We start from the raw sequence: 72,089 nt of genomic DNA, 5'->3' as shown, positions 1-72,089 counted from the left end.
CAACAATTTCTGCTACAGAGTAACAATCACGTCTTGTTAAAACCCCCATGAAGACTCCTGGTAGCTTGATCCTGGTGAGGATCACATATATTCATTTTCTTGAGGTTTGTCTTATCCTTTTGATCCATCCAATTACTTCTGAAGTTTTTGGCTACATCTTTATTGCCAAGGGCAGGCAAGAAACTCAGCACGTTCCTGAGGGGTTAGGAAGAGATAGGAGTAGGAAGAACAACAATTTTCCATAATAATCCTTACAGCAGGTTCAAAGTCATACCTGCCTAAGATATATTTTAGAGTTTGCCATTCTTATTGATCTTCTTAAAAATAGCTTATGTATTATTGAACTCTTTTCCTGCTTTTTTTCTATTTATTAATTTCTACTTTTTTATTTTAATATTACTTTCTCTTTAAATTCTTTAGTTTTAATCTATTTTATGTCTACTTCTTAAATTTAACTGTAAATGCAATTATTTTCAGTATTTTCTGTTTTGAAAATATATAATCTGCAAATGGAAGTTATTTAAATTCTCCTTTTCAGTTCTTGTGCCTGTAACTGCTTTCTATCATTTAACTGAATTGGTTAATAATGCCAATACAATGTTAAGTGGTCATAGAAATAGTGGGCATTCTTATCTTGTTTCTGATCCTATTGAATATGTCAAAGGGACACGGGAGCTAAATTTAAGGGAATTCACTGGCTAAATTTGGTATAATTTGAACATCAACATAATAGTGATGATAATGAAGTATATTGAATAATAAAAAAGAATTTGGTGGTACATAATGACATGAAAAAATAGAAGGTGGGGAAAAGTCTTCTTTGCAACCAAAGTTCATATAATAAATGTAGGAAAAATAATAAAATTAGAAAAACATCATTTTTCAATTCCTAAGGGAATTATTAACTCAAACAAATATTACCAATACGTGTCAAAGCAATTGAATGAAGGCTATCAGTGTACGGGATATTGTATCCTCAAATTGTCAGCCTTCAGTGTGGTCTGTGCATTGGAATTTTAAATATTTCCTCAAAATATTCTAATGGTGTCCAGGACTGAGAGACACTGATAGACCCTTTTGAGTTAATGTACATATTGTAAAAACAAGAGCAAAGTACAAGGGAAAGGAATCTTGTAGTAGATGTCTCAGCTCTGCTGCTGTTGCCTTAAGAAAAAATGCTCCTTCTGGATCTTTCTTTCAGTGCACCTTTCTTTGAGTTTATTTTTCTTAGCTCTCTTTGTGAGAAAGATAGCAATATTTAGAGAATCAATACAAGCTCTGGACATGGGATGAAAGGTTAATTTGCTTTGAGTTAGAGTGTGGTTGGCCTTAGACATGCTTCAGTTAAGGTATAAGGAATTTTCAAGACCCAGCCTAGATCACCAGCAGACAAAAATGAGAACACAAACAACATCCAGGTAGTGCTTTTGTTGGCCTTGTCCTTCTAAAAGTCTCTCTCTAGAACTTGTAGACTTATGCCTTCAGGGAGTGACTAGATGTAGATATCCATACAGCTAATGTTTAACATAAATATCCATGTAGAGTTGCTGTTATAGTTGTTATTGTAATAGTCTTCCATTCAAATTGCATATATTCCTTAGGCAATCTCTGTGTTGCCTTCTTTAGAAATATAGAAACAAAAAGGAAACTGACCTCTTTGTAGAATCAATAAGGAAATCAGTATAAAGCTCTTTACACTGTTCTGTAAAGGCAATTATGCTTTTAAATTTCACCTATGTTGTAGTTGATAAATTATATATTAGGAGTGTTAAAATTACTGATATATGTAATGACTTATAGTAGAAAAGGCATTTTCATAAAAATTTACTAAGAATCTTATTTTCAGAGATGTCTTGAGTTACCCAATGGAAAATACAGTACTCCATTTTACTAAATTTTTGCTGAATAATAAATCATGCGCTTGATTGATAGATGGACCAAATAACTTGTTCTTCATCTGGTCTACAGATGTTATAATTATACAATTTTCTTTGTATCTGCTTTGAAACATGGGCTATGCATGTAAAAGAATATAAGCAAATTCTATACAGTCACAAATTTTAAAAACAAAAATGAACTCAAAGTTATGTCCCTCCTCCATCAAGGGACAGCTAGCCTATCAAATGGATAAAATGAACTACTGAAAGAACGCTGAAGCATTGGCTTCATAGGCAGTACCCCACAAGGATGGAGTGCCAACCTGCAGACACAGTACAGGCACTGAATCAGATATCTCTTTATGAGCTTTGTCCCTAATAGGAAGAATACTTGGGACTGGGAACCAAGGATGAAAATAAGAATGACCTCCTTCATTATTTTGACCTACATTATTATAATTACCTAGATTACTTTCCAATGACCCACTAGAGACCTTTGTGCTTCCTGTCCCTGCAATTTTGCACTCTGCCTAGTTGGAGGTCAGGATGCCCAAATGTGGTGTCCTCTTGTCAGGAAATACAGTAATTGTCCTATGGACCTACAAGCTACATCTGCCACCAGGCCATGTTGGACTCTGTGTCCAGAGACCACCATGACATAAGTATAATCACCAAGATCTCAGCGCCTTCAAGAATAATGTTTTGGGTCATACCATCAGGACCTGCCAAGTTGACAGCTGAGGAGAGTTTCAAATGGATTTTCCAGGAAGGAGAGATAAGTACAAGTTGTAACCCTGAGGCTGATTTCAGTTATGTGGGTTGTGGTTAGTCTTACTAACCTCCTTTTTCTAAATTCTAGTACAAGCCAGTTGAGAATTTTTCAGAACTAAACTGTGATCTGAGTATCTTTCTACCAGTTCTTCACTCCTTTTCTCCTTTTTCTGTTATCAAGCCTCCTTATGGTGTAAAAGTTCTCCTTACCCACACCTATTCCCTCCCATTTTATCCTTTACCTTTACTCCTTCCGATAAGTCTCCCACACGTCTCACTGTATTTGGGCATCTGCTTCTCATAGGACTAAAACTTACTTTGGGGCTTTTACCAAATTTTACACCTTTTTCTCTCATCCTTGCATGCAAATGTTATTTGTCCCACTAAATGCCCTTTATTCTGTCTTCTCGCTTCACACAGATATTGACTTTGTGCATGTGATTCTTGAATTAACCTGGAGCTTTCAGATAGTGTCATGAGTTCATTACAGAATTATTACAGAATAATGTCTCTATCCCATTTCCTGATACATAGGGTCATTTGCTTTTGAGGTTTATTTTTCATTTTAATCGGCCTGACTTTGTCACCATGCTGAGCTTTTCTGTCTTTTCAAGACAAACTAAGCATTTTGTGCTTTTGTGACTTTGCCCATTTTGTTCTTTGTTCCTACAATTCAACCAAATGGACGGTCATACTTCCCTCTGTCAGAATTATGGCTCCTCCTGCCCCTTTTAATGGCCACCACCATGGAATGTGAGGGTTGCCTGTGATGAGTTGTAAGACAATACAGAAAATAAGAGAAGAAATTAGAAAGAGGAGTCGATTTCCACACTTTCTCTCTGAACTTTAGGAGCTCCCTTTTCTGCTCCTCGAGCCAGAACTAAAACCCCCCTGTCCATGAGCTCTCCCTGTCGGCACCACAGTGCTCACTTCAGAGTTTCCTCAGATAAGCTTCTTCCCACACCTTCTGTCCTGGTTTTATAGGTTGTTGTTGTTTTTTTTTTTCCCAGCGGGAAACATAGGTGAAATATGCTTATTGCCTCTTACTGGGACATTGTGAATAGTAGTTTTGAGACTCTGGGTTCTGTTAGAATCCTCTGGGGATGTTACTAGTTTCATTTTAGCGGGCAGGCAGGCTGATCATTTTCTGAATGCAAGTACCATCTGACTTTCTGTGGTGGTGGTGATTCCAACAGTGATTGAGTTTTGAAAGTGTTTGCAGGTGCTATTTGAATTTGCCCCTCCATGCTCCACTCAAGGGTCCATTTAGGAGTCTGCAGTGTTTCTACTGCAATTCAATTCTCAAAGCCTTTGCTACAGTTCTTTGGGTTACTTCTGCACACGTGCAAGCTTGGGACTGATCCCAATATATGTTTTCATTCATACACAGACCAGGGGACCTCCTTTTCCAGGGTCCTCCTCTGTGGGATTTCCTCCACACTCTGCACATGCAAGGGATATCTTTCACCAGTTGCTATGGCCGGAAATATTGATATTTCTTAGAGTTTTAAGTTTTAGCATTTAACGCTGTCCCACTGTTCCTCATGATTGAGGCTATATTTAGGGCAAAACAGTGAGAGAAAGATATTCATCCAACCATTAAATCAATCAACCAATAACAGGACTATTTCCTCATATTTTTTACACAACCAGGGCCCTTTTTCTGATTCTTTGATCCAGAGGCACAGATTTTCTCTAAGGTGCTTGCACCCACAGGATGGCAATGGCAGTGCAGATCTGGGACTGAAACAGATGTCAGAGCTGGCCCAGGACAGAAAAAAAGAAAAAATAATAATAACAATAATGTGATTCTCTCTTCACACTCTGGCTCATGGGCATCTTTTCTCCTTGCCCATGGTCCAGAAAGACTGGCCTCCTTTGGGGCACCGCTGGAAAATAAAAGAAGGCAAAAAAGAAATAAAAATAAAGAAAACTCACCTCCTTCACTTTCTTTATCTTTCTTCAAATTTTTACTTTCCTTCCTGATTTCCCTGCTATTATTTACTTTTCAGACTCTTCAGGAATTGTGTGTGTGTGTGTGTGTGTGTGTGTGTGTGTGTGTGTGTGTGTGTGTGTAGTGGGTTTCATTTGGCCAGAAGTTTTAATCACTGGGAGAGAAAGGCTGCAGAGAGCTTAATTCATCTTTCCCAGAACTGGAATCTTCACCTTAGGGTTATGGGTTTTTATTAAACTTCATATTAACTGTTTGTGTTAATTTCACAATAAAATAAAAGAATGTTACTGTGTAGATTTTGATCTAATTATTTTATGGAACACTTACCTTCTAGGCCGTGGGTTAATATATTCTCTTTATGAATTTTTGAAAAACCCACTATATGCTGTTTATAAGAGATGTACATTAAATATAAAGATACAAAGATATTGAAGGTAAGAAGTATGAAAAGATGATATATTACTATAAGTCTACACTTATCAAAAAAGGGTAATAAAGTCCTTAAGTCAAGAAATATTACTAGCTGTTAAGAATATTTGTAATTATAAAGAGTCAATTCAAGAGGAATATATTTAAAAATTATACACTTAATAACACAGCTTCAATAAATATGCAAGATATAATAATAATAATAATAATAATAAAAATAATAAAATATAATAATAATATAATTTTTTAAAAAAATAAATAAATAAATATGCAAGAGACATTAAAATCCATACATATTGTTGAAGATTTTATAGCTTCTCTCAGTAAATAATCAACAAGTAGACTATGGTAAAACACAGACTTTTCAAATTTATATAAAACATTTACCATGTTCAAATACTGGGCCAACAAATATCTAAAAAATAATAACAAATACATTTTCTGATCATTGTGGAATTAGGATAGCTAGGAGAACCACAAAATGCCAAATGCTAGAAAATTCCTGAAAAATTACAACAGAAATTTCAAAATATTTTGAAGTGAATGTTAATAAAGGAATGTCCCTAGGAAATCTTGTTAAAGCTGTCCTTAAAAGGAAATACATAGTCTTATGGAAATATAAAAGAAAAATGCTGAAATCAGTGAAGTTTGTATCTATTCCAAGAAGTTAGAAAATGGAGCAGATTAAAATTATAGAAGATAAAAGGAAGGAAAAACAAGAGCAGAAAGTAATGACATTGAAAACATATATTGTAGAATATAGAAATTCAGTGAGAATAATTGATAATTTTTAAATTATCTTAAAAATATGACAATTGATATAAAAAAGGGTGGGAGAGAAGGTACAAATCACAATATGAGGAATGAAAAACAGAATTCTACCACACTTACAGACATTAAATAGATGATAATGTATATGAACAGCTTCATGTCAACATATTTAAAAATTAACATGACATAAAAAAATTCCTTAAAAAAACCTAACAAAATAAAGACACAGAAAGAAAAAAAACCTGAACACCAATTCATCTATGTTTTAAAAATCAGCAATTTTAAACCTTACAAAATGAAATCTTCAAACTAGTATGACTTTATTGATGACATCACCAGACATTAAGAGGGAAATAACAGAAGCTTATACAAACACTTGCAGAAGTTGGGAAAAGATGGAAAATATGGCAACTTGTATTTTGAGGCCAGAGTAACCTTGAAACCAACAGGGATGTTTCAAGAAAGCAATTTTGGGCCAATTTCTCTCAAACATAGAAATAAATATCTTAAATAGAATATTAATCAAACCCAGTGATATATAAAATGGATTATATCTTATGACCAAGTTGCCATTATTCCAGAAATACATGGTTGTTTAACTGTGCATTTGTGTACTTAATATTTATTTTAAAGTTCAATAAAACATTAATTTTATTAGCATATATTTAATAATATGATGAAAATTAATAGACTATATTTGTTTGGTTAAGCTTACTGTTCCCAGGAAATTCACCTGGAGGGTTTATTTCCCCTCATAAATACAAAGCACTGAGTATCAACAATTGGTTACCCCAATAATCTATTATTTTCATAGACTTACAAAGGGACAGAATGTCAAATGTGGCGTTATAGTTCTGTATAGCTGTCAGGAGCGTAAAAGGCATTATTTTTATTCTAATATTTTTGCATTTTAATCAGTTTTAATATTCTATAAATAAGACATGAATTTATATTTACTGTAAAAAAGGATATAAAAGTATATAATGAATAATGTGAATTCCTCTGTAACTTTCTATCCAAATACTGTACATACAATCATATGTCTTTAATCACCAAAACAAATGGGATTTTTGGCTTGTATTTTTTTTTCTAAATGAAGTTCTGCATTTTTTAAAACCCAAATGAAGTTCTAAATTTACTTTAATTGCTTTTAGCACATCACTGTTTTTCTTGGCGATTTTCCATGTCAAAGTCATATAGATCTCTCTCATTATTATGAACAGCTGCATGCTTAGTTTTCCAAAGTATGATACTTATAATCATACACCTATTAATAGCTATATAATTTATAATTTAATTTTTTATCAATATTACATAATGATTCAATAACCACATATAACATATATACACACACATACAAATACACATGCCTATTTTAGGTTATGGTCTTGGATTTGTCTCTGTAAATTTGATATGTGCTGACAGATTCTTCCAAAAATGCTTTAATATTTTGTATCCTCACAAATAAGTATGTCCGTTTTACCATATGCTTCCTGACATAATTGTTAACAAACTTTTGGGCAAAAATATATATTTTTTGCATTTTCATATCCTTTATTTCTTCTGAGATTGAATATATTTCCATAAATGTACTAGCTATTTATAATTGTTTTGTAATTTTTCCATTTCATAATTTTCTAAGCCTCAAAGAAGAATTATGGCTGTACCCACCACCCCCTTCAGGCTTTGTAAGGAAAAAGAAAAGCTGATTTTCTTATTTAGCTGTAAATTTGGGGGGATCTGTTTTATTGGGCTATCAAGGTCTAATTAAGTTAAAGTCAAAGAGTAGAGTCTGATATTTGTGTGGACAGATAAGTAAGAAGATGGAATGTAGTCAGGATTTAGGTGGATGAATTGAAAAGTGGATTATTGCAAGGCAGATTAATACCAGATGCTGAAAGTTGATCCTGTTAGTAGTTGTCTGGGAGCACTGTGTCTTGGGTCTACACTGCATACAAGATGAAAATCTGTGTGTCTTAATAGTTGACTGTTCCCCAGTAGACCTGTAGACAGATAGGTTGTATTCCTTTCTCTACTTTTCCTTTGTTGGAGGACTACCCTATCCTTTTTCCTTTCTTGGACGGCTGTACCTACTGTATGATATTCAGTAATTACTACCACAGATGCGTGCATGTCACTTGCTTTGTGGCTTGATGTGGCCCAAGAACAGCTTTTGTGCATTATTCTCATTGTAGCAGAGCCAATCAGGCGCTGCTGCGCTTGCCCTCTGTCCCCTGGCTCCACCAGTTGCTACCTGGAGAGTCCAGGTGATGCAATCTGGAAGTGTGGGGAGCAGATGTCTGTAGAGTAAATTTGAACCCATGGGAGGCAGGGAAAGGTAGGACACTGGTAGGTTGTTTTCTCCCTTCTTCCATCCAGAAGGACTTTGCAGCAGTTCGTAAAATCTATCTCTATGTAGCCCCCCAAGACTAAGCAATCCACTGTACCTACAGCAGGAGCAGGAAAATGCCCCATCACATTTGCTCTCCTGCTTTTCCTGCCTCAACCCCCCCCCCCCCAGCCTTTTAGCTCTACTTCCTTAAGATTGCACTACACAGTAGAGGTGGTAGAAGTGTGTTTGTAATTTACTTGTGCTTTGAACACAAGCTGAATCAGTGTTTAAATAATGTCTCCATTATATCTATCTTTAGTCTGTGTATGTTAATGTCCATTTCACTATTTCTTTTTAATTTAGGTTTTAAAATTGACTACTTCCATTAATCTTAATTTTAAGACACATCCCAGGAGATAGTGAGACAACTTCCATTTGAGAAGGAGTGTAATGTCCTTCTATTATATATTGTATGCTGTCTTCAGAATTCTTTCAGAGAGATTAAAAGCCTCTCCCTCCCCCCAATACTTTGGAAATCTAAAGGTTGTAGTCACAGAAGGGTAGAATAAACGAATAGCAGATAACAGAAAAGGGAACAATTAGACATTCAATAGGCAGCAGGGGATAAACCTGCTCCACGAACTTTTGGACTGCTACATTCTGCCCAATATCCTTGAATCTAAGGATTCTCAACTCCAAAACTGAGCTTTGGTGATTCATAAATCCAATAATGCATGTGCCAAACTCACTTGGGCATTTCTTTTGCAATTTATAAGCCACCTTTTAACTTTTCACATGACTCCTGGAAATTGATGTATTCTTGGGGTCCTCAACAAAAGCCAGAGTCTCTATGACTGCCAAGACTACAACTAAAATGTTATAAATTACTCTCCATCCACTAATTTGAAATGGGGTTGGGGGTGGGCGGTGCTAAAGGATTGCTCTTTCTGCCAGACCACACATTGGCATTTTAACACTATTTCTAAAAGGCCAGTGTCTACCACTGCTTAAATGTTAGGGAGAGATTATAAACTAAAAGCAGTGTATTTTGAACTGGGACTTCCTAAATTAGAATCTCACTTAAACATTGAGTAGCTGTGTGCCATAGGGGTGTTACTAAACTTTCCTGTGCCTCAGTCTCCTCATTTGTAAAATGAGCATCATAATAGTTGTGGGGTGTCTGTGAGGATGAGATGATATGCAAACCTTTAGAACTCTGCCTGGTTCAGAGTAAGTACTATATATGTTATAATTATTAGTAATATTTGTTATAATGATTATTATAAGGCTTTATGGCTATAAGACTAATCGTGGGCATTCAAAGGGTTGTTTAGGCCTAAATAAAACTACTTGAATTAAGATTACAGCCAAAAATATATTTAATTTTCTCAAATTCTGGCACTAATCTCAGTACAGAATTAAATGAAAGCACAGAACAAGAATATTACTGCTCCCATTCTCATAGCCTTTCTCTTGAAAAATTGTTTGTATGATGGCTATTAAATACAATTATTGCAACAGCTGTAGAGAATTGAAGTGGTCTAAAAATAAATTACAACAATTGTTTAGATAAATACATTATTCAGATAATTATAGCATATACAAGACATACAACACATGGGTGGATTGCTTTCTCAGTCGAAGTTTATTGATGCATCTTTGGAACTGGACAGAGGAAAGCTACTAGTTTTTAAAAAATCTTAGTCAGTTGTATTATGATGACTTCATTTATCAAGCCATGTCAAAACTCAAAAAAAAAAATGCCAAGTATATTTATTTATCACTTATTTTCCATTTTTTAAATTGGGGAAATGACTTTAAATTCTATAAGAATAGATATATTGTAAAATAGAAAATATGATATTAAGAGGTTTCAAAATTTCCTCAAATTATTAGCAAATGGTTGAAATATGGATTACATATGAAATTAAATTCTGTTAGTGAAAAGAACTGGATATGTCAAAATTAAAAAATGAAATGCAAATAAGATTGTGTAATTCAAAACCAAGCAAAAATATGCATGAATGAAAATTAATATAATACACAAAGTATTTTTTCTGTAGTTTTATTGAAGTATCAAATATGTTAAGAAAATTGTACAAATTAAAAATAAACTATGGATTATTGCAAGATGCAATTCTCCATTTTACTCATACACTTGACCAATCATTGTCTTTTATTTCACCACTAAGATAACCATTGTCTTTTATTATTTTTTCCCTTTTTTGAGCTTTATGTGAATGAATTCCACATCATATTATTTTGTATCTGATTTTTATTTCTAAATATCATCATTAGTTATGGTTTAGTCATGTATATTTTTGAATACTGTACTATTATATGTATATAATAGAAAATGTATGTTCATTCTGTTGTTGACGAACATCTAAATTGTTTTCAGTTGACTACAAATAATGGTACATTGAACATTATAAAAATATGATATATCAAAATTTAATGTTATCAAACTAAAAATATGATATATCAAATATTGTGCTTTACACATCAAGCTGTGCTTACAAGAATAAATGTATGCTTGTCTCTCTTTTTATTATCTTAGGGACTTTTAATGGCCAATGCCAAGGTTCATTATTTTATTAGGGATTACAAATTGGTAATTTTCTAATGCCTTCACTTTTTAGCTGAAATTATTTTATAAAGAGAAACTTACTGTCATTTACACTTTCATTACAAAATAGAATTTTTCTTAAAGAAAAGTAGAAAGATACTTAACACTTCCATCTTTCTGTTTTTAAAATATTGATCTATTTCAGTAGTTCAGTGACACTCTCCAATAATGCCTAATTAGTGTTTTTAATGTTAGAGATTTCTAAAACAAATTTGAAGTGTTTCAATTCATTATATCTATGATCCTTATGATCATTATTTGTTAATGGTTTATTTTTACGTTGACAGTTTCTTCAGTGCTCTCTAAATCATTTTTCCATTTGCTGAGTGCTTTTGGTTTCCTGTTTAAGAAATACTTGCCTATGCAAAATTCCTGAAGTTATTATCTTTTATTGTCTTCTAGAAGCCCCAGGAGTTATTTAACAATGTGCTTCTTAGTCTTAACATATTCAGGGGACCCTAGTTCTCTTTTATGCTATTAATTTTAGCTTAGTTATATGGTCAGAAAACATATACTTTATGATAATAATCACTTGAATTTAGTGAAACTTGCTTTGTGGCCCAGGGTATCATCATTTTACATTTTGAATTGGTTTTACATAAATCAAAAAATAATGCAGGTGGGGAGACCTTCAAGATGGCAGAGGACTAAGACTTGGAGATCAACTTCCTCCCCACAAATACATCAGAAATATATCCACATGTAGAACAACTCCTACAGAACACCTAATGAACGCTGACAGAAAACCTCAGACTTCCCAAAAGGTAAGAAACTCCCCACGTACCTGGGGAGGGCAAAAGAAAAAAGAAAAAACAGAGACAAAAGAATAGGGATGGGACCTGCACCTCTGGGAGGGAGCTGTGAAGGAGGAAAAGTTTCCATACACTAGGAAGACCCTTCATGGGCGGAGACTGTGGGTGGCGGAGGGGGGGAAGCTTCAGAGCCATGGAGGAGAGCGCAGCAACAGGGGTGCGGAGGGCAAAGCAGAGAGATTGCCGCACAGAGGATCTGTGCCGACCAGCACTCACCAGCCCAAGAGGCTTGTCTGCTCACCCACCAGGGTGGGTGGGGGCTGGGAGCTGAGTCTCCGGCTTCAGAGGTCAGATCCCACGGAGAGGACTGGGGTTAGCTGCATGAACACAGCCTGAAGGGGGCTAGTATGCCACAGCTAGCTGGGAGGGAGTCCAGGAAAAAGTCTGGAACTGCCTAAGAGGCAAGAGACCACTGTTTCAGGGTGTGCGATGAGAGGGGATTCAGAGCACCGCCTAAATGAGTTCCAGAGATGGGCGCGAGCTGCAGCTATCAGTGCGGACACCAGAGACGGGTATGAAATGCTAATGCTGCTGCTAGAGCCACCAAGAAGCCTGTGTGCAAGCACAGGTCACTATCCACACCTCCCCTCCTGGGAGCCTGTGCAGCCCGCCACTCCCAGGGTCCCGTGATCCAGGGACAACTTCCCTGGGAAAACACATGGTGTGCCTCAGGCTGTTGCAATGTTATGCTGGACTCTGCTGCCTCAGGCTCACCCCGCATTCTGTACCCCTCCCTCCCCCTGGCCTGAGTGAGCCAGAGCCCCCGAAGCAGCTGCTCCTTTAACCCCATCCTGTCTGAGTGAAGAACAGACGACCTCAGGGAACCTACATACAGAGGTGGGGACAAATCCAAAGCTGAACCCCAGGAGTTGTGCGAACAAAGAAGAAAAAGGAGAATTTCTCCCAGCAGCCTCAGGAGCAGTGGATTGAACCTCCACAATCAACTTGATGTGCCTGCATCTGTGGAATACTTGAATAGACAACGAATCATCCCAAAATTGAGGCGGTGGACTTTGGGAGCAACTGTAGACTTGGGGTTTGCTTTCTGCATCTAATTTGTTTCTGGTCTTATATTTATCATAATTTAGTATTTAGAGTTTATTATCATTGGTAGATTTGTTTATTGACTGGTTGCTCTCTTCCTTTTTTAAAAAAATATATATAGATATATATATTTTTTTCCTTTTTCTCTTTTTGTGATGGTGTATGTGTATGCTGCTTTGTGTGATTTTTGTCTGTATAGCTTTGCTTTTACCATTTGTCCTAGGGTTCTGTCTGTCTTTTTTTTTTTTTTTTAGTATAGTTATTAGTGCTTCTTATCATTGGTGGATTTGTTTTTTGGTTTGGCTGCTCTCTTCTTTCTTTCTTTCTTTTTTTGATTATTTTTAATTTTTAAATTCTTAATAATTTCTTTTATTTTTTATTTTAATAACTATTTTCTTTTCTTCTTTCTTTCCTTGTTTCTTTCTTTCTTCCTTCCTTCCTTCCTTCCTTCCTTCCTTTCTTTCTCTCTCTCTTTCTCTCTCTCTCTCTCTCTTTCTCTTTTTCTCTCTTTCTCTCTTTTTTTCTCCCTTTTCTTCTGAGCTGTGTGACTGACAGTGTCTTCGTGCTGCAGCCAGGTGTCAGGCCTCTGCCTCTGAGTTCGAAGACCTGAATTCAGGATATTGGTCCACCATAGACCTCCCGGCTCCACGTAATATCAAAAGACGAAAGTCTCCCAGAGATCTCCATCTCAAAGCTAAGACCAAGCTCCACTCAATGACCAGCAAGCTACAGTGCTGAACACCCGATGCCAAACAACTAGCAAGACAGGAACACAACCATAGCCATTAGCAGAGAGGCTGCCTAAAATCATAATAAGGTCACAGAAACCACAAAAGAGACCACCTGACGTGGTCCTGTCCACCAGAAAGACAAGATCCAGCCCCATCCACTGGAACAGATGCAACAGTCTCCTCCACCAGGAAGCCTACACAACCCACTGAACCAACCTTAGCCACAGGGGGCACACACAAAAAACAACGGGAACTATGAACCTGCAGCCTGTGAAAGGAGACCCCAAGCACAGTAAGTCAAGCAAAATGAGACGACAGATAAACACACAGCAGATGAAGGAGCAAGGTGAAAACCCACCAGACCAAAAAAATGAATAGGAAATAGGCAGTCTCCCTGAAAAAGAATTCAGAGTAATGATAGTAAAGATGATCCAAAATCTTGGTAATAGAATGGAGAAAATACAAGAAACGTTTAAGAAGTACCTAGAAGACCTAAAGAGCAAACAAACAATTATGAACAACACAATAAATGAAATTAAAAGTTCTCTAGAAGGAATCAATAGCAGAATAACTGAGACAGGAGAACGGATAAGTGACCTGGAAGATAAAATAGAAGAAATAATTACTGCAGAGCAGAATAAAGAAAAAAGAATGAAAAGAATTGAGGACAGTCTCAGAGACCTCTGGGACAACATTAAATGCACCAACATTCGAATTATAGGGGTCCCAGAAGAAGAAGAGAAAAAGAAAGGGACTGAGAAAATATTTGAAGAGATTATAGTTGAAACATTCCCTAATATGGGAAAGGAAATAGTCAATCAAGTCGAGGAAGCACAGAGAGTCCCATACAGGATAAATCCAAGGAGAAACACACCAAGACACATAGTAATCAAACTATCAAAAATTAAATACAAAGAAAGAATATTAAAAGCAGCAAGAGAAAACAACAAATAATATACAAGGGAATCCACATAATGTTAACAGCTGATCTTTCAGCAGAAACTCTGCAAGAGAGAAGGGAGTGGTAGGACATATTTAAAGTGATGAAAGGGAAAAACCTACAACCAAGATTACCCTACCCATCAAGGATCTCATTCAGATTTGACGGAGAAATTAAAAGCTTTACAGACAAGCAGAAGCTAACAGAAGTCAGCACCACCAAACCAGCTTTACAACGAATGCTAAAGGAACTTCTCTAGGCAGGAAACACAAGAGGCAGAAAAGACCTACAATAACAAACCGAAAACAATTAAGAATATGGTAATAGGAACATACATATTGATAACTACCTTAACTGTAAATGGATTAAATGCTCCAACCAAAAGACATAGACTGGCTGAATGGATACAAAAACAAGACCCATCTATGTGCTGTCTACAAGAGACCCACTTCAGACCTAGGGACACATACAGACTGAAAGTGAGGGGATGGAAAAAGATATTCCATGCAAGTGGAAATCAAAAGAAAGCTGGAGAAGCAATTCTCATAGCAGACAAAATAGACTTTAAAATAAAGACTATTACAAGAGACAAAGAAGGACACTACATAATGATCAAGGGATCAATCCAAGAAGAAGATATAACAATTGTAAATACTAATGCACCCAACAGAGGAGCACCCCAATACATATGGGAAATGCTAACAGCCATAAAAGGTGAAATTGACGGTAACACAATTATAATAGGGGACTTTAACACCCCAGTTTCACCAATGGACAGATCATCCAAAATGAAAATAAATAAGGAAACACAAGCTTTAAATGACACATTAAACAACATGGACTTAATTGATATTTATAGGACATTCCATCCAATAACAACACAATACACTTTCCTCTGAAGTGCTCCTGGAACATTGTGCAAGATAGATCATATCTTGGGTCACAAATCAAGCCTTGGTAATTTAAAGAAAATTGAAATCTTATCAAGTATCTTTTCCGAACACAACGCTATGAGACTAGATATCAGTTACAGGAAAAAATCTGTAAAAAATACAAACACATGGAGGCTAAACAATACACTACTGAGTAACCAAGAGATCACTGAAGAAAGAAAGAGAAAGTCAAAAAATACCAAAACCTATGGGATGCAGCAAAAGCAGTTCTAAGAAGGAAGTTTATAGCAATGCAATCCTACCTCAAGAAACAAGGAACATCTCAAATAAACAACTGAACCTTATACCTAAAACAATTAGAGAAAGAAGAACAAAAACTCCCCAAGGTTAGCAGAAGGAAAGAAATCATAAAGGTCAGATCAGAAATAAATGAAAAAGAAATGAAGGAAACAATAGCAATGATCAATAAAACTAAAAGCTGGTTCTTTGAGAAGATAAACAAAATTGATACACCATTAGACAGACTCAACAAGAAAAAAAGGGAGAAGACTCAAATCAATAGACTTAGAAGTGAAAAAGGAGAAGCAACAACTGACACTGCAGAAATACAAAGGATCATGAGAGATTACTATAAGCAACTATATGCCAATAAATTGGGCAACCTGGGAGAAATGGACAAATTGTTAGAAAAGCACAACCTTCTGAGACTGACCCAGAAAGAAACAGAAAATATAAACAGACCAATCACAAGAACTGAAACTGAGACTGTGATTAAAAGTCTTCTAACACAAAAAAGCCCAGGACCAGACGGCATCACAGGCGAATTCTCTCAAACATTTAGAGAGGAGCTAACACCTATCCTTCTCAAACTCTTCCAAAAGATAGCAGAGGGAGGAACACCCCCAAACTCATTCCATGAGGCCACCCTCACCCTGATACCAAAACCAGACAAAGATGACACAAAGAAAGAAAACTACAGGCCAATATCACTGATGAACATAGATGCAAAAATTCTCAACAAAATAAACAAACAAACAAACAAAATAGCACATTAAAAGGATCATACACCATGATCAAGTGGGGTTTACCCCAGGAATGCATGGATTCTTCAATATATGCAAATCAATCAATGTGATAAAATATATTAACAAATTGAAGGAGAAAAACCATATGATCATCTAAATAGATGCAGAAAAAGCTTTTGACAAAGTTCAACACTGATTTATGATAAAAACCCTCCAGAAAGTAGGCATAGTGGGTACTTGCACATTTTGTATGGAAACACAAAAAACCCTGAATAGCCAAAGCAATCTTGAGAAAGAAATATGGAGCTGCAGGAATCAGGGTCCCAGACATCAGACTATACTACAGAGCTACAGTAATCAAAACAGTATGGTACTGGCACAAAAACAGAAATATCGATCAATGGAACAGGATAGAAAGCCCAGAGATAAACCCACGCACATATGGTCACCTTATTTTTGATAAAGGCGGCAAGAACATACAATGGAGAAAAGACAGTCTCTTCAATAAGTGGTGCTGGGGAAACTGGACAGCTAGATGTAAAAGAATGAAATTAGAACACTCCCTAACACCATACACAAAAATAAACTCAAAATGGATTAAAGACCTAAATGTAAGGCGAGGCACTTTAAAACTCTTAGAGGAAAACATAGGCAGAACACTCTATGACATAAATCACAGAAAGATCCTTTTTCACGCACCTCCTAGAGAAATGGAAATAAAAACAAAAATAAACAAATGGGACCTAATGAAACTTAAAAGCTTTTGCAGAGCAAAGGAAACCATAAACAAGATGAAAAGGCAACCCTCAAAATGGGAGAAAATTTTTGCCAATGAAGCAACTGACAAAGGATTAATCTCTAAAATATACAAGCAGCTTATGCAGCTCAATATCAAAACAACAAACAACCCAATCCAAAAATGGGCCAAAAACCTAAATAGACATTTTTCCAAAGAAGATATACAGATTGCCAACAAACACATGAAAGGATGCTCAACATCACTAATCATTAGAGAAATGCAAATCAAAACTACAGTGAAGTATTACCACACAGGTCAGAATGGCCATCATCAAAAAATCTACAAACAATAAATGCTGGAGAGGGTGTGGAGAAAAGGGAACCCTCTTGCACTGTTGGTGGGAATGTAAATTGATACAGCCACTCTGGAGAACAGTATGGCGGTTCCTTAAAAAACTAAAAATAGAACTACCATACGACCCAGCAATCCCACTACTGGGCATATACCCTGAGAAAACCATAATTCAAAAGGAGTTATGTACCACAATGTTCATTGCAGCTCTATTTACAATAACCAGGACATGGAAGCAACCTAAGTGTCCTTCAGGAGATGAATGGGTAAAGAAGATGTGGCACATATATACATTGGAATATTACTCAGCCATAAAAAGAAACAAAATTGAGTTATTTGTAGTGAGGTGGATGGACCTAGAGACCGTCATACAGAATGAAGTAAGTCAGAAGGAGAAAAACAAATACCGTACACTAACACATATATATGGAATCTAAAAAAAAAAAAGTTTCTGCAGAACCTAGGGTCAGGGCCAGAATAAAGACAGAGATGTAGAGAGTGGACTCGAGGACATGGGGAGGGGGAAGGGTAAGCTGGAACGAAGTGAGAGAGTGGCATGGACTTATATACACTACCAAATGTAAAATAGATAGGTAGTGGGGAACAACTGCATAGCACAGGGATATCAGCTCGTTGCTTTGTGACCACCTAGAGGGGTGGGATCGGGAGGATGGGAGGGAGACGCAAGAGGGAGGAAATATGGGGATATATGTTTATGTAGAGCTGATTCACTTTGTTATAAAGCAGAAACTAACACACCATTGTAAAGTAAAAAATAAATAAATAAAAATAGAGACACCAGCAAATTAAATATATATTTATAATGCACGTTCTTTAGTTTTTGAATGCGTTGTTATATAATATTGTCTTCTTTTATTAGGTATTGATGGGGCCGTGTTAAAAATCTTTCTGTATAATTGTCTCTAACTTTTCAGTTCTGTCCACTTTTGCCTCATGTTAATTAGACTATATTATTGTATATATATAAGTTGGAAGTATTACATATTTCTGGTGGATTGCTTCCTTCTTGTATCAAAGTTTCCTTTAAATCTTTCTGTACTTATGAAACTTTCTGAATATGTTATATTTAACATTATTTGAAAGTGTAACTTAATTTTTAAGTCAGTCTGAATGTCTTCATCCTTTACTTGGAGCATCCAATCTATTACATAATATATATTTGAATTTAAACTTCCATATTACTATTTGCTTTCTATATATCCCAGCTGCTTTGTTTTCCTTTAGCTCTATTTTCTTGCCTTCATTCAACTGATTTATTTTATATTGTTATATCTTCCCTTTCCTTATATTTGTTTACTATTCTTTCAGTTATACTTACTTTTGCCATTTTTAGAGAGTACTGAGTAATTTACATAATGCATTCTTGTTAATATAAATTATTCTCTCATAAATTCCCATTTAGTGATAGACCTCAGAACACATAGATTCTATTTATGCCACTCTGGTTTATGTCATCTTATACTTTAACTCTACATTTTTTAGACATCAAAAACATCATTACTTTTTCATACTATAAATATACATTAAAATTTCTCACATATTTTTTCTTTCCATTACTATTATTTTCTTCATCCCTGAGCTTTCTTCTAGTATCTTTTCTTCTGTCAACAATCTTTTTTTTTCAGTATTTTATTTAACATGGTTCTAATGGTGATGAATTAATTTAGTTTTGTTTGCTAGAAAATGTTCTTATTTTTCCTATTTTGGCAATTCTATTTTTCATGAAAAAAATTCCATTTTTTTTCCCTGGACTTCATTGTTTCTACTAAGTCATCTGTCATTGTTGTTTCTTTGATGATTATACATATACATAATCTTTCTCCACTAAGAGCTATATATGATCTTTAGAGTTCCTAGTGCCTTTAAATATGTAGTTTGATGACTTTTTCATTTTGTAAAAATTGCAGCCATTATCTCTCACTTTTTAAAAATTGAGATAACATTGGTTTATAACATTATAAGTTTCACATGTACATTACTCTTCTGTATACACTACCTCATGCTCAACACCAAAAGTCTAATTGCCATCCATCATCATACAATTGACCTTCTTTACCCATTTTGTCCTCCCTACACTCCCTTTTCCCTCTAATAACCACAAATCTCTTCTCTGTATCTATGTGTGTGGTTTTGTTTTGCTCTGTTTGTTTATTTTGTATCTGTATTTTGTATTCCACATGAGTGAAGTCATACTGTATTTGTCTTTCTCCATCTGACTTACTTCACTTAGCATATATAGCATATAAAACATCCAAGGTCCACCCATATGTCACAAATGGCAAGATTTCATTGTTTTTATGGCTGAGTAATATTCCACTGCATATGTATACCACATTTTCTTTATTCATTCATCTGTCAATGGGCACTTAAGTTGTTTCCATATCTTGATTATCATAAATAATGCTGCAATGAACATAGGGGTGCACATATATTTTTGAATTAGTGTTTTTGTATTCACTGGATAAATAACCAGAGTTGAAATAGCTAGATACTATGGTAATTCTATTCTTAACTTTTTGAGGAATCTCCATACTGTTTTCCATAGTGACTGCACCAGTTTATATTCCCACCAACAGCTGGTTCCTTTTTCTCCACATTCTCACCTATACTTGTTCTTTTTTGTTTTTTTTGTTTTTGTCTTTTTGATGATAGCCATTCTACTGGGTATGAGATGATATCACATGTGGTTTTGATTTGCATTTTCCTTGTGTTTCTATCTGCTATTTTAGTTTCATGGTCTTCTGTTATGTTTTACTCAATCTCCTCTTTTTTGTTTTGTGTCTGCTCTAGATTATTGCTTTGTGGTGACCATGATGTTTACATAAAACATTCACAGATGAAGTAGTCCTTTTCTGCTGATAACATCTTGGCTTCATTTACCTGTATAGTTTCTGTCCTTTTCCTCTTCCTCTTTAATGTTTTTGTTGTATCTTTTTATGTTGTGAGTTTGTTACCAATTGAAGTAGCTGTCATTATTTTTAATGCTTTTTCCCTTTAACCTTTATGCTTTAATTAAATGTTTAAAAATCTATTCTAATATACAATTTCAATTTTTTGATTCTGTCTATCATCTTACTCAAAGTTTTTTGTAACTCTGCCTTTTCATTTCAGGCTGAAGGGTTCCTTTCAACATTTCTTGTATGGCAGGTATAGTGGTGATGAACTCCTTTAGCTTTTGTTTGTCTGAGAAAGCCTTTATTTCTCTTTTATATCTGAAAAATAACTTTGCTGGATAGAATGTTCTTAGCTGACAGTTTTTATTTTTCAGTGTTTTGAGTATATCATTACACTCTCTCCTGGCTTGCAGAGTTTCAGCTGAGAAATCTGCTGATAGCCTAATGAGGGTAACTTTGTAGGTTAAAGTTTTTTTTTTTTCCCCCCTGTCTTCCTTTAAAATTCTTTATCTTTGACTTTTGACAGTTTTAGTATAACATGTCTTGTGAAAGATCTCTTTGCCTTGAGATAATTAGGTGTTCTATTACTTTATGGACTTGTATATCCTGTTCCTTTCTAGTTCTCAGGTATTACTTCTTTAAATAAGTTTTCTGCTCCCTTCTACCGCTCTTCTTCTTCTGAGATACCCATTATCTTTATGTTGCTTTTTCTAATGGAGTCAAATAGTTCTCAGAGTTTCTTCATTTCTTTAAATCTTAGTTTTCTCTCCTCTTCTACCTGAATCCCTTCTACATTTCTGTCTTTGAGATTACTCATTCTCTCTTCCATATGCTCTATTTCCAATGCTCTCTAATGCTATCTTAATCTCATGTATTGAGTTCTTCAGCTCCAGAATTTCTGTTTGGTTCTTTTATATAGTTTCAATCTCTTTGGTAAGGTATTGCTTCTGTTCATTAATTTTATTCCTGAATTCATTGAAGTGCCTTTCTGAGTTTTCTTGTAGCTCATAGAGTTTCTTCATGACAGCTATTTTGATTCCTCTATCAGTTAGTTCACAGTCTTCTATGACTTTAAGTTTGATACCATGTTACCGTGGTATTTCATGGTACTTGATGAGTTGTTGCTCTGCTGACACATTTGAAGTAACAAACACCTTTCTTACTTAGGTACAGCTTTGTTTACTTTGATTCTAACAATTCAAAATTGATAATTAGAGGCCTTTCTTTTATTTTTCAGTAGATGGCACTATAGCACAAGTTTTTGTTTGTTTTTGCCTGAGTTGACTGGCTATGGTTGAGAATTGGCACTTTCCTCCCTCACTGCCTCTGTCAGAGCTGTCGCCAGTGCCCTCATCATCACTGCTTGTGATTCCAGGGTCACCGGTGCCTCACTGTTGCCAGTATTGCTGCTGTCACTGGCCTTGCCACCATGAGCACCAGAATGGTGGGCACCTGTGTTGTATCTGAAGTCACCTGGGTTGCAGGTACTGCTGCTGCTGCTGGGGGAGAAAGAGGATAGGGGCAGAGCTGGGGTCATGGATGCCTTCACCACGTCTGGGGTTGTTGGGTTCACAGGCACCACCGCCAGAGGTGGGGGGCTGGAGTCACAGGCACTGCCACACCTGGAGGGACCGGTTAGGAGGCCTGTTGCCTGGTTCCCTTCAGCCATGGGCACCACCATGACCAGGAGGCTGTGGTTGTGTGCACCCCCTCTGCTGCTACTATCGGGTTCATTGGGACTGTGGGCTCAGCTGTTGCAACTAGGGGGCTGGGATTGTGAGTACTGCTTCTGATGTTCCCTAGGTTCTGCCCCCCCCAATATGTTCCAATCTATCCACCTTCAAATGTACAGATGTGTGGATCTCTCTGGCATCCTGATGAGTTGGGCAGAGGGAACTTTCTGAGTTATGGATGTTTTGCTAGTGGTGGATTGAAGGGAAGAGACAAAGAAAGCATCTAATGCCACCATGATGCTGACATCACTGCCTTTATCTCTTTATGATTTCCATCAACCCCCTCCTTTATTCCCTTTCTCTTGGAAATCCAAATAAAATGTATATTGTCTGTTTCATGATATTGCAAAAAACACTTCTATGCTTTTTTCTTTTTTTGTGTGTGTCTGTCCAGGCATTTTCTTCTGATATCATCCAGATCACTAATTTTCTCACAAGCTGTGACTAAAATACTAAGTCATCCACTGAGTTTAACACATGACTTCTACATTTTAATTATTTTTCTTATTTTATAGTGCCCTAATTCTATGCTAAAAATATATATCCTTGTCTTTTAGTTAAATGAACATAAAAAGAATAGTTATATCAAAGTCCTTGTTTGGTAATTGCATCCTCTGGATGCCCTTTAATTGTTTCTGTTGTGTGTTCTTTCCTTTTGGTCAGTACACTGTGTATGACAAATTGCATACAATTTAATGTTCTGAATGGTGAAGTGTCACTCCAGAGAGGATTTAAGTTTGCTCTGCAAGATGGATAGTCTAAGATCACAGGATCCCCAAATCCTTTTAATCTTATCAAGGATTGACATGATTTGAACAAGAATTTTAGTCCCTATGAGAGCTGGTCTATTTTCAGTACAGCTTTATAAGTACATGTCTTGTATAGCCATGTGGTCTCAAGTGGAGGAATGTTTACTTTTCCTCATCTGCCTTGCAGGCCATGACATGCATTTTCTTTTCTTAATCATGTGGTATTTAAAAGCTCAGCTTCTTAGTCTCAAGTAATGGGCTCAAGTCTCTAGGTTTCTTCTCCTTTCAGATGTTATACTAATAATTTTTCACTGATTCAGAGAAAATAAAGTTTTGTCAATATTTTAAACATGAATGAATTGCTTTTTGAAGCTTCAAACAGAACTTTGACAAATATTGTAATTTTCAATCACTTTATGTTACTCTTTTAAAATGTGCAATCAATGTTTTTTTTAGTATATTCACAGAGTTGTACAACCATCATAACCATTTAATTTTAGAATATATTCATCACCCACTCCAAACCTCCCCAAAACCCCTGTATTTGTTAGCAGTCATTCTTCATTCCCAGCCCACATTCCCACCCCAATGCAATCACTAATCTAATTTCTATAATTCTAAAAATTACATAAAGATGGATTTATACTACATGTGGTATTTTGTGACTGGCTTCTTTCACTTAGTGTAACATTTTTAGGTTCATCCATGTTATTGAATGTAACAGGACTTCATTTAGTCCATTCCTGGATAATATTCCATGATGTGAATGCACCATATTTTGTTTCCTTATTCATCAGTTGATGAATACTTGGGTCGTTTCTACCTTTGGTTATTATGAATAAGGCTGCTATGGACAATGGTGAATATGTTTGGGCATGGACATATGTTTTCATTTATGTTGAGTATATGTCTAGGAGTGAAATTGTGTGTCAAATAATAATGTTTATTTAAGAGTTTTTTATATTGTAGAATGTTTTCCAAACTGCCTGCACCATTGTACATTCACTATAGTAGTACGTGAAAGTTCTCTACATCCTTGCCAACTGTGATAGTTTGACAAGATTTTCATAAAAAAAATACCACAGACTGGGTGGTTAAAGCAGTGGAAGTTTATTTTCTAATACTTTTTAATGCCAGAACCCAAGATCAAAGTGCCAGCAGGGTTGATTTCCTCTGAGGCTTCTCTTCTTGGCTTGCTTGCGGACACCCTCTTGCAGCCTCTTCTTGTGGTTGCCCGTCTTTACATATGCACCTGGTGTCTCTCAGTCTGTGTTGTCTGTTAATTTTGACTGTTGTCTCAGTCTCTTTTTCTTATAAGAACAACAGTTATACCAAATTAGGGACCACCAGAACGGCCACATTTTAACTCAATTAACTCTTTAAAAACTCTATCTACAAATAAGTCATAGTCGAAGATGCTGGGGATTAGGGCTCCAACTTACAAGTTTAGGAGGGACACATTCATCTCATAATACCAACTGTGGTTAGTGTCTATTTTTTTTTTTTTTTTTTTACAATTCAGTAGATATTATTTGTCTTTTAAGTTTTTTTCTGTTTTTTTCAAAATTTTATTTATTTACTTAATTTTGGCTGCGTTGGGTCTTCATTGCTGCGCGGGGGCTTTCTCTAGTCACGGTGAATGGGGGCTACTCTTCGTTGCAGTGCACAGGCTTCTCATTGCGGTGGCTTCTCTTTGTTGTGGAGCATGGGCTCTAGAGCGCAGGCTCAGTAGTTGTGGCACACAGGCTTAGTTGCTCTGTGGCATGTGGGAACTTCCCGGACCAGAAGAACCCGTGTCCCCTGCATTGGCAGGCAGATTCTTAACCGCTGCGCCACCAGGGAAGTTCCTATTGTCTATCTTATTGTAAGAATCTTAGTGGATGTGACTTGATATCTCATTATGGTTTTGATTTGCATTCCTTAATAACTAATGATATGCAACTTTTAATGTGCTTATTGGACATTTGTATATCTTCTTGGAGAAATGTCTATTTGCACTTTTTGCCCATCTATAAGTTGGATTATTTGTTCTTTTATTATTGTAAGAATTTTTCTGTATTCTTTATACAATTCCATCATAACATAAATGATTTGGAAGTGTTTTCTCACTTTTTGTGTTTTAAATTTTTCCTTCTTGATTGTATTATTTTCAGAGCAATTTAAAAATTTTGATGAAGTCCAATTTATCTATTTTGTTTTCTCTTGTCCCTTGTGCTTTTGGTGTTGTATCTAAGAAATCACTGCCTAATGCAAAGTTACAAAGATTTATTCCCATCTCTTCTTGTAAGAGTTTTATAGCTTTGGCTTTAGCTCTTAGATTTCAGTCTAGGATCCATTTGGAGTTAATTTTTATGTGTGATGTGTAGGAGGGACCCAGTTTTATTCTTTTGCATATAGATATCCAATTATCCCCATGTCATTTGTTGAAAATCTTCTTTTCCTTTTTAACTGTGGAAAAAAAGATATGTCCCTGTTGAATGGCTGGTTAATCCATCTAGAGTGTCTCTTCCATTTCAGGGAGCTGAGGGAGAAAGTAATTATCACTTGGCTTCTGAGACCTCTAGAACAGTCCTTCTAAAAGGCACAGGTGTGTTGGCAGGTGGGGTGGGAGGAGGAATGTGTGCAGCCTCTAGCTTGAATGCTACAACCTCTCACTGTTCTTACTAAGTTTCAGTAGTTTTTGTTAAATAAATATTTCCCAAATCTGATTTAAATTTTATTATTAATCTCCAGAGAACTTTAATGATTGTCTTTGTTGTTTCTGACCAGCCTAAAATAGAAAATAGTTCTTTTTTATATACTATTTCCATCAGTCTATCAGCAAATATCTGAGTGTTCAAACATTAAATGTATTGAAATCCAAAAGCATTCCTAATTAGTCATAATAACCAAGCAACTCACATAACTCACTAACCTGACTAATTTAAAATGTTCCCTTTGGCAGTGTATGTTGTTCCTCAAGCTACTATAAAAATAATAAGTTGATTAGTCAGTAGCAATGCCATGATTATAAATTAGTTATAAGGTAATTTGAATAAGTAAAAAATGCATGTGGAAAAGTATACCTAATTTAAATTCTGGGGATTTGCTCCGACAGAGGCAGCTCTCATTAGAAATGGCAAAGGCAGTAGGTAGACAGTGCCAAAACGACACAGCCAGTGCATTCAAATACAGACAGTATGGTTGTATTTAATAAGCACAGCAGGTGAACAATTGAATTTGAAAGAGAAATTAAATGGGCTGACCTAAGTGCTAAGACATTTATTGTGTAGCTCTGCACTTTTTGTTCTATGATTACTGCAAAGCTCTTTTGTAAACCAATATGAAGAAACACTATTAGAGCAATTGTGCATCAATTAAGTATTGTAGCCACAGGAGGAAAGATAAGTCAATTTTTAAAGGAAGTCAAATTCAATCTGCTCTTATGTTCAAGCTGTCGTCCTCTCTAATCTTTTATTCTTTGTGCTGTGAATGTCTATTATGAATTGAGTATTTTCTTGCACTCAGACCATTTCTTGATGGTTGATAATACTGTAGAGTGAAAAATTGCTAGGACTAGATATACTACTTTTCAATGTATCACACTTTTCCAAAAAAATTTTTGACCCTTTTGGTGTCATTTCTATTATTAAGTGTTTATTTATTCTATTCTTCTACATGTTGCTTAACATGATTAAAACTTCCAAATAAAACCTTTTGGCCACTGTCCTGAATAAGGTATTGATTTCTTTGAGCACTTCTCTTTTCAAATCTGGAAATCACTAACTTACTATACACATGTGAAAAGATAACATGTTATGTTAGAGGAAAGACTGCTGTCTAGTGAGCAAGAAAGAGCTGGAAAATTGGCAGAAGGTGGTAGGTTCATCTGTGATATTTTATTATTGGCATCTAACCATTATACCCAGACATATTTATAGATTTTAATAGAATAATCAAGGAGGTACCCTAAAAGTGTTCTGGCCATAACACATGTAGTAAATAGAATGAAAACAAGTTGGGTTTAAAGCAGGGTTAAATAGTTGATCTAAGAGAACAGTAGAAGATATGAAAGCAGGACACAAGATGTCTCGAGTAATTATAAAGATGCATCTAGTCTCTAGTTACTTTTGACAAAGCTGTTTTTGTGATTTATGGCAGGTGCTTGTTTATAAACCCATTTCTGCACAGACACAGTGAAAAGCATTTATCATTCTGCTTGGCCTTCCTTATTAGATAAATGTCACATAAACATAACCTAAATCTGGAATCTTGCTAGTCTGGCACATAAGCTGGTGGCATCTCTTTGACTACCTTCATTTTTCTGTGGACCTCCGGCAGCCAAGGAGTATTTGACAGTGAGTATCCTTAGCCCCTGTGCCTTATTTGCCAAGCAGGAAAAAAAGAAGGCATTCAGAGTGGTGGAGGTCAACAAAGTATTATTTATCAACAGCAGGCAAATCAATATTGATTTTGTTTTAAACATTCTACCCTGCAGATGTTTTCAGATAGTAATTCAGACTAACTGATACAAAAGCTTTTATAGCTTAAGGACATATGTATTTTGACAAAATAAAATTAATCAATAAAGACGTCAGTCAACCTGAATCCAGATAACAAATAAACTGTCCACTCAAGAGAGTGGGACATTAATTATAGTAATTTTTAAAGTCATGAGAAATCTTATTTTCCATAGATTCCTCCACTACCCCAAGATAATCTTACTTTTAAACTGTCATTCTCTTCTTTGGAAAATTCTATCTATAATTGTTAATTAATTTATTGAAATTTAGGGGTATTAAACATGGCTTTTATTTAATAATGTATAATGTATTATTAACTATGTGAAAGTATTATAAATATTTAACCATAAATGACTAAGAATATAGTGCAAAATTAGTAACAAAAGAAAGTTAGTAAATCTGTACCATATATGACAAATAATGAAGATGAGTAATATATTAGAAACTTAAGACTGAATTAATTGTGCAAGTGACACTGATATATTAGTATCTTGATTATCCTGTCGTCTTTAAAAAAAAGTATTAAAAACTTGGAGATTAGAGGGTTGAAATAGTTGTTAAAAAACTTCATTCTCATTTTCACTTAATGTTCTATGGCTATCCATATGATTTAGTACATTAAACATGATGCATTTTCTAATACAATTGTTAAAATCTAAAATAAAGTATAAATTATGATTTTTTCTTATCTTATTTAAAAAATGGACGAATATCCTATTATATGCTCTATCATAACTCACCAAAATAATTTTCAGGAGATATTTTCATCTATTTATTCAAATAGGTAAACATTGCCAATGAAGGCTGAACAAAAAATTAAAGAAAATAAGTTTTAAAAGAAAAATAAAACCTTTGAAATGAAAGAATATTTGGATTTTATGTTTTAGTCACTATATGAAAATCATTTATTGAAGGAGTGATAAAGATATATATAGTAATATATGATATGATATTTATGTAATAGATAATATATATTAATGAAGGTGACAAAAATGTAACAAAACACAAACATATACATATCTATATTCTTAATGCACTTATTATACAAGAGCTACTTATTTCAAAGTCTATTAAGGTTTTTTCACCATTGCAATAAGAAATATATTACCTTTGTTGATTCTTCTCTTTTCTTTTAGGATTTATACTATTAAAAACCATTTTGAGAACCTAAAACCCCATACAAAGGGCACTGAACAAATAAGCAAATAAACGGGATTTAAATTTTGAGCATACATAAATGTAGTTACTCTTCATTTTTATTTATGTATTCATATTTACAGAAACATGTTTATGTACCCCCAAAGAACACTGAGGTCCTGCTCAGTCAAGGATTTAGAAAGAAGATAATCCTCACACCAGTGGCAAATTATACTTTGCTCATAACACATCAGATCTTTGCTATACAAAAATCATTTTCGGGCTTCCCTGGTGATGCAGTGGTTGGGAATCTGCCTGCCAATGCAGGGCACACGGGTTCGAGCCCTGGTCTGGGAAGATCCCACATGCCGCAGAGCGGTTGGGCCAGTGAGCCACAATTGCTGAGCCTGCGCGTCTGGAGCCTGTGCTCTGCAACAAGAGAGGCCGCGATGGTGAGAGGCCCGCGCACCACGATGAGGAGTGGCCCCCGCTTGCCACAACTGGAGAAAGCCCTCGAACAGAAACGAAGACCCAAACACAGCCATAAATAAATAAATAAACAAATACTTAAAAAAAAAAAAGATAAGGATTCTTATAAAAAAAAAAAATCATTTTCATGAGTATGTCTACTCGTTCATCAAGATTTGACTGTAACCAGATGTAAACTCTTAACATTCCTAAAACCATGTTATTCAGAGTGGGGTTGCTAAATCACAGGTTTAGAGAAAGGGACAAACATTGAGACAAATACATTCAGACAATAACTAGTCTGAGGGAAGAAAAAACTTGCATTAAGGAATCTAGTTCTTTGGTCACTTTCTTCTCAAAAATCCTACTATGAAAATGAATGTTATACTATTTCGATATCACTAGTTATTTGATTAAAATCTCCTCAAAGGCAAGGAGAATTTTTCACACATCGTTATATCCACATTATCGAACACAAACTTGGCGTATTACAGTCATTTAATAAATTTGATTTGTGCTGTTATGCCAGGAAGCAATTGCTAGATTACACAAACTTGAACCTCACTGCCTTATAGCAGCAAGCATTTATTTCTTGCTCTCCTACTTTCAAGTTAGATTAGAGTCACTTAATCTAGCTGGGCATGCCTGGGCTTGGCTCAAAAGTTCAGATAAAATTTGGATTTTCTCTCCATGGCTCTTATCTTCCTTGAAACAAAATCTCCCCAAGTCATCTTCTTGTGGCAAAACCCAGGAGTATAAGAGGGCAACATTGAAGTGAACTTCATGTCCCAGAACCACACACATAGGTTTTTTTTTAAGAGATAGTTTAGTTTTTTACCTCTAGGTTTAATTACGAGTAATTTTGGTACCTGAAGTTCTGTGGCACAATGTCTTTAAGTTTTCTGGGAGCTATTTTGTGAGCCAGAAGGATCCATTAGACACCTTCAGAGGTCTTAGAAAAGACTGTTACAACAACACTCTTGATTCCATCTTTCTATAAAGCTTTCTCTTCATGGCCACAGTTTGATTATTTTCCACCTCTGAAATGTTAAGTCTATCCTTATTTCCTCTAAATCTTGCTTGTAAACTGGCCATTCCTTTTGGTGCTCTTCACTTCCTGTTTTCCTGGTAGATAAAACCAGTTTCTGTTTTAATATTTGGCCACAAAATGTATTCACCCAACACTACAGGTTCGTTATGTACATGCTCCTTATCCCGTTATTTATTTATTTTTTTAAATATGAAGACTACTGTTTGGAGCATTTTTCGTTGAACAGCCAAAACTGAGGGGAAGATATCCCGTATACCCCCTGCTTTACCCAAGCACAGCTTCCCCCATTATCAAAATCCTCCACAGCAGTGGGACATTTGATACAATTCATGAATCTGCTCTGATGATACAGCTGGTCAGAATCAACAAAGACAATCATGAAAAGTCTCTGCAATGAAATTAAAAGATTTTCTCATACCATATACAAAAATAAACTCAAAATGGTTAAAGACATAAATGTAAGACCAGAAACAATAAAACTCCTAGAGGAGAAGATAGGAAGAACAGTCTTGATAGAAATCATAGAAATTTGGTTTGCTTTTTGCCTATTATGATATATCTATTGTTCCCAAATAACCTAGAAAGTGTTAAAAATTTATTTAATTGTTTATTGCCATCAATTTCTATTTTTTATTCCAAGAATTGCAGTTATTATGTAGCTAGTTTGGTGCAATTTAAAATTCTTAAGTCTAAGATAGGTGACATGTGTAAAAATTATATAAGAACAACAAGTAATGGGTCTTCCCTGGTGGCACAGTGGTTAAGAATCTACCTGCCAAGGCAGGGGACACGGGTTCGAGCCCTGGTCCGGGAAGATCCCACATGCCATGGAGCAACTAAGCCTGTGCACCACAACTACTGAGCCTGCACTCCAGAGCCCGCATGCCACAACTACTGAAGCCCTCACACCTAGAGCCCATGCTCTGCAATAAGAGAAGCACCGCAACGAGAAGCCCGCGCACCGCAGCAAATAGTAACCCCCGATAGCCGCAACTAGAGAAAGTCTGCACGCAGCAACAAAGACCCAACGCAGCCAAAAATAAATAAATAATAAATAAATAAATTTAAAAAAAAGAGTAATGAAACATCATTTTATCTTTATCCCCTTGATATATATTGCAAATAATATGTAAAAGAAAAGGGGTTAGTCCTGAGAAAAATGGTTGATTAGCTCTAACTTCCAATTATCCATATTACTTTTTATATGTACCACATAAAATTTATCACCATACAGTGATATCCAGTATCCTCATGAATATTTTGAACACTATTTATATAGAATGTTGTATCAGATTTCATAAATTTGGATAAGAATGGATGATTGTGAAAGTTGCTTGTAAAAAACAATAATAGATACATATGAAATATTTCAGCTTGCTCTCTCCTATATTTGAATAGATAGGTCTTAGGACTAGAGCCAATTCACTTGAAGCATGTTCCTCAATTATTCTGTAGCAATTTCACTCCAGGAATTTATTACTTCACAGTTACCATATCTTTTCCAGGTGACCTAAAATTGACAAGCAAGTCACGATAATTTCTAGCATTTGAAACGGTAAAAAAATAGTTCCTTCAAGTTTTCATGGCTGTTGCTCTTGAAATTCCTTTTTCAGAAACCACTCTATAGCTTTATTTGCCTTTTCGTGTGTTTTACAGTCAGTAAATTTATAAGATTAATAATGCAAAGATAATACACCCTCTAGTTTTTCCTCTCTCATATCATTCTAGTTAGTAAAGATTTTCCTACACTGTGATTTTTTTCAAAATATTTTCCTCTACAAAACTATTTGGATGAAATATATTTGTGGTAACATTATAAAAATTTGATTTTACTTTGAAAGATATCAATGATTAGTAATACCTTATATGTAATAAAAACACTTTAAGAACATATTTTTACTTTACCTAGGGTAAATTGATTATAATAATATATGTATAAATCTGAAAACATCAGTAAAATATAAATATGATCTGTGATCCAACTAATAAATTTATATACATTAATTATAAGTTATAACATTAATTATAATTCTAATAACAATAAAAATATTTATCTGATTAATTTTCCAGAAAGAAATCCAAGAGAAGAGATATCTGATATGAAACTAATGGTTCTAAATGATAAAGAAAGACAAGGTAGAGAAATTAATTTTCAACTTGCATTTTTTAAGGCAAAAATAATGATTTTTATAAAGTTATTGATAAAATTAACAATGAATAATAACCAAAGTAACAGAAAATATTCATTAAGTACCTACTATGTATCAGGAACTTTTCTAAATGGTAAGTATATATATATATATATATATATATATATATATATATATATATATATATATATATATTTGAGAACCAGGTATATAAAGTTGCAGCATTTATGAATCTTACTTTCTAGTGGAAAAGATGCATACACACAAAATAGTAATAAATTAATAAACATGATTATCAGATAGTGATAACTCTTGTAAAGGAAATAAATGTGACGCATTTGGTCATTATGGAATATTAAACTTCATTTGCTTCAATGACATAGAAATTCTAGATGAAATTAATAAAATAGAAGTTCCCAGTAGAATGAGATCAAGGAAATAGAAATCTGCCAATTAACAAATACAAAGATATAGCATCAAAGAAGTGTGTGCTTGCTGAAGTTCATCAGAGAATTAGGGATATGTTTAATACTTATTAGCTGGAAATGGAGTTTTAATGTTTCGGGGGGGAAAAATTATAACTGTGTGCCTTGTGTTCACTGGAGGCAAGACATTACCTACCAAAGAAAGCTGGGAGTCACAAAACATTACTACACCTTAACTGGAGACCAGAAAAACCCTACCAGCTCAGAGGAAGCCATGAATGTTTACAGTAATTGATTTATAATAGCCCCAAACTGGAAACAGCACAAATATTCTGCAATGGGTGAAAGGTTAAACAAATTGTGGTACATCCATACCATTACTCAAATATTTTGAGACAAACAAAAATGAAAACACAACTTTCAAGAACTTATGGGATGGAGCAAAAGCAGTTCTATTAAGGAAGTTTATAGCGATAAATGCCTAAATACTAACAACAACAACAAAAAGATCGCAAATAAACAACCTAATTTTACACTTCAAAGGAATTAGAAAATAAAGATAAACTAAGCCCGAAGTGAGCAAAAGAATGAAAATAATAAAGACTAGAGCAGAAATGAATAAAATAGAGACTAGGAAAACAATGGAAAAGATTAACAAAATCAACTCTTAGTTTTTAGAAAAGATAAACAAAATTGACAAACTTTTAGCTAGACAAACCAAGAAAAAAAAAAAGAGAGAAACCAAATAAAAATTATAAATGAAAGAGAAGACATTACAATTGATATCACAGAAATACAAAGAACTGTAAGAGAGCACTATGAATAACTGTACAATAACAACTTGGATAGCAAAGAAGAAATGGATAAATTCCTAGAAACATACAACTTACCAAGATCAAATCATGAAGAAATAAAAAATCTGAACAGACCAATAATGTTAACAAGATTGAATCAGTGATCAAACACATACCAAAGAAATTCCCAGGACCAAACTGTTTTACTGTGAATTCTACCAAATATTTAAAAGAATTATCTTCAATCCTTCTCAAATTCTTCCAAAAAATTGAAGAGGAGGGGACTCCTCCAGTCATTTATGAGACCAATATTACCTTGATACTAAAGATAGATAAGGATACAAGAAAAGTAAACTACAGACCGACAGCCCTGATGAATATAGACAAAAATTCTCAACAAAAAACTAGCAAACTGAATTCAACAGGACATTGAAAAGATCACGCACAATGATCAAGTTGGATTCACCCCTGAGTTGCAAGCAGGATTCAACATATACAAATAAATCAGTGTGGCACATCACATTAAGAGAATAAAAGATGAGAATCACATGATCATCTCAATAGATGAAGGAAAAGCTTTGAAAAATATTTCACATCCTTTCATGATAAAATCTCTCAACAAATTGGGTATAAAAGAAATGTACCTCAACATAAAAGCTCATATATGACAAGCTCATATATGACATCTAATACCACACTCAATGTTGAAAGGTTAAAAGTTTTTTCTTTAAGATTAGGACAAGACTAAAGTGCCCACTCTCATCATTCCTGTTCATCAAAATACTGGATGGCCTAGCCAGAGCATTCAGGCCAAAGTATAAAGTATAAATTCAATTCAATGCACTTAAAAAATAAAAGACATCCAAATCAGAAAGGAAAAGTAAAATTTTCTATGTTTGCAATGACAGGATCTTAACACTTAGAAAATCCTAAAGACTCTACCAAAAACAAAACAAACAAACAAAAAAACAATGGAACAACAGTTAGACCTAGTAAAGAAATTCAGTAAATTGTAAGATACAAAATCAACATACAAAAATCTGTTGTGTTTGTATACAATAGCAATGAATTATCTGAAAAAGAAATTTAAAAAAATCCCATTATAATATCATCAAAAACTATAAAATATTTAGAAATAAATTTAACCAGGGAGGGAAAAGATCTGTACACTTAAAACAATAAAACTTGCATGAAAGAAACTGAAGAATACACACAAAAATGGAGAGTTATCCTGTGGTCATGGATTGGAAGAATTAACATTGTTAAAATGTCCATACACCCACAGCACCCAAAATCATCTATAGATTCAATGCAATCCTTATCAAGATTCCAACGGCAATTTTACAGAAAAAGAAAAAAAAAATTAAAATTTGTATTGAACTAGAAATAACTGCAAATAGCCAAAGCTATCCTGAGAGAAAAATAAAGCTGGAGGCATCATACTTCCTGATTTCAAAATATATTACAAAGCATATTTTGCCGTTTTTGACAACACTGCTCATCCTTGAGACCATTATACTAAGTGAAATAAGTCAGACAGAGAAAGACAAATAATATATGATTTCACTTGTATGTGGAATCTGAAAAACCTGAACTCATGGAAACAGATTGGGGTTGCCGGGGCAGGGTGTGGGGGAAATGCATGAAGGTGGTTCAATGGTATAAACTTCCAGTTATGAAATGAACCTATTCTGGAGTAATAATGTATAGCATGGTAACTATAGTTAACACTACTGTATCATATATATTTGAAAGTTGATAATAGAGTAGATTGTAAAAATTCTCATCACATGCAAAAAAATGTAACTACAGGGGGTGATGGATGTATTAACTAACCTGATTGTAGTAATCATTTTGCAATATAAATACATATTTCAAATTATTTCACAGTATATCTTAAACTTACACAATGTAACATGTCAGTGCTATCTCAATAAAACTGTAAAAAATAATAAACTACTCCTGAGATATTTTATTATAAAGCTTTAATATAAAATGAGCTCATAAATATTAGGAAAAATCAATATAATTGTAAAAATACTGCTAGAGTTAATGAATAAGCAATTCAAACTATGATTGTCTATGCACACATATGTTAATGCAAATTTTTATTAGAAATAAATAAATTTATAATAAAGCAGGTAGATATCTTTCATTCATCCAGTCCACAAATATTCAACTATGCCAGTACTGGGTGTTGGCAGTGGATTGGGAAACCCACTTTTCTGTACCGCTCCTGGGAGTGTACATCTGTTCAAACTTTCTGGAGGACAATTTGGCAACACTAGAAGCCCTCTTGTCTGACATGATTGGATCAGTGATCAGTAGGTTAATTAAGAATTTGACATTCCTACATTAACAGTTTTAGGCAAAAACAAATAATGTGTTTATTCATCAACTCCTAGTTGTAGGAACAAGACTTTTTTTTTTTTGGTATATAAAATTTTTTGTATGTGACACTCTAATTAGAGCCTACCTCTGCTTTGTTTTCTTTTTTCTCACAAAAATGCACTTATATACATAGGCTACAAAATCTCATACCAAACACTTAAAAGTGTCCTAAAGCTACACTCAGTGAAACCTCAGGACACTTTTCAAATTTTTATCAGTCTTTTATAGATGTCTTGCCTACCAATAGTTACATAGCAATTTTCTATTGATGATTTAATTTACTGTTTCCAAATACTCAACAATATTCTCACAGATAAATCTTTTACACTTATTTCATCAGCTTTGTTAATTGTAAATACAATTATGTAGTAAACATGTATAACTGGAATAACTGATTTGGACACAAATGCGATTAACTCAATTCCTGGAAATGTAAGTACACATGCAGATTAGAGGGTGACCAATTAGCCATAAACATTCAGTTTAAGTACTCAGTATTTAAGATAATTGAAATCACTAATCTATCAAGTTAGGTGAAAGACAATTAGAAAACTTTCTACTATGTGTATCACAATTCTTAAAATATCATTGATATTTGGAGTTCGATAACGGAAGTAAATTTATAATTTTACAAAAAAGTCCTTCATTAAAATAATCCTGCATTAAAATAAATGAAGGGATTGTATAATTAATTTGTTTTACCTTCTTTCTGGAATATCATGCAACCATGTTAATCAACATATGTACAGTATGTAGAAATACTTATATATCATGGTAGTTATTTATAAAAATGTAAGTTTGTGAGTGTTACTTTGTGTTTTCCTTATTTATACCTGCTCTAAAAACATAAGTATGTATTAAGTGATAAAATAGGTGATAAATATGACTCTCTTGTAATAAAAACAATGAACTCACTTATGTTTTCTATTAAATGATAAGAGAAAAATAACTTAGAAAAATATATCTTTTGTTGCTTTCCCTCTTTTATCTATTTAACTCTTTTAGTCCTTTTTTCTATGAAATCAACATACACTCAGAAAGTTCCAAAATTGGAACATGTCTTTTTTTTCCCCATGTAAAGAAAATTAATAAAATCATAGCTCCTTGTTTTTTTTTTTTTTTAATGCAAGAACTGATCAGATAATTATGAGGAAAATAGTTGGCTTCTGTGCATGTGCCAAGGAACTTGTAGAGAAGCACTGCTGACATTTAGCCACTAAAGTGGCTTCAAAACTAGCTCTGTTAAGCAAAACAAAAATGATTCCATGGGAGAAGTACATTAAGCAAGCTCACAGAAACTAGGACATGCACTAGAATGCCAACTTCTTATTTTTCAATATGAAATATTGCTATCAATTAACTGGAATAATAAGGTCAGCTTGACTTATTCTAACTGGACATCCCTGAGAAGTCAAGTTGTATCAGAAGATTAATTGGTAGTAAAATAGAAAACAAAACAAAAAAGTGGAGTATAGTTCTTGTTTTTGTGATTATAAGTGGAATTGTACTGAAATGTATTGATGCCTCAACATTTTCAAGAAGTATATAGTCTTGCATATGAGACTGCAGTTCTTGAAGATGATTGTGCTGTATTTTGTTCTTACTGGAGAATTCTCTAACAATATGTGTTTTGAAATACTTACTTTTCTATGGTTCTATAGTTTATCAAACATAATTCTAAGTAATAAATTATTTCTATAAAAATATTCTTGCCTTTAATGGAATTTTATCTAAACTAATAAACATTCAATGCAAGTTTGCATACCTTGTTTTTTTGTTTAATTGATTGATGCTCTGTCTTGTATTAGAAAAAAATTGAACTTAAAAAAGTGTTTTATAAAGATTTTGCATATCAATATTGTGGTTTAACATTCAGAGTTACTTCTTTTTTTCATTATTGCTAAGTTCCTGGAGAGGGAGGGGTACCATATATTTCCCCAAAAGTGAAGTGCTAACAAAAAAGAAAGGATTTCCTTAAAACATCAAATAGAAGTTATAAATCTTAACCTCAGAACATTTCACAAAATAATTATTTTTAGTGAAAACCATGGTTTAAGTTATCCTAAAAAATTATTCCCTTAGAGTTCAATTGTTCTATTTGGTGGAAAAAAGCTACAGACCCTCCATCATTTGCACATATATCTGGAAACTGGTACATTTCAAGCTTCTTTCAAATACAAAAACTTATACATTCTGTAATGCCTTCTCAGAGAATGATATCCAAATGCTCTATACATTTGGTCCCTGTAATTAGAATTATTCTTCCTTATTTACCAAACCAAAATTTCTGCTGGAGTTGAGGGATAAAGTACCTATTCAACATCTTTGCCATTTGAGAGCCATGGCACTATTATATGATAATCATAGGAACAACATAAATAGGATTCCCGTAAATTAAGATCAATGAAAAATAATTGAAAGCAAGTCACAAAAATATTCCTTAGATTTACTGCACAATACAACTTAATTTGCAAATAACCACGCAATACACCAAACTTTCTTATACTAGTCAGTTCAGGCTGTCATTGAAAAATGACATAGGCTGGGTGGCTTAAACAAAAACCATTTATTTCTCACAGTTCTGGAGAGGTCAGAGAAGTCTGAGATCAGGGCGCCAACCTTCTCACATGACCTTCCTTATAATGTGCACAGGAAGAGAGAGAGAGAGGGTGAAGTCTCTGGCAGGTCTTTTTATAGGGCACTAATTCTACCATAAGGACCCCACTTTTATGATCTCATGTAACCTTGTCTCCCAAAATTCCCATATCCAAATACAGTTACATTGGAGGTTAGGACTTCAACATACAAAAATATGGGGAGATACAAACATTCACTCCGTAACAGCACCCCTCAACATATCTAAATAAAATTCCTTGTTTAGTCATTATATACAATTATTGGACCCTAGTCATTTTTTATAGTGAATGTGGTAGAGACAGAGAAGAAATTAATGAAATGTGTTATATCATGTACTAGAAACAAATAGTACCAACATCTTATTCTTCCTTCCTATAACTTAAGGATTAGAAGGAGAAAGAAAGAAAACATATTTAAAAGAAGGAAATACCGAAGATAAGCAGTCTCATCTATAATCTGTGGTATGATACCCATTCTTATCTTTCACAGATTATTATGTGTTATCATAATCATAATGATATCCCTAGACCAGCTCATGTGGGTTTATTCTGTAAAGAGCTCTACCTAACTCAAAACTGCATTTGTCAGAGCAGCAGTAAAGTGGTTACTGGGAATATGTCAAAGCCAAGTGGATTCACTGTTGAGTCAGTGAGCATGTGGTATGATTTTGGGACCAAGTAATGTGTGATTTGTTACTGGATCAAAAACCTAAAGCATATGACAGTGACTTTGGGATGGGATGATGGGAAAGAGGTGCAAGGACCTTTAGGAAGCTTTATAAAGGCAATAAGAGCCTTGAGGAGACAAAGAGAAAAATTGTTATTGGAAGCTGGAAAGTATAATAGACATTTGCTATGTAGTAGCAGACAATTTGTAAACACTGTGATTTTCAGTAACATGAAGACTAGAAAAGGTACTTAACTCATGGATTGGCTGTAGAAATTCCCACACAGTATGTACAAAGTGCCAACTGGCTTCTTCTAACTTCCCGTGATAAAATATGAGAAACAAGACCTGTGCTAAGGAAGGAATACTCAGTTGTTGAGCAAAATCTAGAGAAAATATAAGGGAGCCAGAATTTTCCAGATTGTTTAAAATAAAACTGTTCCTAAGTCCCAATCCTTCTAGATGGCAGAAGACTTGCAAAGAAAGAAAGACTCAAGAAAAAGATAAAATCCAGGACACTGCAGTATAGTATAGCATAAAGATAAATATTCCAAGGATATGGGTCCAAGACACCTTATGGACACCTGAGAAAAAAATAAGAAAATGCCCATTAGGATTTTGAAGAATCTTAAGGTTATTGCCCACAGTATGTAACTCAGATCCAAGCAAAACTGGGCCTGTTTGAAGAGATTTGTGTATATAGCTTTTGTCTAATGTAATAACTCTCAATACCATCCATAGGAAACCCACAGATTCTTAGGAGAATTTTCCTTGCAGAAGTATTATTAGTTTGGTTTGAAAGATCACTCAGAATAACCCTGAATGCCTCAACCCTTCCATAGGCAGGAAATAGACTAAGAAAGTACTCAGACCATCCAAAAACACAGACCATCCTTACGCAAAAGGTGGTTCAAAGATTGCAGCCAAGATCACAGAAGGTGAACTAAAAGTATTGAAGAACCACTTCACAAAATAGAACAAGGCCCTAATCAAGGAACTGTTATCATGTGCTCTGCTTGATTTCAGAATTGATGTGGACCAATGAATGCTACCTTTCTTGCATTTTCTGAAAGAGAGAAATTGTACTTGAGGAGCCCCAACCAAGGCAATTGTTCTGCATCTGAACCTGATTTAGAAGACGATATCTTGGAATTTGCATCAACCCCCTAATGAGATGAATCTTCAAGAGTCTTTGGAATGGCTGAGTATATTTTGCATATGGGAGAAATGTAAATATTTTGTTACTGGATGGTAGACTGTGGTAGATTTTAAAAGTCCAAGTATTCTTTGATACTTCCTCCATCAAAAATTGAGGTCTAATTTCCCTCCCTGTGTATCTGGGCTTGTTCAGAGACTACTTTGAATAAATCTGTTCAGACCTAGCCCTTTAGAGGACTAGAAACCTCTTCTTTTTCACTTTGGAGTCCACGTAAGAAGTGAGACTATCCTGCTGGATAGACCATTTAGAGAGACAATGATACGACAAGGAGATGGAAACAGGTCTAGCTGAGCACGGCCTTCCAGACTTCGCACCATGGCATCAGGCACATGAGTGATGCTATCTTAGCCCTTTTACACCACTCAGCTATTAGCCGAAATCTACTGAGTGACCCCTATAGGTTCCACTGCAGTAGAATAGACCTGGTGAGACCTGCCTGAATTACTCACCTACAAAAATACAGTTAAAACAAAATTATTATTTTCAACCACCACATTTTGGGATAGCTTGTTGTGAAGCAAGAGATAACCAAAACAAAGCACCAGTTGTAACATTTCTTATATTTGCCTTAGAGATTGGGGTGGGCTTGAACCAACCAAAAAATGTATTGAGTTAATTATCAAAATTAGTAAGATGCATAGGAGGAAGTCACATTTTTTTCTTTCTACAGTAGAATCAGATTTTAATAGATAATCTGAAGAACGCCTCCGTATTTTATTATTTTTCTTTAAATGATTTGTATTGCTTTAACTACATTTCTAAATTCACTCATGTATTTCTCTATAGGAAACCATCAGTTTCATTCATGTGGTAAGTTTAATGTTGATTTTCATTTCTATTCTGAAATTGGGAGTGTTGCTGATTTAACAACCTGCTCATATAAAAGAGACTATTTTTCAATATGATGGGACCTGCTGGGAACAATTTCTTAGATCACATCACAAATGTTGTCAATGGTAAAATGTGGAGACTGTGACAGATGGAACACACAATTTACTGAAAGACGTTCTTGTGATTTAAAATTGCATGTGTGCATCCCAATATTGAGAAAGTCAAGATTTTTGCCTCTGGATCTCGAGAATAACACATCACACAACTCCATAATATTGACGATTATTTTTTAAAATCTACACCCACATTAGAGTATTGTAATCAAAATATTAAAAAATTAGCTAGTATTATTTATCTTATGGCTCCATCTGGTTTAATATGGACTATAATGACCATACCTATAGAGAACATTTCATGGGAAGTAAAAATATCAGCCTGCCTTCCAACATTTCCCATGGTTATGTCATGTAAAGCAGATGGCCTGAAGTCACTTGATATTATTTACTATCCTTATTAAACTTGTATCAAATTTCAATAGGAATTGAATAGATCATGTTAAAATTTATTTCTATAGGTATACATTTGTTTGATTATCAATTAACCAAATCATTCATTCCAGTGTTTTCCAACTTCTTCTATGCAGAACTAATCTCTGTCAAAAGGGCCATTGAATTTAAAAAATTCTGGTGAACAAAACTGAAGTGAAAATTTAACTTACATATTCTCATTGCTTTTGTTATGTTAATAGCCATTGTGCATTTTCAAAAAGAGCTATAAAATACAGCATATTCTGAGGTTATTTCATCTTGGTAAAACTAACTCATGCAGTACCTTTTGCAACTAGAAACTTTGAATGTTGGTTTACTAATTTATAGCTTTCTGGAATTATTTAAAATAACTTATGATAATTAAACTATAAAAATATAGGATAAATCAAAGAGAGTAGTAAATTCTAGAAAAAATTATAACCTATAATAAATGAGAAAAACTCTGCAATCCTTCTCACCACCTGCCATTTATCAGTGATATGCTATACGTAACATATGCTTCTCTTGAGAGATGGAAAGAATAAGGAAGAATGGCTTTATTTGTGAGCTCCCTCACCTTGCCATCAGTTCATGCTTGACTTTTCTTTTCTACAACAGAGTAATTTATATTATGGATACAACAAGTTACTGCACAGGGAAAAAGTTACACTAAGCTAAAAATGATCAGAGAATTGCCCTCAAGTGGAGACTCACAGCAGTGTAGCTGCCAGATGTCAGGTTCACTGCAGTTAAACTGTAGGAACTACTATATTTCCACATTTGTAATTTGTGGTTCCAACACATGCGGAATTCTATTTCTGCGTGCTACACAAGAAATCATTTGTAGAAAGCATAAAGTCATGAGTGGGGATGATTTTCCTACTCTATTAGAATTATTTTTATAAGGACTTGATAGTAGGATTTTCTATATGAAAAGGAAATTTAAAAAAAATTAATGCCAGAAATTTTGATTATATAAAATAATTCTTTCTGTCTTCTTGAACTGTGACCCCCTGACTCCACAATTGGATGTTATTTTAGTGTTGTTAGAAATAGCTGTTTCTCTTTCACTTTCACTTGTTACACTTTTCAGTGACATTTCAAATAAAACTTAAAGAAAAATTCATCTATAATAAAATGGGAGACATTTAAAATGTCATTTGGGGGCTTCCCTGGGGGCTCAGTGGTTAAGAATCGCCTGCTAATGAGGGGGGCACGGGTTCGAGCCCTGGTCCGGGAAGATCCCACATGCCATGGAGCAACTAAGCCCATGCGCCACAACTACTGAGCCTGCGCTCTAGAGCCCGTGAGTCACAACTACTGAGCCCACGTGCCACAACTACTGCAGCCTGCGCTCCTAGAGCCTGTGCTCTGCAACAAGAGAAGCCACCTCAATGAGAAGCCCGCACACCACAACGAAGAGTAGCCCCCGCTTGCCACAACTAGAGAAAGCCCACGCTCAGCAACGATGACCCAACGAAGTCAAAAATAAATAAGTAAAATAAATAAATTTATAAGATGTCATTTGGTGACCCTCTTCTACTAGTAAGAGTGTAAGAGGACAATCACCAATAATATAATTTCTACAAATCTCACTGAGGGTAATAAAATTTGATGGAATTGAGTCTTTTTATGGATAAATAAATTCTAAAATGTAAGAAAAACAATTTGATCTCAAATCTTTGTTTTAATTGTTAAAAAGACAATGATAACTAATTTCAAAAGGTAATATTTACTTGGAATATATATTACATATATGCAATGAAAACACAGTTTTAGACTCTAGAAGTATAATCAAAAGTTCTATGTTCTGAAAGTTAGCTAAGACTTTTATTGTATATTTTTGAAAAAGCTTATGGTTGTTATAATTCAATATCTTAGAATAAATGAGAGATCCTTAACTCTGGTTATCTTGATTTTGTTTCTATGGCAATGAAAAAATGACTGATAATAAGCTAAACTTTTGGGTTTCACAAGTAGCACAAAGAAACTCCTTCCACTGAAATAATCACAAGCTCTGAATATATGTCTGAGGCTGGCATTTTACTACACTCTAATTTATCTGTTTGTACTGTGAGGCCACCAATTTTACAGTGGAAATCTCTTAACCCACAGAATAAGCCATTTTGAATGTAATTATAAGAAAGTAGCTTATTTCTTTATTTTGGAAGATAAAAACATAAAACATCATCTGGACTAGCAAGAATGATTTTCTTCGCAAGTCTCAACAATGATAGGTAAGTTGTAACTAAGCCAAGAAACATTAGAAGAATTATATATAACTTTAATTTACTTTTTCAGGTTATTATTAAAAGACCACATTGTGTCTTTTATTCCAGGAAAAGAGAAAGACAATTGATATGTGAGGCAATGCGAAGCTGAAATCTGGCAAGTGTGGTTCTCCCTGCCTTTGACATTGCCCAGCCAGTCTCAGTGGCAACCAAACCTCACAAACGCCTTGCACTGCCATCTGCCACCCCTGACTTCTAGGTTTTTAACTGAGATAAAGTGAGTAAAGCAAACTTTTTTCCGTTTTACTTCACATTATACATTGGGCTTGTGTGAACAGTGATTTCATGGTAATTAAATATTATAGCCTAAAACATAGATTTTAATCATTAATTTTATTAAAGAATATTAGTCTACAAAATAATATTTAAAATTAATTTGTGTTTCATTGTAAATACCCTATACAATTCATTTTATTTTCTGTTTTTTTTTTAAGTAAGTCAAGCAAGCAATCACTCACCATAAATAATCCCTTATAAATATCACATAGGTAATGAGCAGAAAGGACAATATTTAAAAATTTTAAAATTTTATTTTACTTTTCTGTAGACAAACGGCTTTAAGGTTTTCATCAGAGGAGTACGCTTCTTGGAAAGATTAGCCACCTAACCAAGGAAGTACGATTCTCCCATATATTGATTGGTTCATTCATTCATTGACCGATATTTATTTACTTTCTGCACGAGAGAACATTTTTTGGTACTGAGCGCATAATGAATTATGCTCTGGAAAAAAAAAGAGATGCCCTTAAGAGGCTAATATGGCCCTACTCTTATAAGTCATAAAAAACTGAAATGTGGACAGAACATGCAGTGATACTCTGAACTAGCAATGCTGGTGCACACAACCCAGAAACTTTGACAAACATGTCCTGATTATAACACCGGCAAGTTTGAATTGAAAGAAAACCAAACTACTCTCATGGTTCACAAAATAGTAGACTTCTTGGGAGTCAGCGAAATCTTACTAACATTTCCTGATTAAGAAGAAAAGGAGCTAAATGGGAGGGCAGAATGTAGCGATATTGGAGAAAATAGATTCTTGTTACTAATCTATTAGCAAGCTTCCTTGATGCTTGGATGTGAAGTGACAAGGGAATTTGGGGTTATTAATAAAAAATTATGTATTTATTTAATATATACTGAGCAACTATCATATGTCTGTTTTGGTTTCTGATAATATAGTAATGATCAAGTGAAAAAGATCTTTGTTTTCATGCAGCATATTAGTGGAGAAGATTGATAGCTAATATAACAACTTATAATGGACAAAGAAAAAATATGATATAAATATATACTATACAAAATAATGGTATAAGAGAGACTAAGTTAAGGCAAGACATTAAATAAGGTGGCATTCTTCACACCTTGTACATTACCCATGAATTACAGGCGCTATCAGGCTCAAAACGTATTTCTCAGAAGACTTTGCTTTTTGAGCCCTAAATGAGATTAAGGTTTGGAGAAGGACATAAATCCATAATAGATTTAGAAGGCAGAAGTGAGACAGTGGCCATATTCCTGCTGTGTTGATTGGTGACAGATTCTGACAGACTCAAACTATTTGGTGGCTGGACTCCACACTCCAATGCCTAATCACTACCTTCATGATGGGAGGAAGTCATGGTAGTGTCCAATGCACCACCAGCAGCAGCAACATCCTGGCCACTGGCTTGTGGCAATGGTAATTGATGTCAAAACCGATATTCCAACAGTTTCTTCAACTTCTGCTCCTCTCACCCTCCTCTAGATTTTTTCATGACCTAATTTCTTGTATTAAGTCCTTTCTTCTTGGAATATCTAGAGACATTTTTATTTCAGTCACTAACTCTGAATGCTATAAGTGGTCAAGAAATGCATGCCTTTCTATTCACCCCACCCTCCCCCAGCTCTGGCAACCACTTCTCTACTATTTCTTGAGTTTGACTTTTTTTAAGATTCTAAATACAAATGATATCATTCAGTATTTATCTATCTTTGACTTATTGCACTTAACATGATATCCTCAAGTTTCACCCATGTTGTCACAAAAGGCAGGGTTTCCTTCTTTCTCAAGGTTGAATAATATTCTGAATAATACAGGAGTATGTAAGACTTATTTGCCTATCCCTATATCTCAAATATATTCTCCGATTATTATTATTATTATTATTATTATTATTATTATTATTTTGGCTGTGTTGGGTCTTTGTTGCTGCGTGGAGGCTTTCTCTAGTTGGGGTGAGTAGGGGCTACGCTTTGTCGCAGTGCACGGGCTTCTCATTGTGGTGGCTTCTCTTGTTGCGGAGCACAGGCTCTAGGCTCACAGGCTTCAGTGGTTGCAGCACGCGGGCTCAGTAGTTGCAGCACGTGGGCCCCAGAGTATGCGGGCTTCAGTACTTGTGGCCGCAGGCTCAGTAGTTGTGGTGCACGGGCTTAGTTGCTCCGCAGCACGTGGGATCATCCCAGACCAGGGATCGAACCCGTGTCCCCTGCATTGGCAGGTGGATTCTTAACCACTGCATCACCAGGGAAGTCCTCTCCTATTATTCTTATAAAAAACTTATAGTTTAGAGGGTCTCCTGGTTGAATCATAGGAGAAATGATCCTACCTGTGCTGCTTTCTGTTCTAGGTAGGAGGTTGGGGGACAGGAAATGCCAAGTCAGGGTTTCTTTCTCTGCTGTGCAGGGAATGTGAAGACATTCTGGCACCGTTGTTCTTCCTGGAGTGCCCTGCCTTATCACCTTTCAGAGTCCTCCTTTGCTTGTCTTTTGTGTTATTTCTGTGGTTTATAGTTTTACTGAGCACTCTATACCCTCTTGTCCATACCAGAAATAACCACACTTTTTAAAGATAACTATGAGTTAGCTGGGGTGGCATAATAAACTTCCATCTATCAATTATTTGTCTTTAATCAAACTTTCACATAAAGAATGATGATTGGAGCTACCAAAAATAGAAGGACTTGCCATAAATTGTGCAGTACACATACTTTACTTTTGAGTATTTGAGAGATAGACTGTTTTCCACAAATATACCAGATATAGCTCCATTTGACTATTATTACATTGGCTCACATCAATTACCTTCTTCCTACATTTTTGAATTGAGTAATTTTAAATATAAGTTGCCCTTGGTTTAGTACTACAATCAAAATTGTACTTAAATTTTATATTAGGATAATGGCATTTAATTAATTTTTTATATTTCCTACTATTTAAACTGTGGCTGTACAGATAACTCGAAATAACTGTTCTTCTTAAAGCAAAGTCTAAATTTCAAACACTGGAATTATTTACCATGATAATGGAGCACAGTAAAATACAACTTGGATGAGCAAAGAAAAATTTCTTCTGTCCTGTGATGATAGTATATTATGAACCTGCTGCTTTTAGATGAAACAATAAAGGTATTTCACAAACTGACTTAAAACAAATGAAACAGGATTGTAAAGTTATTTTCGTTAAAAATACTTATGATTTCAAGTCCACAACTGGAAGAAAAATGAAGTTCTATTAAAGGTGGGGACATTGCAGGCATGAAAATGGCCCTCTTTATTTCAGTAATCTGTTACACTTTTTAAATGTTTATTTAGTATATAAGTGCTGTTAAATTACATCATTTGTGCCCTGGCATTCTCTTCCTACAGGGAAAGAGGTATGGTAACACAATTAGTCAAAGGTTCATCAAGAATAGAAGGCAATGTTTGCAAAAAGACAGATATCATGGAATTTACTAACCGAAAATGTTCTCTCCATACTTCTCTTTGAAATTTACCAGGAAGTGCCAAAAATACATGCCTGCAAAGTATTCTCATTGAGAACAATTAATTGTATAGTACTGTTGTTTAGTTAATAAAATCCAAGATCCATTTTATTAATTTATCTTTCCGAATTTCATTAATGCAAAATAATTTTGAAACTTTAAATGACTTTTTCTTGGTAAAATGTTTTCTAAGGAACCATGTTGTTAATAAGACCGTGGTTATCATTTTACATTTAACTACGTATTTTTCTAGCTAGATTATTTTTCTTCAGTGCAGAATTTTACTAATTTATGCACTGCCCCTTGACACAGTAATAATCACAAACTCACAGCATTTATTATTTCCTTACAAATGTTTTACATACATCAGTGAACACATAGATTAGTCCAAATAATCACAAGTGATTTCAGCTTGGCTAGAACATTTCTGTGATTCAGTATGATTTGATAATATTTTCAGTTACTAGTAATCAACAACAAAAAATTGTTTTACACTAGATTGTAAAATTAACATGAGAAAATCGAAAATAAACAAAATTAAAATGTGGCAATAATTTTAATATCTTTAAATCTCCTTTTAAATTCTCATGCAGTTTCAGTGCAAAAGTAGAACATCATAAGGTCTTGGAAAGGTTTAGAGTAATGTTATTAAAGTGCATAGGATCATTTTAAGAATCCCTCTTACCATTTTTAATAGGCATATGAGTTATTTCAAGAGACCAAAGATTAAATGTATAACTAAAAAGAGACAAGCACTGCACTATACTCAGATGTTGACTGTGAGGGAGCACAGGATGTCTGAGGAAACAATAACTACTGTAAAATAGGAAATCAGAGCTCCCTTGAAGAATTCCTCTTTCCTATATAAAAATGTCTCAAAATGCAAAAACACCCTTGGCATTGACAAAACAGAATATTCGTGCTCACGTTAACAAGGAAAATTGCCTTAACATGGCAAACCAATATATATGTTTCCTTTTTCATGTATTAAGGAGGAGATGTAACAAACTAGTTATGTCAAAATGTATATTTTTTTCTTAAATATGGTATGCCCATATTATTCACAGATTATTCTATTTGCCCCAGAAATTGCCTGAATTTGGTTATTACTGTCTAAAGTGTGGTTGGTTTTTTTTGTTTGTTTGTTTATTACTAGCAATATGCACAGGAATATGAGACAGAATCCCTGTGTTCGGATCCTAGCTATGTTGCCAGCTATGTGACCTTAGGCAAGGTATTTATTTAACTCCTGTACCTCAGGTTTCTCATATACATAGAGTGATAATAAGTATTTAATTCATAAGACAGCTATAAGAATTAAAGTAATAAGTTCATATAAAATACTTAGAAGATTGACCGACACCATAAGAGCTCAATAAATATTTTTACTATTATTATTTACTATAATATTTTTAGAACAATATGTAATACATGTAGCTCTTGGTTACTGTGTTGAGAAGGGTGCCTAAAAGTGTTGTTATGTCAAGCGTTTACACCTTTTTAGGGAATAATCTTAAAGGTTGGTACTTACTAAGAAAGAAACTAAAAATTTCAAAATGAACTACTCTACAAATTGATTTATTAGAAAATTTCCTCAATGCTCCCACATCATATATAATTTGAATTGTATCAAACTGGACTTGTTGGTGAGCTCTAATATATCTGGTTAGGTCTACATGTACTAAGAAAGAACTGGAGTGGAGTCTACTGAACTATATGAAGACATGTATCCAATGACACAAATGTTCTTATATTTCTAACTTTTAATTAACAGGAGTCAGTACACTATTTATTTGCTATGCATGTGCCTCAGCAGATTTTCCTAATTACATATTTTCTAAAGTGTATATTTTACCTCCCTAACTAGTATTTAATACTCAAGAACCAGCAAGGGAGATAGAGTGGAAACCCATGCTGACAATAAGAAGCTAGGAAAAGTGCACTTTTCACTTCGGGGACTGAAATTCCCCTCCCACACTCAGAGACAGCACGTGGCCCTGGAGCACCAACAGAGGACCTCCCACTACAGTAAGCAAATCCAGCTCTTGAAGCACTCTTGTTTTCTGCTGATCTTGAGAATCCCCTCCCCGACCAAGAGCAGTAGTGGTGGTGGGATAGGCAGGCAAGAAAGATCCAGCCACAATGAGTACCCAGTCCAGGAATTCTCTTTGTCTCCATAAACCTGAGACTCTTTTTCTCAATTAGAGGTACCAGGCAAGCAAGCAGTACCAGCAAGCTTGACCTAGTCACAAGTACACAGCCTAGGAAGTACTTTTTATCCCCCCAGAGCAGGAGAGATCATGCTGCAACTAGCACCAGATCTGGGAAGAGCTCTTAAGTCCTCTGGGCTGGTGACACCTTTTCCCCAGCAAGAGGCACCAGGCAGCCCAGCCTGAAGCAAAATCCATCTCGGCAAATAGTACCAGCAAGAAACAATGGGAACTCCACCAGCAAGAGATAAACCAAGCAGATGAAAATAGCACCACAAAGGCTCTGAAAATTAGGTTTCATTGGAATCACAGCTCACAAATGTAGACTTAGACCTGCATGCTAAACCATTTAAACCATGCTAAATACAGTGGACTGCTTGCTGAATAAATTGTTTAAATGAGTGCAACAGTCTCCTAACATAATACCCAAGACGTCTAGTAAGAAGCATCCACAAAAACAACATCATGAAAATCACAAATGGACTGAATAAAGATAATCAGTTGAAATCAATGCCAAGGTAAGTAAGTCTTTGGAGTTATCTGACAAGGATTTTAAAGCAGCCATCATAAAAACGCTTCAGTAAGTAATTTCAAATGATCTTCAAATAAATGAAAAATAGAAAATCTAAGCAGAGAAAGAGAAGTTATAAAAAGAATGAAATAAAAACCATGGAACTGAAAAAAATACAATACGTAAGAAACTTGCTCATTGGGCTCAAAAACAAAATGGAGAAGATAGGATAGAATCAGTGAGCTCAAGGACAGAGCAATAGGATTTATTTAAAAACAAAACAAAATAAAATTATCTCAGGGACTGCTAATTTTATAAAAACATTTAGGAGGAAATCTCTAGGATCTAAAGATATCCAAACAGTTCTTAGAATTAACTCCAAAAGCATGATCTATATAAGAAAATTTGATATATTGCACCCAAAATTAACAACTTTTCTCTCCAACAAGACCATTAAAGATGATAACAATACTAGCAACAGACTGGGATAAAATGTATGCAAACCACATAGCAAACAAAGAACAAGTATCTATATTCTAAAATTCTCAAAGATCAACCATGAAAAGACAAGCAGTCCAGTTACAAACTGGGCAAATGACATGAACAGGTATTTCACCAATGAGGGTGTGCAGATGGCACATAAGTATATAGAAAGATAGTCAACATCGCTAGCCATTAGGGGAATGTAAACTAAAACTACCATCAAATATGACTATATAGCTATCATAGCTAAAATTTTAAAAAGTAGTGATAACAAGGATGTGAAGAAAGTGGAATACTCATACACTACTGGTGGGGAATATAAAAAGGCAGAGGCACTCTGGAAAACAGTTTGGCAGTTTCCTATAAACTTATAAATGAGGTCCACCCTAATCCAATGTGACCTCATTTTAACTTGGATTAAATCTGCAAAGACCTTATTCCAAAATAAGTTTACATTCAGAGTTACTTTTGGGGGAACACAACTCAAGCCACAACTCTATCTATCTATCTGTCATTTATACAACCATCCATCCAACTACCTATCTTACTATCTATCCATCTTCACCTAATCTACCTAATATTAGAGTTAGAATTAAAACAACAACAAAAAAGATGAGTGTCGCAGGGACACATATTAGCATGTTTATTGAAATTGAAAAATGAGGACAAATATTTTCTTACCATAAATCTGATATGAATGGTTCATTTTGCAATGAGAATTGGCTTTTCAGTTAAGATGAGCATGATCATTACTGTAAGTTTCAATTCGTTTAAATACCTTGATAAAAATATCTTTAAAGCATGTTAGAAGATCATAATATTCTATTATGTCCTTGATTGTTGTTACTTCTCCATTTATTCTGAATAAACTACCACCTACATTCCTTTTACCTATATTTTAAATCTACTTGTTTTGGACCCTATATTTCTCATTTTACTTCTCTTTAAGTTTGTTCACTTATCCTGATCCTCAGGATCTTTAAAGAAAATATGGCTATCGTAATATTTTTATGTTTGCCACAGAAAGCATTTCTTTTTAATGTGTGCTTTTTCTCTGGATCTGCAGGGCCACTTTTCTTTTTTCCAGTGGTTGCAAAATTATTTATGAGCTCCATACTTGTCTTTTTATATCTAGGTTCCTTCAAATAAGAATAGATCAATTAAGCTTCCCCCTCCACACACACACGTGCAGAGTTTTTGTCAGTGTTTGAGGAGTGCCTTAATCTCTCCTCTGCCCTCCAATCCTTTTCTGTGTAATTATGTTTGGAGTCACGCTCTTTATATTCATGTCTTAGCATGCTATAAATGTTGGTGACCTCCACCAACTAAATTTCTGTGTCTGAAATCATTCAGCATGTTGGGCAGGGACACACTGGAGCAGGCTCTTCTCAAGTTGTGGGTGTTCTGGAATCAGGTGCAGTTGACAATTCTTTGTTCACTTCTGTTTAATATATAACGCATTCACTCAGACACAGGTCTATGCTCTTCCAAATTTCAACCCTCACAGAATTCCTTTTCTGACACAAACTATGAATTTTTACATTAAATGCACTAAGACTTATTCTCTCCTGTGCCCAGCATGTTTTCCTACAGATTGCATCTATAGTGGAGGTTACTAACATTTATACAGAGGTATAAAAAGAGATCTCTTGGGTAGGGATGACTCCTGCTGACTTTTGTGCTACAGATGATTTGACATCTGATTTTCTGATCAGTGTTATGCCACCCTTCCCCACTTAGGGGAGCTAGCGGCAAGAATTGAAGCATTCCTGAGCAAGGCTGCCCTTATTTTGATATAGAGGACAGAGTATAGGTAAATTAGCCATACAGAAACACTAATGATATAATCAGTGGGTATTATTTCAGATAATTCCCTGAAAAGAAATTTTAAACAGAAAGTGAAGACCAGGTACATGAGAATACAACTATGAAAGTTAGAAGGGTCAGCATATTTTGCAGGCCAAATTAAAACAAAGAGTTAAATAATATTCATGAGAAAAGTAAACCTATCTACATTTTAGAGGAAATAATTTTTCTAATATCGATTTCTAAATGTAATATTTCAGGTGTGACATTTTTAGGAAGGATACTGGGTGATATAATATACACTTGTCACAAACTCATCTTTAAACAGGCACAATAAGAAATTTCATATGGTTATTTCTTGTCATATCCTGAAATAGAAATCAAGGGAGCAGCGTTAAAATGAAATTTTGGAAGAGATATTCTGGAAAGTGTAATATTATTGCCTGAGAACCTGTAATAGATGTAGTAGGTAACCCACCTACGGCACAAAATGTTTACATAAAAATTGGTACAAAACAGTGATTTCTTGGCTCACTACCACTGGCTAGATCAACATAGCAATTTTCTACGTTGGCCCTATTTTGACCACCTGAGATATTGGGGAAGGCACTTATACATTATACATTTAGTGATTATATGTTCAGATTGCCTAGGAAGGTCCTGAATTAAGCCTGCAGTCTCAGCGTAATTATTAATAGCCCTCTTTTTATCCTTAAAAGTGCCTAAATTTGGATGATAAATTGTATTGTCACCCCGCCCGCTTTTTCAAAGGTTTGTGATGCAGCCCTCTGTGTCTTAACCATCACAATTATCATCTAAAGTAACTTTTCAGTCTCAGCACTGCTGTGCCACACACAGTTTTCTCCTTCCTACTCTCTCTTGCTATAGCATCTGATTTTTGCCACTACTCCCAATATATCGACTTAAAAGGTAGTTGACAGCATGTACTGTGAGGCAGACAACTGCCAGGGTTCAGATTCTACCTTGACGACTTGTTAGTTGCATAACCTTAAACAAGTTACTTAACCCCTCTGTGACTTGGTTTACTCACTGTAAAACAGGGAGGACAATAGTATCTATTGTAATTGTGAGGAGTGAAAAAGTTCACACGTGGAAAGCACTGGGAAGCTGAGACTTAGTGAGCGTGCCACTAGGATGGGTCTTGCAGCCTTGGCTGTACCCAGCCCCTCTCTTTGTGTCAAACAGTCTGAATCAGTTTCCAGGTTTGGAATTTCTTGAAACATTTCCTAGCTTATAGCCTTTATTTCCACTGTCCTCTCATGTCACATCCTGAGCCTGCAGCCCAAACTTGCTCTTCCCCACAACTCTAGGAGGCTCTCTCAGGAAAATTAAAGCCACCCAAGAGTGAAGAAAATCCTAAACTACTGTCAAAGAGGAAGAGAGATTTACTTTTCTTCCCACTAGTGCTGAGGTTCATAGGAAGTTGCAGTTTTAAAGAGGAATTATCATGCTAAGGACCAGAAAAATGAAGTAGAAATATCAGGTGATAACCTGAGTCAATATAGCAAAAGGGATAAAGAGGGAGGTTATTGGAAACCAAAGGCTAAGGATCTGCCATATAGTTTACACCTGACCTACGAAATATGGGGTCTTCAGCCACCAAGACGTATCCCGATCTTCATAAGCAGATGAGGCTGAAGCTGTTATTTAACTTTGCGTCGGTTGATGCTTGCATTGTACATCAGACAGTTAATGAAGCCTGAGGACTAAAGGTACTAGTTCCATCATATGTAAAAATATGAGGAAAGGGCGAGCTAAAAATCATACTTCTCTGATCTCTAGGCTGTCTAGTTTAGTGCATTTCCTAAATGTTTCTTTTATTAATCATAATGCCATTCATTTTAAAAAACACATTCGGAAATGAAAATCACATCTGGGAAATATTTATAACGTTAATAATAAACAAGGGGTAATAATTTGGCAAGTGAGAAAGTGTATTTTGTAGACAGATTACACACATATTTGCTTAGAAAAAAATTGTATGGCAGAAAGTTAAATAAAAGACAACAGAGAGATGAGTAAAACAAGAAACCCTTGTAAGCCGATATAAGAACAAGGAACATATAAATTTTGTTCAGATTAATTGCTGAAATTATACTGTGTATGTGCCCTGCTTGGAAATAGCTGAAACACAGAGAGGGGTGCCAATCAGCCAAGGGACAAATATTGGCAGAGGCAGATGTACCAAAATGTTAAAACGAAGATGTAAGTCAGCTGGATAGAAAAAAACAAAAAAACGTGTGTGAGTGTTAACGTAAGAATACTGAAATATGTTGTCCCTCTTGACCAGCTGTGAGGATTCCAAACCCCTTTCCTGCCACAAAGTTTGTACATCCAAGAAAGCAGGTGACACTTGGGGTGAACTTGCTATTGAAAAGAGGTGAATAGCCTACAGCAGCAACAGGATCTTGACACTGAAGTTTAAACCTCTCATCGCAATCCTCTAAGCACTTAGCCCAAAAAACTGTTACATTTGTCAATTAGACAGAAATAGCTCATTCCATCTGGCACTGTATAAAAAAGTAAAGAAAATAAAAAGAAGAAGCAAACAATATAATAAAGGATTTATATATTTGTTACTGCTTAGTTATGATAATCCAAGCTGGCATAAAACACAAGTTATGATATTAAAACCCCTGATGTTCTCAGATGCAGACAATTTCAGAGTAATTTTATCCATCTTTTTATAAAAAATGAGTGGTACCCCTTATTTTAAGTTAGTAAAACTGAATGATCAACTCTATTTAGATGTCATGCTTAATTTTTTCTCTAAGGTATGATATGAAAATGATTCTAAAACTTGTCTACTATTAGCAATGAATGTAATTACAGTACTGTTCATAAATTTGTCATGTATTGTGTTTAATATTTGCAAAGCAGTATAGTAGGTACATTAAGCAGTGTACTAAATACAATATGCAGTATATCTAGGTAAATACTAACAAAACCAAGTAAGATAGGTCATATTATCACCATTTTGTGGAGTACAAAACAGGCTTAAAGAGGTATTAAAATTATTTAAAGACGCAGAGATTGTCAGTAAATAGCAGAGACTATTTCAACCTAACAACAGATTAAAAAAAAAAAATCCATCATACTAATATCACAGACACTGAAAGTAAACCAACCAGAATCTTGCCTAAACCTTTCCTGACACAGTTGGGCATATGTTGTATTAAAAAGCAAATACATTGTAGAATTGTGTTCACTTCCCTAGAGGTAACTGAGTAGTAGAAAAAGTGAATCAGTTCTCAATATTTTGAATATTAAATTATAAAAAAATAATGCATATACACAGTAGAGTCAATTATTTCAGCTTTTAACTTCTGTAAATTTATCTATAGGATCATTGCTGAGACATAGAGTGAGGGAGAGAGATTTATGTGAGGATATACACGAGAAAGGAAGAGCATAGGAAGAGTAATACATGAAGGTAAAATAAAAACTTTTATTTTTCCTGTTCTTAAATGTTCTAACAGATAGCAGTTTGTTTAAAATAATAGTAATAATGTATTGATGATTATATCTCTATAGTTACGAATAAATAAAATAAATGATAGCAATGATACAAGGGATGAGAGGGAGGAATAGTCATAATTTGTTATTACATGGTACTTGCACTAGCTTGTAGAATGGCATAGTATTACCTGAAAGTCAACCTGAGTTGGTCATAAAGTATATTGCAAACTCTAGGGCAACCTCTTCTAAAAAAGTGGAAAAATTAAGATAAATCATATGCTAAAAAAGGAGAGAAAATGGAATCATACAAAATGCTCAGTTACAAAGATTGAATATTAAATGGAAAATAGAATATGAAATAAAATGGAAATGCCAGAAACAAAAAGTTTCATTAGTAAAGGCAAGTATTGAGTTTTAATAATAGACTAACAGGAGAAGAAAAGATGTGTGAGCTCAAAAACAATTCAGTGAAAAATATTTGTTCTGAATCACAACGAAAAAAATGATAACATATAACATATACTCTAACAGATACATGGGAACCAGTGAAAAGGCATAACATGTGCATTATTGGAGAACTAGAAGTTGAGGAGAGTGTGAATTTGGCAGCAAAACACTTGAAGTCATCCAGGACAAGATTTTCTAAAGATAATGAAGAGTATAGGGAATTCCCTAGAGCTTCAGTGGTTAGGACTCCACCCTTTCACTGCCGAGGGCCCAGTTTGATCCCTGGTCGGGGAACTGAGATCCCACAAGCCATGTGGTGTGGCCAAAAAAAATAAAAACAAAAATAAAGATAATGAAGGGCATAAATCCAGAGATGCAAGTTCTGTGAACCCCAAGCAGGATAAGCACAGATAAACACAAATTTTGCCATGTACATAGCAAAATTCCTAAGAACCAAAGAAAAAAGCTAAATTTAAAAAATAATTTTGTTAAACTCCTTCCTCTTCTCATGCTCAGATTTTTAATGAAATAGCATTGAACATAAAAATCAATTTGGAAAGTCACAATAACTTTACAGTTTTGGGTCTTCTAATCCACTTATATAATAGATCCTACTATTCATGCAGATCTTTAATTTCTCTTCAATGCATTTTTTTTTAATTGAGTAAGATATACTACAAATAATATGATGCATACAAAATTCACATATTAAATATAAAGACACAGTTTGGTGGTAAAAGGATGGAAAAGGCTATACTCTGCAAACATGAGCCAAAGAAAAATCTGACAAATGTATCATAGACTAATTAGACACTAACTTATGAAGTCCTACTAGAGATGAGGATATATATTCTAAAATGATAAAAATGTCAATTAGTCAGGAAAATATTTCAGTTCTCAATTCATGTGCAACTAATAATATAGTTTTAAACTATAAAAGCAGAGAGTATGACATTAGTGAAAATGGCAGAGTAGATAAATCCAAAGATCTGATCCTCCATAGAATCACTGAAGAATGAAGCAAAATCTGTCAGAATAAAATTTGTAATAACTCAAGAAAATGGTCAAAAGTTTACAGCAATCCAATAAATGCAGAGCCAAGAAAAAAAGCAAAACAAAAACGTAATAGGCTTGTTCCTGGTCCCATTAATGTTAGGAATAAGCCAGTTCTTCGTTCCTGAAGGCAGGCTGTATCACCAGCATCAAGGTAACAAGCAATAGGCTCAGTCACAGATGAAGAGCAAACTCCAGTCTCAGAGCTCTAAGTTCCTGGGAGAGAAAGTCTGATTGACTCAGCTCAAGTTGGGGAGGCAAGGAGGGCCCCAACCCTGGTCCAATCAGTTGAGTACTTGAGAAGTGGGCCTCCTCATGGAAATCAGACTCTTAGGGTGGGAGATATTCCTGTGGTGGATGTCCCTGTGGACATCCCAGAGAAATTTGTCTGGGTAGATTCCCCACCAAGGATCCTAAAGTATTCACGGGTAAAATAAATGCAAATTTTATTTTATTTCAATAGGACAAATTGATGTAAAATATGGAAAGTCAGTATATTCTAGTAAGAAAATGAATTGTATCATGCACTGTTAATTTTTTCACAGCTGATTTTAGTGGGAGCAATTAATATGAAGAGGGAATTTCTGTTAAAGAGAAATTAGTTTTATTAAAATGATATTCAATCCCCATCCTCATATATTTTAAAAAGGAGATCCGTGTGATAAGTCTAATACATTTCCCTTATTAGGAAATCAAGGTACAATGTTTATAAGGCATTTCTTTGACTTATTCTTCCAGCTGTCCAACTTTTTTTTTTTTTTTTAGGTAGAAACCTAATAAGGTATATTACAAAGTTTCATTAGAAGACATTTGCCAAACCTTCTAGCTATAGCAGAATAAATACAGTTCATAATTGAGAACTCTAACAGTCCTATTTGAAAAAATACAAAGGACTGGGACCTAGTATTTGCTTTGGATACAAGAAAACAATGTAGAATAACCTTGTTCCAGCAAGATTATCTCTATGTGACAGTATCAAATATGAAAGGAATGAGAAAGTATTCTTTCAACCTTTTCTGAAAGAAAACCTCATCAAAAGAAGAAAGACAGGTATACATTGTTACTGTTTCCATGTATGTTTCTTAACCTTATATAACTTAATGTTATTGTTTACACTTAAACTGAAAGGCCCATCCATTCAATCCAAGTCTGAAGTTTAACTTCCTCTGCACTTTAAGCAGACAAAACTTCTGCTGGTTTCATTTGGCTCCCATAGACAATATGCAACCATCCAAGAGTCATCAGCAATTTTAGGACTTCATAAATATTTTTCATAAATTTATACAGCAAAAAAACCTGAAAAAGTACCTCCTGTAGAGCTTTATTATGGAATCTTATCAAACAGTTAACATAAACATGTCTAAATAAAAATTTCTTTTATTTTAAAGATCTAACAAAACCTATCTTTACAGACACAGAAACATGTAAATGGCAACTGAAGTTTGGAATTTTTTGATACATACAAGTCATATATTTTACGTTACTAATATTTCCCAAAATCAAGAAAGTAACTCAAAATCAATCATCACCATTAGCAACACTGGCTCAGTATAAAAATTAACTATTGCTTGAATTTATGATTGCTTTTTGTTCTGTTTGAATGTTTCCTCTTCAATTAAGTTTTTAAAAAATAGCTTTAGTGATTTTACTGAACACAATTTATGCAATGTGGATTAACACCCTATTGGCAGCACTTGAAATAGGAAACCACAGAAATTAAACTGTGACTAACATTGAAATATATCTTGTAAGAAAATATACTTGCATGGCTATCAAAGATGCTGATGAGATATTGAACGATTGTAAACATCTTAAAAGTGTATGAACAGCACATCTTTCAACAACTAACATATATTTTTAAATGACGCAAAAGGCCAATATGCAATACCACAAATGCACCCCTGAATATGTCTGCAATCTTCTAGGTTTATTAACATTTGAACCAATTACTCCCACTTTTAGTCCATTAGCTTTGGATTCCAGGCCTGAGGCCTGCAGGTGATATTCATTAATCTAACAGCATAAAGGAACCCTTTTCCTCCTAGATCCTTCCTACTCCCTCCCACTCCTCTCAACTCCTTTCCCCAAAGGGAGTATCCTTTCCATTAAAGCTAAGTGATTCCTAACTTCCTCTGACTGTGGCTATATTTCCATAAGTGACTGAGGGTAATAGCAAAATGATGTAAAGGAAGCAGCCTATCACAGTAAACTCCTAGTTATCTAATCTATATTAATCAGTTTCTACCACTTATCTATTCAAACAAAATAAAAGAAACAAATCAATCCACAACAATACAGTTGCCTTTCTCTTACTATCTTCTATTTTGTTAGCCTTTACAGACGGGAAAACACTGACCCAGGATTGTGTACTGAAATGGAGTGGGGTGAAGCACTATTATTTATCATATTTTACATGGTAACCAGTGATCCTTATTCATTAATCTATCCCATAACTGTTTATAGGAATAACATGAGATTAGCACAGAGAAATTTCAGCTCTAACTAATCTTCATCTGTAGAGATTAGTGTTCTCATGAGTGCAATGAAGTTTGCTACTTACGTTTGGGCAGAAAAATGCTAAATAAGATTTTTTTTCTGGTCATGCTTCAAAAATCATATGTTTTATGCTTGTTAGGTGAGAAAAATATTTCCTTGACATTTTGGAGACAGAGTATGTTACCTCATTTTAAACAGTCTCTTTATAAAATAAAAGATATTGTACCAACATGAGCTAAATATTTTCTTTTGATAGCTTATTTTGGATTATTAATTAATTTTAATAACAGCAATCTTCTTATAGTGCCAACTACATAAAGTCATTTAAAATTTTATTGTTACAGAAAGTCAGTTGATTGAATGAATTTTGATTATTCAGTATATGCCTAGTTACAGTGCTAGCCATTGGAAATACAAAGATAAATATAATGTAACACTTGTGTATGAGGAGCTTAGCATTGAGAGAACAGCATTATCTGGGTCTCACACAAAGCCAGTGCACAGTCTAGGTAATGCTGCTTTCTTATGAGCTCACATAGATCCTGTGTGTTTTCTTCAGAGCACTTATGTCAGCTGACAACTATAAAATTGTTAACATGATTATCTAATTACTACCAGTTTTGAACCAAACATTCCGTGAGTACAAGACTTCACTCTTGTTCCCTACTGTTCCCAGAAGTGCACAAAATAATGGATATTTTAAAATACCCATGAAATATTTATTGTATGAATTAATGATATAGAGTACATGCAAAAACTGTAAGAATACATATGAGGGCACAAATGTCTAATTAACTTCACCTCTAGTTAGTAGGTGACATAAGTGTTATAATGAGCCAGAGAGCTACAAAAATTCAATATAGATTTCTTTGTTGTTGTTATTATTATTATTAAAGTCTAAAAAGCAAAATAAAAATAAAATGAAGTTTGTAATTAACCTAGATATCCAATGTAGAGTGATGATTAGCATTAAAAACATTAGAAACTATATTTTCAAACTCATGTTTTATTTTAAGAAGTTTATTCCATTATTTCAGAAATGATATAAAAGAAAACCATTTTCTTTAGTTTTTTAATATTGATTATTCCAGTGAAGGTTAACAAGCAATGAGATATATCATATGAATTCATCTTCCCGATAACTGAAAATCACTTCATTAAAACAAACAGCAAAAGTGATGATGACTTATTTCTAAATATATATTCATTCTTAGTAATTCAATATTTTTATAAATGTTCTGGGGACGTATTGTGAATAAGTATTATCATTGTTATGAACACTTCAGAGCTTTTTGTCTTCTAACCTATATGGCTTTAGCTGGTCATGTCTTCCAAATATTCTTTTCAAGATATCTTAGATAATTGAAACATGAAACATAGAAAAATAGATTATAACTAGATAGATAAAGATAGTGATTTTTAGGTGTATTCATAGCTATAATCATGTCATTAAGAGGTTTTTTTTTTTCCTTTGGTCTGATACAACTTGATTGTTTTGTAGTCATGCTCATGACTTTTTTGATACATAATTTTTCAAAAGCAGTTGTGCTATGCTTGATGCATATATAAACTGAGACATTAAATTGGGAATAAATTTTAAATATGCATGATATTAATATATGAAATAAAAGAATTTTCAAGATCAATAAATAAATGACACCTAAGTGAAATATGGGCAAACTAGATGCATAGGCAATTCACAAAAGAAAATAAGCAATAAAAATAAAGTAATAAAAATGTTTGATTTTAATATTAGAAAAGCAAAGAAATATATTTTGTCTCCAGATTGTCAAAGATTAAAATGAAGTGTATTACTTAGTGTCATTTATGGCTCATTCTAATATAGAAGTATCTGAACACACTGTAGAATTTTATATAAAATATAAAAACCATAGATTATTCAGATTACTCAGTTTTGCAATTCTATTTCTTGGATGAAATCAACATATACTGTCAATATATAATGCACTCACCTCTGAGCAATGTTTGAGGAGAAATAATTAGAACAAACATCAGTGTTATTAATTATATGGCATACTTTATTGTCACATTAGAATAAAACAATCTAATGTTACTAATTATATAAAGTTTTTAAGATCCATATAATTTAATGTTACCAAGTACTAAAAATAATAATATTAGATAATAGTAAATGGAAACATGCCAATGCAATGTTATATAGGAGTATATTCAGTGCTATGCAGGTGTTCTGAATAAAATGTTCCTACATAGGCATATGAAAATTATTCATTTGGTAACTCCAACTGAGGTTATGACAGCTGGTTGAGTTATAAATCATTTAAATTTTTCTTACAGTTTTTCTTTGCTTTCTAAATATTTTATAATGAACACATATCACTTTCATAATAAGGAAAATATAGTATTTTAAAATAAACAATGAAATGCAGTCTGGGATGCAGATCTCTAGACTTATTCATATATTATCGTGGTTCATGTATAAGTTAGCTATTTGATGTCTTACAGAGTCAGGTGATACAGAACAAATTTAGTAAGTTTTAATAGGGGAAATGGCTCATGGAGAAGTAGAGTACCAAAAGGGAAATAAATGTCACCTACTTTCTATTTTGCCTACAGCTTGAACTATCATCATATCAGAGCCTATTATTCCTCTTTAATTAATATTTCCAAGTTGAACTCAAAATTAGCAGGGATTTAATTTTATAAAACACAGAATGTACTATTCCTTTACTCTGAGTGCATTTAAAGCTCTCCAAACAATTACTTTTAGTTAAACGAATATTATGAACTTACCTAAATTTATTATGATTTCTATGAGGTGTAAAATATTCTAAATATTTTAGGGGGACAATTCTCAAGAAAAGTTTCAAAGATCTGGAAATAAGTTCACTATTAACTTTATGAACTAGAAATAAATAATTTTATATTTTTAGCAGGCCTAGAAGAGAACACGTTTGAAAGAACTTGGGAATTAACCTGCATTTCACTCGGAGGTTAAATCACATCTTTTCTTGTGGCAGTGGAGTTGATAACAAGGTCACAGACAACAAGGCAATATGGTAAGATAACATTTTAAAAGAGGAAAATTGAAGAAAATCCCAGGAGATGACTGACATGTGAAAAGTAAAGTCATGAGAATTATGAGAACAATGCAATTATGGCACATATTTAGACACTATTACATGAGTAAAAAAGGAGGATTTTTACAGAGTTTCAAATTATATTCAATATTTTTTTTGTACTTAGAAACACCACTGAAATATACATTTTTAAAAAAGAATCAGTATTATTCGTTTTCTCTAAAAAGTTGGGCTGCTTTGTTTTCCAGGAAATCTTTCATGTATCAGTATTGGAGCTCAGTAAATGATGACTGCCTCTGACCTCCCTTTCCCCAACAAACCTCACCCCCACCCTTCTCCCCTATCCCTCTCACACTCACAGATATATTCCACACTTGTTTATACACAAATTCGTTTTATATTGTTGTGGTTTTAAATAATGTACTCTTTCATGCTTACATGTATGACATATTATCATTCTGATTATTATTATAATAATATCCTACACATTTTGCTTCTTTATTTTTTAATCACTCTCAGCTAATGAAAGTTATATGTGGGCATGGATCTTTTTTGCTTTACTGAACATAGTAGGAACTCATTAAATAATTGTTGAAAATATCATAAAACTGTAAATACATCACAAAAAAGGAGAATCAACTTTCCATATTCCAGTTCATCAAGAGTTCACAGGTGTGGTTGTTATTTCATTTAACAAAATGGACATTGTGCAGATTAAGATATATTTAAGTATACCAAAATCTTTATAAATATTTATTCTAAGATTAATTTATGTATGTTTAACTGTAGCAAGAATGTGTTACTGTCTTGAATAGATTTCACAGCAGAATATCATGTCACAGCAGATTGCGAATAATAGTAAAATAAAACCATAAGCATCTCTACCATCAAACATGTCAGTCATTGGCAGAAAGTAAAAGAAGAACACAAATTCTTTGTCTTCTGCTTTCCCATTCAGTAGCATATGTTACTAATGTTGTTAATGACCAGTAAGACAGGAACTTGAAACAAAAAGCTGAGAAATAAAAAGAGTAAAAAGACAAAATGGGTAAATTTGTCAGCCTGCTGGGAAATCAAGTAGAAATCTGAGCTGACAGATTCACCCTTCAGAAGATATAGCCCTCCTTGAGGACTACCAATCATGAAAATAAAAATGTATTTGCTGCTGATGAGAGGAAATGGAAGTCATGAACTAAACCTTGAATAGAACTGAACCTTGAATAGAAAAATCAGACATTTTGAAACTTTGCAAAAATTTTATGGGCAAGTGATATAAGAGGCAAAATAAAGGTGTTGGGTGAAAGAAAAAAGTATTTTTTAATTTACCTTCATGAGAGAGATGGGGGAAGGTAGGGACAGAGAGACTAGATTAGGCAATAAAATTTTCCCAATTAAAAAGGATGATATAAAACTCAAATTTTTACTTTCCTTGAAATTCAATATTAATGAAATTCATACTCTACCATGAAAAGAAACTGAAAGGGGAAATTATCCATAATCTGGAATAAATAATGATGAATCAATGTATTGTTCTTAGTATTCCCAACATTTTCTTTATTTAACCGAGAAAAGCAACTTGAAAAATTCTTTTCCATATGGATAGTAATAGAGACAGTTAATTAGGATGGTTGAGCACTGTTCATCATTTGTCAAGCCTGTACCAAGCAGATAAAAGGAAAATTATATTTCAAAAATTTAATCCACCAAGTTTTATCTATTAATTAGAATGTTATATTTTATTTATAATAGGTAACTTCAGAAACAATGTTTTAAGGGATAGTAAAATAGGAAGGATAATATAATGGAATATCTTTATTCCTCTCGCTTTGTATGTGTATATTTGACTATCGTATCCATGTGTCAGTTTCTTCCTGTAGTTACTACAATCAATTACAATTAAATATATGTGAATACAAGTAATAATATACATTTTTCTTTCTTTATATTTTCATTGGAAAAAGAAAATTAAACGTTCAAGAGCATGGACAATTTAGATTCATATTCATTGTTGTTAATAAAGAAAATATCAGATTTGCAACAAAAAGAAGCAATTAAGGCTTATTTAATCAAGAAGTTCTTTAGAGAAAATGCACTTCAATTTACACATCCAAAGTCAGTGAGATAAAATCAGCATATTAAAATATTGTTTTTTGGCAAAGTAAATATTATATATATTTCTCATGAACATTTTAAAGATTCTTGTTATAGTGAACCTTCTTTATAATCTTTAAAAACCATAAATGATATAATTTTGAATGGATTTGTATAGTATAGTGTGTTACTGTAATAAATATTTTTCTCCACTTCCTCTATGGCTGTGAGGATGAGAAAATATATGTATAAAATCTTTGTTTTCATTTTACTCCTTATTATTTAAATGAATCCTATGTAATATTAGCTTTTACAGTTAAATTATATTCTCAAATTTAAATTTTATGTATGCATATGTGTTTGTTTTGTTCAGTTTAACATCTTATTTTGGGATATAATTCACAAGTGAAAAAAATCCACCAATTTAAAATTAACTGTTTAGTATTTTCAAATATATCACATAGTTGTGCAACCATCACACAACTCCAATTTTAAAATATTTTAATTAGCAACCCCCCAAAAATGCTGTACCCATTAGCAATCACTTTCTATTATTCCCTCCTTCCACCCTAGATAATCACTATTTTACTTCCTTTACATAAAGATTTTCCTATTCTGGGTATGCAGTGTATTTGGAATCATACAATGTGTGTTCTATTGGGCTGGATTATTTTATTTAACATAATGTTATCAAGGTTCATTCACGTTGTAGCAACTATCAGTACTTTGTCACTTTGTATCACATAATAATATTCCATTGTGTGAATATACTACATTTTCTTTATTATTCATCAGTTGATGGGCATTTTTGTAGGGTTACCATTGGTTGGCTATTATGAATAATGCGGTTATGAACATTCATACACAAGTTTTTGTGTGGATATATATTTTCATTTCTTTTGGATAAATACCTAGGAGTCAAACTGCTGTGTCACCTTGTAATGATATGTTCAACTTTTTGAGGAACTGCCAAACTGTTTTCCAATGCATGTATGCCATTTTACATTTCCAAATAAATGTAGTAGGATTCCAATCTCCTCACTTGTTATTGTCTCTCTTTTTGATAATAGCTATCTTAGTAGGTAAGAAGTTATATCTCGTTGTTATTTTGATTTGCATTTCTCAAATATCTAAAAATATTGAGTATCTTTTCATGTGCTTGTTTGACATTTTTATACCTTCTTTGGAGATACGTACATTCGAATCCTCCGATCACTTTCAATTTAGCTATTTGTCCTTTTATTATTGAGTTGCAAGAATTCTTTACATATTCTAGATGCAAATCTCTTATCAGATATATAATTTGCAAATATTTCCTCCAATAATCTTATAAGTTGTTTCAATGTCTTGGTAGTTATCCTTTGAAACACAACTTTTTAATTTTGATGGAACACAATTTATTGGGTTTTGGGTGTCATATCTATAAACACATTGCCTCAGCCAAGGTCATGAGATTTACATCTAAGTTTTCTTCTAAGAGTTTTATATTTTCATTTAGACCAATAGTCAATTCTGAGTTAATTTTTATGTATGGTGTGAGGAATAGATGCCACAGCATTATTTTGCATGTGGATATCTACTTGTCCAGGCACCATTTATTAAATCAGGCATCATTTCTCCACTAAATTGTCTTAGAATCCTCGTTGAAAATCAAATGACACTGAATGTAAGGATTAGAATGAAATGGAATAGGTAATACATTCTATTGAATCATCCAGAAAGAATTCTGAAGTTCAAGTTTTCTGCTCTTTAGCATACAGAACATCAGTTCCCTTAAGAATTTGCAAAACCTGGTAAAAATATAATCCCACCAGGATATGAACTTGAAGATTTGGTATTTGTGTATTTTAGAATTTCTTGCTGAAATCAAGTTGGAAGTTAACCAACCTACTGGTATTCAGCATTAGACCTTTCTGAAAAACATTTATCAATCACACTAATTTATTTCTCAGCTCTAGTCACTAAAGATTTTCTTGGAATTCCCAAAGTGGATATTCCTATTTGTAGAGAAAATATGCTTCAAAAGCTATTTAAATCACTGTTCTATCAAGTCCTTCTGACAAATTTTGTTACACTGAAGATAACTGGAAATAACTTATCAATTCAGAGTTTAGAAATAGTAAAGGATACAGTGCTGTAACTTCTATTCCTATCTCTGGCTCCCTTTTAATATAGTTGATAGTTTTAACAGGATTAGTAACACAGGGCTTAGTTGGCAGTGGCAAAATAAAATTTGTTAGGCAAAATGATTGTCATTCATGATAGTCATAAAGTGGAAAATTATGCTTGCTAATTTTCATGCGAGGCAGAGTGACACAAAAAAAGACATTTCCTTAAAGATATAGTTTTCTTATTAATGAGTTGCCACTGTTATTTCACAATGAATGCTGACCTTCTTTTAGTAGAAGGTACCACTCAAAAGCTAAAATTTAGGAAACAACATCTTTGAATATATGAACAATTACTTCCAAATGTTAAGTGGGCTAATTTATGAGGTACCATCCTGCTTTTCTCTCTTTTACATTTCACATGAATTTCTCTTAGTTTACATGGTTTGAATATTTGTGAATATGTTTCCCCTATAATATAAAAATGAAGCAATAACATATGATTCATAACTGAATAAACCCAACTAACCCACTTAGGGATGATTGGAGCACACTTAGCACCAGTGTTCTGTATTGGTATGCTTGTATAACCAATTTCATCTGGGTAGAACTGTCCGATTACTTTAAAATATATGTTAGTGAAGCACTGTAAAAATTACCGTGTACTGGTTTAAACAGAACAATAAAATATGCATCACTTTCTGTAAAACACCAAGCTATTTTTTCTTATTGTTTTCTATGTAGTATTTTGAGTAGCAAAGTCAGCTAAAGGTCAAAGTAAAGACCATATAATTTATAGAACAGAGAAAAAAAACTGGATCTAATTATCCTAGTGTGGCAGTGCTAAACCCATAAAATAAAAATTTACTTTGGAGTTTATTTTGCTTCTGAAAGCTAGGGATTTGCAAATTAAGACAGCATCTATTTTCTAAAGGCTGTTTTCTTTTCTTAATTATAATTTAGTATAAATAATTATACTTTATTTTCCTTTTTAGCAAGTGAATCACTTTGCCTACCATTTCAGCAGCCAAGCTTTCAATGAGCTGCTTAAAGATCGCCCACATTTGTCAGCCCACCAGCTTCACTATCATTAACCCTGTCTGACTTTACGCCAAGCTGCCACTTTTCTTCAGTTTGTATAAGTACAGTTTGAACTAATGGCATCACTTCTCTCATTGCAGATACCTATGTAGCAAGTGGGAGGATCCAATCTGTCATATTTTGTCAAGTAGTTTAAAGTGTGTATTTAGGAAGGACTTGTGAATTTATCGTGATCACCAGCAAAATGGTTCAAATTCAGATGAAGGCAGTTTATCACTCTCAGAAACACTTTCTCCATTTCTCTCTGCAACCCTCCACCCTGCCTCCTCCCTCTCCCTTCTCTCCCTTCTTTCTTCCTTTCCTTTTTTCATTCTTTCCTTCATTTCTCTTTCTTCCTCCTTTCTTCATCTTATTCCCTTTCTATTTTATATACAGATTTGTTTTGATCCAATATTAGAGACGATACTAGTTTTCCACATGTGGTAGAGACATAAGGTTTCATTATATATAAGCTTTTTTAAAAAGAGTCACTTTAAAGAAAAATGTTAACTAAATAATAGTCACAGACATTATGTGGAGCTAGCACAGAGAGTGAGGCTGAGACTCAGAGATGAGAATTATTCCCTCTTTCTTTCATTTCATTTCTCCTCCAACTATAAAGGAATGATGTAAGAGACTAAAGGAGAATATTTCATCATAATGTATTCACACTACCATATTAATTGTGTAGGGGTGGATTTTTGCTAACCAAATACAAAGCGTGTAAAGAATTTTTATGTTTCACATTCTTTCTAATATCATACCTTAAATCGAACAAACTTAAGCTTTAAAAAATCCTTAGATTAGGAGGAAAGTGATTATTTTTTCTGGGCTTTCATTTGCATGTCAAATTTTCATGAAGGCAATGAAAGAGGAGGAGAGTGTATCTCAGATGACTGAAATCTCACCAGGAGAGAATGTCGATTATTTCATTACTGACTCCAAAACAAACAGCAACAAAAGCCTACCACATTAATAAGTATTTCTTAAATGAATAAACAGAAGTGCATGAATAAGCTTCTCAAAACTTCTGTCTCTTAATCATCTGAAAACCAGATCAATATTTGCCTTTACTACATAACCCAGCAGCTCTAAGGAACTTGACTGATATAATGTCATACATATTTTGATATGTCCAATGTCATTGAAATAATAAAATTGTATTTTAGAAGGATGCATCCTCAGTTTTACATCACTTATTGGAAAATTTTAGAAAATCAAGCCTGAAAATTAAATAACCATATGGATACATAAAATATATACTATATAATACACATGACATGTTTTCAAAACAAAATGAATTACACACTGTAGAGAAGAAGTTAATTGAAGCATGTCTTATTTTTGTTAAGTGGAAATATAGTAATATATTCTTAATTTTTAATTGGATCTGATTACTTTGAATCTTTTGACTTTGGTAAGTGCCTCGTTTCTAATAGTTCATATGCTTATTACACATTATACATTATGAGATGAGTAGTTGAATGGAAGATTTCAAACAAAATGTTATGCCCATATGAAGACAATGGGTAATATAAAACTCATATAGATTATGAGAAAATATGAAAATACAGAGTAGCTCTAGTTTATGCTTTAGCATTTTACTTATTTGTATTTCACTTACCAAATAACTTATACTTTCAATAGGATGGAAATGTCTAACAGGATGGAAATATGGTAGTGGAAATATTTTATTTCTGTACCGTCCAATAGAGTAGCCAATAGTCACAGGTGGCTATCGAGTACTTGGAATGTGATTTGTGCAACTGAAGAGCTGACTTTTAAATTTTGATTACTTTTAATTAATTTTAATCTAAATAGCTACATGTGGCTAGCAACTATCTTATGATAAAGTGTCGTTCTAGAACATCGCGTGTCAGGTAGCATGGGAGCATATAGAAATCAAAAAAATCTCTCTAGACAGTAGAGCCTTTTCCATGTGTTAACGGGTGTTCCTTTCAAGACTTCATTTAGTACTTTCCTTTGTGCTTTCTCAGTCAGCAAAATTTCCACCTTGAAAAAATATATATTTGAGTTCATAGAAAATTTTTAGGTGCTCATCAGCATGATTAGCAAGTGCCACATTCATGCCGTAATTGTGGAAATAGCAAGGATTGTTTTTTAAAAATCTCAACTCAATATCTCAAAAGAAATAAAGACATTCTGGAATTATAAATGGAAATATAAATAACCTACTAACTCCAATGACCTCAAGGACTTCACTGTTCAAATATAGAAACTATCATCACAAATGATAAAGACATGAAAACATGGTTACATTATAGTGAAAGCACTACACTTACATTGGTAAGAAATTATAAATATTTACATCTAAAATGGTTAAATATAAAAATGTTTGCATGTGAATAAGGTCAGTTTTTAAAAATTCACGTATATATATTCATCTCCTTTAGATGCCGGTTACTTATTGTGACTCTCCATTCATTCAATTTGTGCATTAATCTTTTTGATAAATATTTGGAGTTGACCTACTGCTTGCCAATGCCTGTGCTAGATTCTGGGATATGAGAAAGAGAGATACTCTCTCTACAATAATGCACCTCAGAATTTAATGGAGATTCTTAAAAGTAGATGAATATTATAATTAAGGAATTAAGTGCTGTCATAGAAATATGCAAAGATTATTCTGAAGGAACAGAAGAAGGGCATCTGTCACAGACTGAAGAGTCAAAAGATTTACCAGTGAATAGCCACTTGAGGACAGAGAGTATTTTTATTCATTGTCGTATCCCTAGTGCTGTGCGATTATTTACATAAGCCCTATTATTATTATCTTGCAATGAATTTACTTCTGTGTGGACTTTCAAAAGGAGAGCAAAAATTATCCAAATGGAATAAAAGTTGGGAGAGACTTTCTAGGCAGAGGGAAGGACTGTGCAAAGCATGGATTTCCAAGAGTATTAGGGAATTTGATTTAAGACTAGACAAAAGGAAAGGAAAGTGAAAGAGACAAAGTTAGACAGATAGTGTTGAAATCGTGAGGGGCCTTCTGTAAAGAGTTCGAATTTCATTATGAATGCTGTCTGCAACCATTGAAGGACTTCAAATTGCTGACTAATTTTCTTAAGACTCAGATTTATTTCCCTCAGGCCTTGAGTACATAATGATTTGCATGGCTGCTATAATGATATTCTGGGGCACTGTATAAATTCAAGTTCATAGATGTCAGTGAGTAATATCCCTATTAATGATGGCACTATCAAAAGCATGTGTATCTGATTTACAGCGACATTCAAAAGACTTATTGTTGAATAATGAAACACTTTAATGTGGAACAGAAGTGGAGAGAAAAGTTAATATAAGTCAATGAAGGATTTAGAGATCAAAGAGGAAGCATATTGAAGTCTCTTCACACTAACTAGTGTCCAAGTCTTTGATGATAGGTATTAAAAGACTTAACTTTGTAATGAATGTGTATGAGGCTATCCTTTTCCTTCTAAAAAGCGTATACAATATAATAAAATAAAACAAGAAAATCCAAATGTCAAAAGACCAGTTCATTATATGCAAGATTGCATCTTTCTCACAAACTTGTCATACAGATTAAAATATACAAATTTATACATTACTTATATATATGGAGGGACAGAGAGTAAATGTGCTAAGTATCTTGTCTGTGCTACTTGTTTTCAACTTTGGGGAAAAAAAAGAAATAAGATTTATTTATTATTTTCACTATTTCAGTATATTTTTATAAGATAAAGTAACATAATACAGT

This window comes from Balaenoptera physalus (assembly GCF_965194825.1).
Source record: "Balaenoptera physalus genome assembly, chromosome: 6".
Taxonomy (NCBI): domain Eukaryota; kingdom Metazoa; phylum Chordata; class Mammalia; order Artiodactyla; family Balaenopteridae; genus Balaenoptera; species Balaenoptera physalus.
This window is presented reverse-complemented; position numbering follows the sequence as displayed.